This window comes from Ricinus communis, chromosome 6 (assembly GCF_019578655.1).
Source record: "Ricinus communis isolate WT05 ecotype wild-type chromosome 6, ASM1957865v1, whole genome shotgun sequence".
In the NCBI taxonomy this organism is placed as follows: domain Eukaryota; kingdom Viridiplantae; phylum Streptophyta; class Magnoliopsida; order Malpighiales; family Euphorbiaceae; genus Ricinus; species Ricinus communis.
Genome location: NC_063261.1, coordinates 27,116,971 through 27,189,059, shown reverse-complemented (window position 1 = coordinate 27,189,059; position 72,089 = coordinate 27,116,971). Strand labels below are relative to the sequence as shown.

Below are 72,089 nucleotides of genomic sequence, written 5' to 3'. Positions count from 1 at the left end.
GTTTCTGAAATAAAAAGCTGTTGGTATAAGGATACATTGCCTTAGCCTCCCTGTCTCTTTCCCCTCATTCCTTCATCTTCTAATTGCTGGCTTCCTGGTTGTTCCCGAATTAGTCTTTTTAGAATGGCCACTGGAACTATGGCCATCAAATTATCCCGCTCTCATAGCACATTTCTGTTAAAGGTTTATATTAAGGGCTGAACCCAGATCTGGCTAGACCTGTCAGCTGTGAGCATAAAGTTTTGGAACTCTGCATTTAATTTGATTGTTATGATTCTTGTTTTTATCTTTTATTCTTGGTTGGTCGCCCTTCTGTAAAAGAAAAAGGGTTTCTGTACTTGTTTAGAAAAGGTTATTTGATATTCTTACATTGGTTAATTTGAAGGAGGTGCCACCTGAGTCTGACCAAGGCCAACCTACTCAAGATACTGCTGAGTCTTCTGCAGACACTGGTACTGTGCAGGAGGGGAAAAGCATTGAGAAAGGAAAGGATAAGGATGAAAAGGATAAAGAAAAAGCTAAAGATCCCGAAAAAGAGAAAAATAAAGAAAAGGATGCTGAGAGAAAAGGGGAAAATGAAAAGGATAAACTCAAAGGTCTTGAAGGGACAAGCTTGGATGCTTTACTGCAGAGGCTCCCTGGTTGTGTCAGTCGTGATCTTATCGATCAATTGACTGTAATCATACTGATGCCTTCCCAGTTCTTACTGTTTTATGCAATCTTCTTTATCATTATGTGCCTCTACAATGAAGATTATATTATCGTGTTCCTTTTTCAACTTTCTTTTTTCAGGTAGAATTCTGTTATTTAAATTCCAAGTCAAATCGGAAAAAGCTCGTAAGGGCATTGTTTAATGTTCCCAGGACGTCCCTAGAACTGCTACCATACTACTCACGGATGGTTGCTACACTATCAACTTGTATGAAGGATGTCTCTTCCATGCTCTTGCAGATGTTAGAGGAGGAGTTCAATTTCTTGATAAATAAGAAGGTCTGTCTTACATACAGACATGTCTCATTGATAAGAAAAGTGTCTGTTTATCCATTTATTCCTCATATGTTGCTTATGTAGTCATTTGCATTCTGATTCCAGTTTGAAATATTCTGCAGGATCAAATGAATATTGAAACAAAGATCAGGAATATTAGGTTTCTCGGAGAACTGTGCAAGTTTAAAATCGCGCCACCTGGACTTGTCTTCAGCTGTTTGAAGGTATAATTATTGGTCGGAGCTAATTGATTTATGCATGTCATTTACTTGGTGAAATTCTTAGAAACTTTGAATTTGTTATTTGTAGAACTATGTGAGACTTGATTGCTGCATGAATCATTTTGAGCTGTTCTCTTTTCTCATTTTTTTTGTGCCCCCTACATTGTCATTTAGTTGGGCCTCCAAATCTATTATTAGGGGGTACTGGCCATTTTTTATGTTTGGTTATAGGGGTTAATGCTGTTCATAGTCCCTGAACTTTGGCATTTTCCCATTTATATTTATAAACTTTAATTGTCCCTCTCATTTTTGTACATAAAAGTCCTTATCACCTAATTTCAGTTAAAATTTCATAAAAAATTGATGTGATAGAGGCAATAGTGCATCGTAATGATTACCCATTGCTTTTTTCATGCTAAAGTTCACTATATTTACTTTTCTCACTTTGAATTTCCAATACATTTTGAACGAATTAGACAAGTAAGACTTTAAGGTGCAAAATCAAAAGAATAGTTAAGGTACAGATTGAAGTTTAAAGGGACAGATTGAAGTTTAAGGACATTAATGGGATACACACATATATTTAGAGAGTGAAAATTTCCCAATTTTATAGTGGTCCAGTGTATTTATTGAGACCTGAGATAACTTTCACTGAGATTGGGACACATTATTGCTCTTACCATTTGTGGTTTTATTCACTCGCAGGCTTGTTTGGATGATTTCACTCATCATAACATCGATGTTGCCTGCAATCTTCTTGAGACATGTGGTCGTTTTCTGTATCGATCTCCTGAAACTACTGTACGTATGGCTAATATGCTAGAGATTTTGATGCGCTTGAAAAATGTCAAAAATTTAGATCCTCGGCATAGCACCCTCGTAGAAAATGCTTACTATTTGTGCAAACCACCTGAAAGATCTGCACGAGTGTCTAAAGTCCGCCCTCCATTATACCAGGTATAAGTCAATTTTCTGTCTCAATGTCTTCTTCTAACTGGTTCTGACATAAGATATATTTAATCTACCTCTTGAATTGATCTTTGATGCAGTACATTAGAAAATTGCTATTCTCAGATCTAGAGAAGTCTTCCATTGAGTATGTGCTGAGGCAACTTCGTAAACTGCCATGGAGTGAATGCGATGCATACCTTTTGAAATGCTTTATGAAGGTTCACAAGGGGAAATATGGACAAATTAACCTAATTGCTTCTCTTACTGCTGGTTTGAGCCGTTATCATGATGAATTTGCAGTTGCTGTAGTTGATGAGGTTCGTTATTTTCTTCTTTGGAATTCTTCACTTCAGTTTGTATTTTTAGCTGCCTTGATTTAGATATATGGTGCTTTCCCATTGTTTTTTTGAATGGCAGATGGTTTGCTTATCGTTTCTAATTCTAGTGGTTGTTGATATTGTTGGTTTTATGCTTTTTAGGAGAAATTTTCCACTTGATTGTTTTTCACAGTTGCAAATATGAAGCCCGATTTCTGTAATTATAGAGTGACACTTGCACTATAGGTTTTTTTTTTTTTTTTTGGCTGTGGTACACAACTATAATTTGCTGGTTAATATCATTTGTTGGTAGGACCGGGCTTATTGGAAATCTATGGTTGTGTACCTTTTGTAAATTCAACTTTAATCTCATTTTGTTAATTCTTGCAAGGAGAACAAATACTCTTCTTATGCCTCTTCACTTTTGGCTTTTCTTTTTCTGAAACTGCAATTAGTTTAGAAACTTGAGTTGTTCTGAATTTCCCAAAATAAATCTTGGTTGTCCGGCCTCATCCTAGAACCAATTGCAGACAGACTTGCATATCTATCCTATCTCACCTGGCTGGCAGTGGTTATTTTGATGTGTGAACTGTTGTGAATTGCATAATTACTAGTATATTTTTGCTAGGGATTTTCAGACTTGCACTCTAATGTACTAAATGGGCATGCATGTGTATTTGTAATTTTGCATTTTTTTTGAATTACAGCAATTTATTTCGGGTTTCAGGTTCTGGAGGAGATTAGGCTTGGGCTGGAATTAAATGACTATGGCATGCAGCAGAGGCGCATTGCCCATATGCGATATTTAGGAGAGCTTTACAACTACGAACTTGTGGATTCCTCCGTAATTTTTGAGACACTCTATTTGATCCTTGGTTTTGGCCATGACACACCAGAGGTATGAACTGTGATCATGATTTGTATTGAAGGAGTTTAATATTAACTTGCTCTGCATTTGCCCTAAATTCTCATTAGTTCATCTTAATTAAAGGCACGTCTTAGAATGCTCTATTTTGTGCCAACTTTCAACTGGCTGCCTGTTGGGCATCAGGCAAAATGAAAATGGAGACAGACATGTCTCTACTTGATAGGGAGCATTAATGGGAATTGCTGGGAAACTAACTATTTATTTGAAAATGTATCATGTGAATGCTTCGTAAATTGTACTAGTATTTGTAGATGATGATAAATCGCATCTTCTTTCTCTATACATGCAATGCTTGGATAAAAGTTATTGTGAAATTTTGCCTAGATGTTATTTTTTTCTTGCTATGTGATTTGACTTTTGGTAACATGTGTTATTAGCGTGATGTACTGGATCCACCAGAGGATTGTTTTCGCATCAGGATGGTTATCACTCTTCTTGAGACCTGTGGACACTACTTCGACCGAGGTTCTTCTAAGAGGAAACTTGATCGATTTTTAATACATTTTCAGCGGTATATTCTCAGCAAGGGAGCACTACCTCTTGACGTTGAATTTGATTTACAGGCAAGTCATGAAGCTTCATTTATACATTTGTTCTCTCCTCTCTCTCCTAATAGAAGGTATTATCCAACTTAAGAACTTTGGTTTCAGAAGCTGACAAATTCTTTGATCTGACAACTGTGTTTAAGGTTTTTAAATTATGCTATTAGGTGTAGGTAGGAGCTAGTAGTGACCTTTTTAGTCCATTTTTTTGTTATCGTATCAAGTATTTTGACTTGTGTATTTTTGTTGAGAATTAATCTGAAAATTTTTATTCTATTTTTTGGCATGCAAGGTTATCTCACATATTGAAAGCATTTGCAGGACTTATTTGCGGATTTACGCCCTAGCATGACTCGGTACTCATCCATTGAAGAAGTTAATGCAGCGCTTATAGAACTTGAGGAGAATGAACGGACAGGTTCCATTGACAAGGTCAATAACGAGAAGCACTATGACAGCGAAAAACCTTCTAGCAGGAATGCTTCCAATGCCATCTCTGCTAATGGACAAAATATTGTGAATGGTAATGAGGAAAACGGTGGAATTCATGAGGACATTGGTGACACTGACACTGATTCGGGCAGTGGCACCATTGACCAAGAGGGACATGATGACGAGGACTTAGATGAAGAGAATCATGACGATGGGTGTGACACAGAGGAGGACGAAGATGATGATGGAGGTGGACCTGTTTCTGATGAGGATGATGAAGTCCTTGTCAGACAAAAAGTGGCTGAGGTGGACCCAGTGGAAGCAGAAAATTTTGAGCAGGAGCTAAGGGCAGTAATGCAGGCAAGTTTTGGATTCTGCTTTTTATTTCATTATTGCTAGTGCCTTGCCATACCATAGTGTAATTACTTTTCTTACTATAGCTCCAAAGTTCCAAGAATTTATGGGATTTTGATGAAAATGCTACAAGGGTATTTTATGAAGTTTTGCGGTATACGTTTTGGGATTTTTTAAAAGTGTCCTAAGTAGATTTATGGAATTACATTCTTAAAAAGCTAATTGCATCTTGTTGTTTTATGCATATTATTTGAGATTCGATATGAAGAATTATGATGATGGCAATCATAACATGCAGATTTTTTTTTTAATTGCTTATTTCTACTCATGCATTGCTTCAACTGATGCCACATTGTTTATTTAAACTGTGAATGCAGGAGAGCATGGAGCAGCGCAGGCAAGAGCTGCGGGGTCGTCCAATGATAAATATGGCGATACCTATGACCATGTTTGAAGGATCCACTACTCATGGAAGGGGGGTAGGAGGTGAAAGTGGTGATGAGGCATTGGATGAGGAGGCAGGAGGAAGTAAAGAGGTTCAGGTGAAAGTACTCGTGAAGCGTGGGAACAAGCAACAGACAAAACAGATGTCCATTCCTAGGGATTGCTCTCTTGTCCAGAGTACGAAACAGAAAGAAGCAGCCGAGTTTGAAGAGAAACAAGATATCAAGAGGCTTGTCTTGGAATACAATGATAGAGAGGAAGAGGAAAATAATGGGTTGGGAACCCAGACATTGAACTGGATGCCTAGTGGTAGCAACAGAACTGGCAGCCGTGGCAGTATGTGGGAAGGAAGCAGCAGTAGAGGCACTGGATCTCGTCATCGGCATCAGTATCAGCATCATTCAGGCAGTGGTGTTTATCATGGCAGAAGAAGGTGAGCAACAGCAGAAGTATATTGACATGCCGCCACAATGTTCTGATTGTGGATGAAATGTGTAGCAGAGGAAATTGTGTTTTTTTGACACAGCCGCGTTTGCCCTGATTGTGGGGGCAAATGTTTCTTTGACAGCAGAAGTAAAGGAAACTGCTCATTTAATAGCACCATCCCCAAGTGCCGCATTAGCCATTCACCCACAGCAGAAGAATTGCAGTGTTATCCATCGAGGTCTGTGAAGAGAAACATTAGATGCAGATGCTATTGTAAATGCCCAATCTGGTTATGCGTTATGATGTTGTGTAGCAGAAGAATTTTGTGAAGGAAAAGTGGTTATGCCCGAATACCTAATTATATTAAGGATTTGTCACCCATGGTTTGCAGGACCAGTATCTTATTATACTCGACAAAAAACGAGATTTCTATCTGACATTGTAGTTTGTGGTTTGTATATGTGTAGACCACCCAGTCGCTAATTTAAATGGTACATTATTCTAACGACTTGCACTTTGTTGCTTACTCCTCCAGGCTCATGCCAATGCCTTCTTTCTTTGTACAATGCAGAGTCGAACCCAATCAAACGGTAGTGGTAGATAAGTAAACAGGCTTTGGGCCGACAGCTTGTCATTCCTACTACAATTCTCCTGATATTTTTTGTATTTCGCCTTGTGGATTTGTTCGAGTCTACATGAACTTACTACAGTTTAACAAAAACCGAAGAAAGAAAATCCTGAAATTTGCCTCACCAACTGAATTGGTAAGTCTTACATTTCCGATTTTCGAATCCTATGAATGTTCTGTCGCCATGTTTCGATTCACTTATGTTTGTATTCAAGCAATTGTTGTCGAATTGCATTAAGCAGTGAGGTAAATATGTCTACGTTTCAAGATTCAGTTAACATTCGGATCTAAGATTCAACCCAACCTATTATCTGGACGTATCCAAGTAGTACATATCCCAAACTTTCAAGCTATTAGTTGAAAATATTCAAAAAGATAGCCCACTCGATTTTTATTTTTTATTTTTATTTATAATCAGTAAACAAAATTTATGCAAAATCTTAAACTTTTCAGTTTTATTCTCTTAAGCTCTTTAGTGTTCTTTTTTTGTTCTAATACTTTTATTTTCTAATTGGATTAATAATTTCTTACACATATTTAATAAAATTTTTGTTTGTTCTATTGGATCTTTATATTTATTTTTGTTTTCATAAAGAACTATTGGTCCTTGATAAAAAAAGTATAATTATTCAATGAAATAAAATAAAAATTAAAGGTCTCACTAATAAATTTAAAAATTTAAGGACTTAGCATTCTTTTTTAAAATTTTTCTTCTTAACAAGATCATTGACATATGCTAAGACCTGACATGCATGGAGGAATTAGATGATGGGTCCAAATTTCATACTGTGGATAAGAAATTATATAAATGATTATGATTATGCAAAATGGAGCATTGGGCGGTTACTAATTTCCTGGTTCTAATAATTGTATATGTAGAAAATGGACTAAATATATTACATTTGTATCTTAATCCAAACTCAAAAGCTTAAGCTATTGGGTGGAAGTATCTGAATGTGGAATGTTATTTCTTCCATAAAAAGTCATTTGATTTAGAGAAGAAAATGAATTGAATTTGCAACGAGTGATAAACACATTTTTTTGACTATTCATAAGTAGAAACACTCTACATTTGAAGAGAATACAATAATCTTGATGCTTGGAAGAGAAATAAAACAGACCTTATTCCATCTCTTAATTATTGAGTTTCGACAGCATGGAATTTGACTTTTTCATATCTAATGAATCCGAAGGCACCTTTAGTAATAAAAGATTTGAGGAGATGTACTTATAGTTGTTTTTTAAATTTTTTTTTATCACAAGTACAAATTGAATATATACCAAGATTATGAGTGCTTAAGCAAGTGTATGTGTTAATATATGAAATTGATTTGATAATTTTTTGAATATTATTTAGTGTAATTATTACTTAATTTAGATTAACCCACTAAATAATTTAGTATCCAATAATACAAGCCCAACTGTTGATGGGCTTCTAAAAGTTCCATGTTAAGGGTTGAAATATTGATTTCACCTTCTCCTTCTTAGGAGAAACGAAGAGAAAAAAGAAAATTACATAACATGTTTGAGTAATACATGCCTCAGAAAAGGTCCCACTTCTTTTTACCATAAAATGATGCCATTGTCATCACACAGTTTATAGAATATAGGCCAAGATATATATTTAAGCATCTATATTTTAAATATTTAATCATTTTAATATTTTAATTTTTTATATAATTTGATAAAATATTCTTTATGGTATTTATGTGTTTTTCTAATACATGATTTCTTTCAAAATTTTCACGCGTATTACATATTAGATATTTTAATATTATTAAAAAAATTTAATTCGGATGTCTGTAGGTTAAATTAAAAATTAAAAATATTTAAAAAGTTATAAAATAAAAATTTAAGTATTTATTATATTAGATTGAAAGTTAGGTGTTAAAATAACTAAATTATCATGTTTGAGTATGGCTTCTACCTATATATATATATATGTATATATATATATGTATATATATATATATGTATATATTCACATTACAGCATTAGCATGAAAAGAATTACTATTAAGTGCCTCTTATAAGTGTTTGCTCATCTAATCTGCTTTTATAATCAACTTCAAATGATAATATCTTTTTTGTTAGGGGTACTCAATAGCAAAATAATATCATGTACTCAAATGTAATATAGGAATTTAGACACTGAAAATGAAAATGTCATTACCTAAAAGTAATATTCATAATCAATCAAACCTCAAAAATTAAATGTTACCAAATACAATCTTTGATCATATAAACTATGCAAATACAAACTCACAACTATGAATTACAAATTCAATTTTTCTATTAAATCAAAGAAACAGGAAAAAGAAAAAGCATTTTTGGTGATGATATGCTCTTTTAAGTTGGAAGTGTCATTTCTTGATTGGGAGAAAATAGTTTCCAATAAAAATTAGTGAAAAGCAAACAACAAATTATGGTTTAGTTGGTTGCCCATTCTCTTGTAAGATGCCAAGAATAATAAGATTGGAGCAAGTGATTCCAATTCTAGGGATAAGAATTGTGTGCCATAAACCCTACATGTGGAAACTAAAACACTTTCCAATTTTGGAATAAATATAAGTAGGGCCAAACTAAACTTGTTGGAGCCACTTTATAATTAGGGTGCAACAGTTATCTTCTCCATATGATCCATGCCAATGCTGAATCACATGCTTGTTTTTTATTATTATTGTTGTTGTAATTATTATTATAAAGATTAAAAAAAAGACAATTTTGTAAAATCATGGATGTTTATATTAAATAAATCCTATAAAGGAAGAAAGTTGGCATGATGTGTTCATTGTTGATTGCTGAAGAATAATTTATATTCTACTATGTGCTATTGATAATGGACAGCAAGATCTCAAGAGCAATATCATAAAGTCAAATTTAACAGTTTCAAATAAAAGCATATATTAAAAATGTAATATTGGGTCTCCTTTCTTGCTAAAAAAGAAAGAAAGAAAGTATGTTCATCTTAAAAGAATTTTTATAAAAATATTTGATGACAATATCTTAGAAGGATGAATTTTTTTATAATCTATACTAAAAAGAGAATTAAATTATAAAATTATAAACCTTTAATACCCTTTTATAAATAATATCATGTTTTTCACTAAACACTCATTTGTTCGAGAAGCTATGCTTTATTTATTTATTTATTCTCAGATGCTCTTTAATGGTATATTAGAATTTTTTTTTTTTTAAAAGAAGAAGAAAAGTTAAGAAGTATGTAAGGTTTTCCAATTAGTTATAAACTCTATAAATGTGTATTAGATAATATGAAGATACAAAATCTTATTACTTATTTGAGGAGAAATATTGAAAGTACTATCAATATATTAGATGATATTGGAGTAATCAAAAGAAAAATATTATACTGGCATGTATGAATTTTATAACATTTTGGATGTAAATGCGCTCAAGAATGAGTTATTATGAAAATCATTATCCAACTGACTTCATGCTTATAGTAACAATTATTAGTAATAGTTGGTAATGATATGCCTTAGTTAAATATGCTTGATTTTCATTTATTTTTCTGTAATTGTTTCCATCACTGTGTTGCTCTTAAATCTTTGATAAACCTCACATCATTTTGCTTCTTACAGAAAAACTTTGCAATGGTAGCATAAAGGGAATAATTCTAACACAAAATTAAAAAACATATGTTTTTTCCGCTCATTTGTATTTTCCTACTTTTGTAATTCAATTTCAACAACATTATAAATATTGAAGTTGGTTAGTTCCAAGAAGCTAATATTCTAAGTTTTGATAATGATAAATTAATGTATATGTGAAGATTTGTATATGTGCATTTTAGAGATTTGTTGCAGGATGAAATAATCTTATTAGAGAAGAAAAGCTCAGAATATAGCCGTAGAATATATATAAAACTGTCAGTAGTCTATCGTACCTAAAAGAATAAGATAACTCAATAAATTGATCAGATGACTAAGCGTCTGGAAGGTTGCTAAGGAATATAAAAGAAAACACGAGAAGCCTATCTTCTTGAAGCTAGACATAATAGGAAGACTTAAAGTTAAATGTCTTAGGACAGTCTAAAAACAGTAGGTCAAATAGTCATCTTGTTAAATGGACCAATTTTAACCTCATGCACTAAATTAATTTTTCAAATGAAAAATCTTTAAAAGAATATATCTATTAAACTCCTATACATAAAGGTCTTTTTTATGCACACCGCAATATTCTTTGTTTTAAAGTGTTAGTCCACACCGTAATATTTAACAGAAAACTGAAATGCTTTTCTTATTGAATTAATGAGAGAGCTAATTCGCTCTTTTATATAATAAGATAAGCAAATATGTTGAGCTAGTAAAACTTACATCAACAAAAATAACAAACTAAGAACGGTTACAAACTACTAAGAAGTCAACAAGCTACAACATAAAAGTAAAAGTAACAACCCCTAGTAGCTCTCAATCAATCAACACTAGCAACACCATCACTTGATAAATAACCTTGAAGCTCATTCTGGACAACCTGTGATACTCCCCCCCTCCCCCTTCAAGCTGGAATGTATAGACTTTGTAAACCTAGCTTGAAAATAAAGGACCAAAAAGCAAAAGGAGCCAAAGGTTTCGTAAAGAAATCGGCCACTTGATTAGGTGAAGAAATGGGCAGCAACTTAATAACTCATGCTAAAACCTTTTCTATGATAATATGACAATCAATCTCTATATGTTTAGAATGCTCATGATATTGGATTATGAGCCACTTGGATAGCAGATTGATTGTCATAGAATAATATAGCAGGTTGAGGATGAGAAATCCGAAGATCACGGAGCAGATACAATAACCACTGAAGCTCACAAGTAAGAGATGCCAAAGCTCGATATTCTGCCTCTGAAGATGACCTGAAGGCAATAGCTTATTTCTTGAAATTTTAAGAGATAAGAAAAGTGCCAAAAAGAGACACAAAACCCTAAGACATACCTCCTAATAGCAACACAGAATGCCCAATCTGAATTATATAAGCTTTTCAATTGTAAGTCTATTGTAGAAGAGAAAACGATGCCTTGACCAGGGGAACCTTTGATGTCCCTTAACACCTTATGAGCAGTAATATGATGAGATTGAGTTGGCTTATCCAAAAATTAAGATAATTATTGGACTGAATATGAAATATCAGGGCTAGTTGTATATAAATAAAGAAGCTTGCCAACCAACTTTCTATACTCAATATTATCATAAAGTAAAGGACAGTCTTGCTGAGAAAACTTAGTTAAAGTCGCCATCGTACCAGAGAGAAAGTCAAGAGCATATTTCCTCTGAGATAGATCAATGCCAGCAGAAGATTGAGCAACCTCAAGCCCTAAGAAGAATTTCAACTATCCCAAATTCTTTATCTTAAAGGAATCATGGCAAATAAGCTGTGGCAGCTTAAATTTCATCTATAGAATCACTAACAAGTATGACATCATCTACATAAATTAAGAAAGCAATGAAAGATGCTTCTGTGACCTTAGTGAAGAGAGAAGGATACAAGGAAACTGAATAAAATCCTTAAACAATCAAGGCAATAGTCAACTTAGCATGCCATTTTCTATGAGCTTGTTTAAGTCCATAAAGAGACTTAACAAGTTTAAAAACCTTGAAAGGAGATGAAGCTTGAAAACCCTGAGGCACAATCATATAAACTTTTCATGCAAATCACCATAAAGAAAAGCATTATTTATGTCTCAGTTGGTGTAAATGTCATTTATTGACAAAAGCAAGAGCTAAAAGAGTTATGTCAGTAGTCATTTTGGCAACAAAAGAGAAAGTATCTAAGTAATCAAGCCATGATTGCTGAGTAAAATCCTTTGCAACAAGTCTTGCTTGGCATCTTTTTATTATCCTATAAGCCTTGTACTTCACTTTATAAATCATTTACAACCTATAGGTTGTTTATTAGGAAGCAAATCTATTAATTCTCATGTGTGATTAGCTTTTAAAGCCTGAAGCTCAGCCTGCATAGCCTCTTCCAACACTGATGTTTAATGGCATCAATATAAGTCTTTAGTTTAATGATAGAAAAGATAGCAAGAGAAAAATATTTATGAGAGGGGGAAGGTGATGATAAGAGATGACTGAGGCTAAAGTATGTGGAGAGATAGCATGAGATGTGGTAGAAGGTAAATTTTGATGGTAAGTCTGTAAATACGTAGGTAGGATCTTGTGTCTAGCTAATCTTCAAATAACTGAAAAATCTTATTTTGTGAAAAGAGTAGACTGAAAAATAGATAAAGAATGAGGTGAAGAATAAGGTGGAGAGAGAAGAGGTTATGGAGGTGAAAAATAAGGAAAAGAAACACTAGTATCTAAATCTGGAAAAAGTGGTGGAAGCATAAAAGCAGTAGCATGCAACGTATCAACTTTAGTTGTAGTAAAAGAAAAAAATAATTTCATAGAAAAGAATATGTCTAGGAAAAAAATACTTGTCTAATTTAAAATCATACAATCTATACCCTTTGTAGCAAATGGAAAACCTAAGAAAATACACTTGATAGATCTTGGATCAAATATAGATCTATAAATATTAATGGTTGACGCAAAAGCTAAACAGCCAAGAACCTTGATATGATAAGAGAATGGGGTTGATTGAAAAGAAGTTCAAATTAAGTTTTATTGTGAATCATAGGAGAAAGAGTCTTGTTAATCAAGAACACAATCAGCCAAGAAGGAAATGGTTAAGGAAGCTTAGAATTTAAGAGACTTGGAAACATTTACAATGTGTTGGTGTTTCCTCTCAACAACATTTTCTTTGAGGGGTAGACACGTACAAGGTTTGATGTATAATTCCTTTGGAATTATAAAAAGAGGGCATATCAAATTCAAGGCCATTATCTAATCCAATAATTTTGGTAGTTTTAAAAATTGAGTTTCAATATAAGAATAAAAGTTTTGAATTAAAATTTGAGCTTTAGATTTTGATTTCACAAAAAATAATCAAGTGATACAACTGAAGTCATTAATAATAGTGAGAAAGTATATGTGACCATAAAAGAAGCTATTTATACAGGGTCCCAAATGTCTGTGTGAATCATATCAAAGCAAGCATGGACAAAAGAAGTATTAACAGAAAAGGAAAGTCTCTTTTGTTTTGCCAAGTGACAAATGTCACAAATTGAATTTGTAGTAAAACTTATCGAAAGTTCAAGCTTTTGTAAAAGTTTGAGTCTATTAACAGATAAATGAGCCATTCTAAAGTGCCAAATATTATAAGAAACATCAATTTTAGAGGAAACAAAATTACACTTAGAAATTTTGGTAAAAACTAGTTAATACAAGCCTTCTTTCTTTTTAACTAATCCAATAATCTTCTAGGACTTCAGATCCTGAATAAAGTAAGAATCATTACAAAAAATGAGAAAATAGTTAATGAAATTGGTAATCTTACTAGCAGAAATTAAATTGAAATTGTAAACTAAAACATAAAGAACATTTTGTAGTAATAGAAAAGGAGAGAGTTTTACTGAACCAATATGACTAATATGATTTTGTTGACCATTAGGAAGATTAACAGTGACATTAGTAACCAATTTATAAGAAGCAAATAGATCAAGGAGCCCGGTGTCCACTATCCAGTCATGAATATTACTTTTAATAGTGAAATAGCAAGAATGAACTGATGTACCTAAGGTATTAACATCTGGTGCAAAGTTTACTGTGAGAGCATTAAAATGAGAATTTGTAACAATAGTAGATAAAATAGAAGGTTGGATTAATGCCATGATATTAGCATATTGCTTTGGTGTAAAAGAAAAAGAAGCATTAGAACTTGGATCAAATTTCATTGTACTCCCTTCAACTAAAGTTGCATTATGGACATAATTTTGATTGTTTGGATCAATATTCTCCAACTCAGGTCCATTGAGTTGTTGAAAAGACAAGTTAATATCAACTTGATTTGCATAAGCAGAACTATATTGCTTGTTAAACTGAGAACCAGGAGGATACCCATGCTTATTGTAGCATTTGTTAATAATATGCCTAATATAACCATAATAAGCACAAATAGGTTTCTTAATAAGAGAAAACTATCAATTAAAGCTAGAATTATTTCCAAATCATCTTGGTAAAAAAGAATTAGGCTTCCTTTGTCCACCTAGCAGTATACAAATTAACATCATAAGAAACAAGAAAATTAATGCCTCTAGCCATAAAAATATTAGATTTCACAGTGCTATTAAAAATATATCCAATTTACCTTTCATGTTGGAGTACCGTAGAGAAAATCTATAGAAGGTAAAGTCTAAATAAGCATGATCTAAGACCTAAAAATATTGTAACTTCCATTTAACCTCTTCAAGAAATTAATGACATAATCATCAACTTGATAATTTCTCACAGTAGTCAAAGCTGGACAACTACATTTAGGAACACATACATAATTTGGAATAGGTCTCAGATTCAATAATTCATCCCAAAGAATCTTGAGACGAGTAAAATGATCTACCACAGTGAAGTTATTTTGATTAAATGAATAGATCTCAATCTATAATTTTTCAATTCTATAGCATCACCTTATGCAAATCTATCTTTCAAATGATTCCAAATATCAAGAGCATTATCTAACCAAGTAATGAACTGAAGAATGGAAAGAGAAATAGCTTTATAAAGCTAAGAGGTTACTATAGTATTACAATGTTCCCATGCTGGAAATAAAGGATCTTCTCTGTTTGGAATAAAAATACTTCTATCTACAAACTTTAGCTTATTTTTCAAAGACAATGCCATTTTCATTTATCAACTCCATGTTTAAGAGTTTGTTCCATTAAGTACATTTGTTACCAAAATAAGAGAAGGATTCTCACTTGGATGGAGTAAGTAAGGACTCGAGATGTAATCTTCTGATCTAATAATGTTATTCACCATTGAAAATACAAATTGAAGAACTAAAAATCTTAAAATTTGAGTAAAAAAAAAAAAGCAAATGAGAGTGTTTGGTTACTGAGAAAATATTGTTTGATTACTAAGAGAAATTTGAGAAACTTTATGCTCTGATACCATAATATAAAACTGAAATGCTTTCTCATTAAATTAATGAGAGAGCTAATTGGCTCTTTTATATAATAAGATAACCAACTATGCGTAGTTGGCAATAATTACATCAACAAAAATAACAAACTAAGAACGGTTACAAACTACCGAGAAGGAAACAAGCTATAATAGAAAAGTAAAAGTAATAGCCCTTGATAGCTCTCAATCAATCAACAACAAAAGCACCATCACTTGATCAACAACCCCGAAGCTCATTGTTGACAGCTTGTGATAATATTCCTTATTTTGAAATCATGAATGCACACCATAATGTTCCTTATTTTTAAGGATAATTAATTAATTTAACTAATTATTATTAATTAATTAAGTTAAAGGATAAATAGATTCGAGTCAATAATAGGGTTCGAGTCAACCCCTAATGGTCGACCCAATCCAAATTCTAACAACTACCATGCCATAAGTTTTTAAAGCATAAAAATCACCATTTAAGGGCAATATTTACTAAAGATTCCTAGGTTTTAGAGTAATTCCTGTCATTGTCTTTAAATTTCAATTTGTAATATTTAATTATCTAACATTTGGTTATATTCTCATGGAAACCCTTGATATTATTTTTTTTAGTTGAGAATCTGCTAGATTAATGACTTGGTGTCTCTCATGTAAATAATTTTTTAAAAGAATAAAGTTATAATGTTGCCATGTGTTCCACTATTTCATTTAATGAAAAAATTTTAATTAAACTCTCATGATTTTCTATCTCTTCCACTCACACCTTCCCTCTCAATATCATTATTGACACCATCATTTATCGCTCATTCCACTATTGAATTTAATCAACTTCTATGAAATCCTTACCCTAAACCTCTGACCAATATCAACTTTACTTTAATCTAAAACTCGCTAGAGATGATGTACGCAGAGAAGAAAGGAATAGTAAAATGATTATCATCATCGTTTATCACTTTTCTAAGGTCATCATCTTTTGCTACCATCATAAATTAACTTATTGCCTTAAAATAGCTTTAACCCTAAAGTTTCAAGCTAATTCAATTATGGAAAACTCTTAATTGAAAAAGGTGTAACTTCACCGGTGTCCTACACCATTTTTCCTTTGACTCACTCATCATATTCATTAAGTTATTCGAATTTTAACTCTTCAGCTGCCACGAGATTGCATTTCCAACATTAGTGTACAATATTTCAATCTCTGTGTCCTATTCATATGATGTGGCTTTTGCTTTTTTAAAAATATTCATAATATAATGCCATATCACTATTCCGATGAGCTATCAATTAGAAAATCACTCTAAGGGTTATTATAAATAAAATATATTAAATCTTAAAGAATAATATAAATATCACTTTTATTTCTTAAAAATATTCATAATATAATCAATATATCAACTAATAATTTACTTTCTTAATTAAAAAATATATTCAGTCTTAAAGGAATAATATATATTAATTATAGTTTTAATATTAATTTATATAAATATGATTAATATACTACTTGATAATTAATAAAGTAATCTCATCCTATAAAATATATTGTAAATTATACTATTTATAAATCATTACTTATTTATTACTATATGTATTTAATTCAATATTAATTAAATTTAATACATATAAATATTTCTTAAATAAAAATTTAATATTAATTTTATAAATTAAAAATGTTTATAATTAATAACACAAATGCAGTAATATAAAGTAGTTTTGTGCTTAATTGTTACGGTGAACCAAATCCTATATATTGTATAATAATTATAGTGTTATACTTAGGAACACTAGCTCAATTTTGATTTCAGTCTAGCGATTTATCCGGTAAATTGCCCAGCTGGTACCAATTCTTTGGACCATATTTCAAATTGATACACATACTTTAATTTGAATCTAATTGGTACCAGAACTACACGAAAGTATATCAATTTAGGGCAGCTCTTCAATTTTTGACTAATTGATGCTGATTTGGCAATCTAAGGAGGTATATTATGTTTGAATCTTTGCCTCAACATGTGTTATGTCATAAAAGTCAGTCCAATCTGCCAGCGGGTCCCACTCCCTAACTTCCCCTAATGACATGGCACATGCTGAGGCGAAGAATCAAACGGAATATACCTCCTCCGATTGCCAAATCAGCATCAATTGGCCAAAAACTAGAGAGCTGCTCTAAATTGATATACTTTCGTGTAGTTTGGATACCAATTAAATTCAAATTAAAGTATCCTTATCAATTTGAAATATAGTCCAAAGGGTTGGTACCAGCTAGGCAATTTACCCGATTTATCTTTAAGCTCCTTCCTCGCCAATGCCTGATTCTCAAAAACGTTGTCGTTTCGATAGTGATCACTTTTGTCTTGTACTCAACACACCATACTACATGTGTCAGCACATGAGGTCTATTAAATATGTAATAGGATAAAATACTTCGACTCTCCTGAAGTTTATTGAAATACACAGTTTGACCTTCCTAGATTAAATAATACATTATGGCGCTCCTAATATTTATTAAACTATAGTACTTAACTCTTCTGTTAAAAGATGCCGTTAATTATAATATAAAGATCATTATACCCTAATATAAATAATTATTATAATATCTAATCCTAACTCTAAGCTTTCTCCAATTCTTTCTCTTTTATGAATTTTTTCTTTTTCTGCAATAGATTTTTTCTTCCACTTTCTATTTTATATTATTAGAAATTGATTGTGGTCCAATTTTTGGAAAATGACTTACGATAAAACAAAACAAGTAAGTCTATATGGTCTCTTACTTTCTTTTTAACGATTTTGTAATGATAGTCCATAGTTTGTTAAGATAAATTAATGGTAATTAGTTGCTTAATTAATAGTTTGTTCACATATGCAGATTTTTTTTATTTAGATGTAGTTTGAGCCTTAAGTTATCACTTTGCTCACATTTGCTCATTAACATTGAGTTAATGAAACTGACGAACATATTCAGTTAGAATTTACCAAGTCAGAAATATTTTGGTAACAGAGCATTTTCAGTGCCATTCTTAATTATCATATTTGTTCCAGTCAGAAATATTTTGTGATTTCAATATTAATAACAGAGCATTATAAGCCAACCTGTCATGCTCGAGAAAGACGGCATTCCACTATAACTAGGACTCTTAGATGTAGTGTCGTGATCAGACTCTATTTAAATAGTATTACCCGAGTTAGAACTCTTGTAGCAGCTAAGAAGAATAGTCCTATTACAATTAGGACGACCTGTAACTATGGAGTCCTTCTTCTAGTAGGACGAGAAGACCTTCATTATCTATATAAGGAATCTTGGTACAACGATTACAGGACATCATTAAGAAAGAAAGAGCAGACTACGTCCTCAAAGAATTCCATGAAAAAATATGTGGGGCTCATGAAGACATCAACACCATAACTAGAAAAACCATTCTCTAGGATATTTTTTTGGCCGACCATGCACAAGGATGCAAGAAGCTCGTACAAACCTGCACTAAATGTTAAGAGCACCAGCATGTATCTCATTTGCTTACCGTGCTGCAATGCCCGATCATTAGTCCTTTGCCCTTCGCAGCTTGGGGCATGGATATCCACGTGCTCTTTTTAACAACAGTAGGTTAGAAGAAGTTTCTATTTGTAGCCATAGACTGTTTCACAAAGTGGGTTGAAGTAGAAGATGCGGCGACCATCACAGAGAAGAAAATAACCGAATTTTTCTATAGAGAAATCATGTGTAGATATGGTATCCCTCATACTATGGTGACCGACAACATAAAACAGTTTGATAATAAGGAATTCAAAGGATTCTGTACTCATATGAAAATTAACCTGAGGTATACATTTGTCCTTCATCCACAAACCAATAGGTTAACGGAGGTTATAAACTGAACAATCCTTCAAAGACTCAAAAGGAGAGTGGATGAAAGGAAAGGTAGATGGATTGGCGAACTTCATAGTGTTCTATAGTTGTACAAGACCACACCTAGAACGACAACTGGAGAGACACCCTTTAAACTAGCATACGGGGCAGAAACTGTAATAACAGTTGAATTAGGAATGCTGACATTGAGGATCCAATGCTTTGACAAAAATAAAAATGAAGAACATATAAGGTTATGTCTGGACTTACTAGAAGAATGGAGAGTAGATGCCAACATAAGAAACGAGGCCTACAAGTATAGAATGGCTAAGTACCATGATCAGAAAGTCTGACCTAGATCATTCTTGGAAGGAGAATTAAATGAGAAGAGCTGACATTGGCAAAGGAGGAGCTAGGGTTAGCAAGCTACAGCTTAACTAGGAAGGCCCTTATAAATTAGTCAAAGTACTCAAAGGAGGAGCGTATAAAATAACCGACATGGCAGGAAGAGAGCTCTTGCGATCATGGAATATCCAAGTACTCAAGAAGTACTGCCAATAAAACCCAAAGAAAAGCTCGGTCCGAGACACTTTAAGGTGTAAACTTCTTATTATTATTTACTCGTTTTTTGCTCAGTTAATAAAGTTCATTATTTTTTAGCACATTATGAGTGCATATTTTCAAAGACGCCATTTTAGGCGCATCGAGCTCATCTCAGAGCACTTAGCATATTTTTAGTGCATACCTTCAAAGACGCCATTTCAGGCGCACCGAGCTCATCCTAAGGCACATAAGCACATTATCAGGGTAAGAACGCAATCGAAACGCTCCAAGTCCACCATAACAGACTACTAATAAAAGGTGGATTACTAAAAGCACTAAGATTATATCCAAAGGCATGTGAAATATAACGGAGCTCCCATACTTAGTGAAAAAGGAAAAGGTATGAAGGCTCATCAAAACTACAAATACTGATTTTCTATCCTTAGCATAATTATGAACTTTTGTCATTTATTATTGCTGAATAAATATAATCAGCAAGATATTATGTTCGAGTAAAAATCAAATAACAGAGAGAAAAAGGTAAATTTCATTAAAAATCAAAGTATTGCAAAATATTGAAGCTTAAGACTCATTAATTATGTCTCGAGCTTCGTTGAGGTCGCTCTCTACAATAAGGTCATCTCTTAAAGAAAGAATTACATCAGCGACTGTAGAATCTTCAGCAGCTTTCTCCCGAGCTTTGTTATCAATCTCTTCAATATATAGCTCTTCCAAAAAGGTTAGATCAATATCAAGAAACTTAGTTTAACAGCTTCATTGAAAGCCTCCTCGTAGCTGGAAAGGAAAAACAACATCTCCGAGCAAAAGCCCTCTTTTTCAGCTTCTAGTTTCTCACTAAGCAAGGTTTGATCAGCAAGTCTTGAAGTAATAGAAGCAGAAACAAGCTGTAACTCAGCGATGCGGAGATCAGCATTCCTCTTCTCGGCGGTAATAGAGCTGAGCTGAGTGGTAGCACTTTCAGCTTGAGCATTAGCAGCTTGAAGCTTGCCCTCCCATTTTCGCTTCTTAGCAGCAAAATCTCAGCTTGTTTTTGGAGGATATGCTCGGCATTCTCGGCCTTCACGCGATCGTTGGAAGCATGGTCGCTCAACTGCCTTTCATAATGCTTTCGAGCATTATCCAGAGTCACAGCCTACAAGAAAAGTATCAGAATCTTAATCTAAGGGAAATGAGAAGAAAGATAGGATTGGTAAGAAACTAAATTACCTGAAGAATAAGGGACATCTGTTGAGCATGAAACTCGAAAAGATAAATATTATTAAGCTCTTGAACATCAGCCTTAAAGGAAAGAAGGCTAGCGAGCTCTTGGGCCAAGGGAGGGGTTTGTACAATCAGTCATATCCTATACTTTTTTTCCAAATAAATATGAGGATTTAGGACAATGATCCAAAACAGGGGTATCTACCTCCATGCAATCGTCTTAGTCTATCAACTGAAGACTTTTCCATAGACTCCGAGAGGAAGGAGGCGAGCATAATACCAGGGACTGACCTCTAGTTTCAACTCCTAAGGTCGAGTTAGCAGAAGCCATGTTGTCCTTAGAGACTTTGTTAGAAACCGAAGTGGGAAAAGGAGCTGAAGAAGAGCTGACATGTTTTTTGCCTTTGTTAAGCTTAATCTTATTTATTTGCTTCATATCAATTACTATAAAGAAAAAAGAAAACAAAGTTAGAGGCATAAAATATAAAAGAAAAGTACCGAACAAGAAGTATCGAGTAGGTATACATGAAGCATTGACACCTAGCTCAGGTCCTTGTTCGATGGTGTCAAGTTTAGAGAGATATTACTCGATTAAGGGAGTTACAAGTAATGCAGTCCCTTTCTTCCGGATATTCATTAAAGTTTGGCTATTTATAAAGTCTGTCTTTAGGGTAAGTTTGATCAGTTTTTAAAGAGGAAGAACATGTCATCTCCTTGGTAGGCTGGTAAAGTTGATTTTGTAGGCGATCAAGAAAAACGGTAATATGCCAGTTATGAACAAAAGAAACAAGACCATCCAGTAACTTGGATCCAACTCGGGCCCTCAAGTATATAAAAGAATACTAAAGAAACCTGAGCAATTAAGTAAAAACTAAAGAAAAATAAGAAGTCGGAACTATACTAGAATTTTTACAGATTTACTTAAAAGCAACAAGGAGAGGAATTGAGTTTGGGTGTAGCTGAGCTATAGATACATTCATGTCAAGAATGACTGATGTAATGAAAGGATCTAAGTAAGAATTAAAGAAAAATAAGAAATTGGAACTATACTAGAATTTTTACAGAGTTGCTTAAAATCAATAAGGAGACGAATTGAGTTTGGGTGTAGCTGAGCTATAGATAGATTCATGTTAAGAATGACTGGTCCAATGAAAGGATCTAAGGGGAGCCTTAAACCGGCTTTAAGATGCTCCTCGTACAAGACTATATGACCAGCCTTGAGGACGCTATTTCCTAGAAAATCTTTCAAGACCTCTTTCAAACTATAAGAGGTCGAAATTTTTTACTGATCTTGGATATACCCAAGTTGGATCAAGGTCATTTTAGAAGGATAGAGAGAGTGATCATTTTCACCATCCTAGTAGGAAGATTCAAGACCCTTCGCCTCTTCTTGTTGAGGAATGGGTTATTCTCTAGAAGAAGAATGGTCAGGTGGGTTTTAAAGGTGAGTTTGGGTAAACTCATCGCCATCAACATGCACATATTCTAAGTGGAGAGAAGAAGGCTGAGACGACTCTATAATAGTAAAGAAATGAAAAGCCTAAAGAAAAGGTGCAGAAATCCACAACAAAAAAGAAGGAAGAAACTAAAAGGGACTAAAAATACTTACTGGTGAAAAACTTGAACTTTTAAGGCATGATGCAGTTCTAAATATTAGAATATGTTGAAGAACAGGATGCGAGGTAAGCACTAAGAAACTTGAAAATGGTAGAAAGTGTTTTACAAAGGAAAAGTGCCAAATTTATAGTGATACTAGATGTTGAAAATAACCCTCAGTATCACTAAAAGAATATTTCAGAATGCAAGGACGAAACCGTCCTTCGACAAAGATATAAATGATAAAGGGCTATCATTATGAAGGACGTGTCGTACGAAACGTCATTGGGAATGTCAGACATCACAGATGTTTTGAATTCAAATAATATGGCCGAGCTTACTTCCGACCTAATTAAGCACAATGCAACAATATGTTATTTCGACCATTCGAAAATGCCAAGCTCGTTAAAAGATAAGAATTAAAAGATAAGAATTACCGAGTATGAGTAAAGAAATAAATACCGAGCATAAATACTCTCAAGCAAGAGGGGGGAACTAATGATAACAGAGCATTATAAGCCAACCTGTCATGCCTGAGAAAAACGGGGGTTGACCAAGTCTGTATTCCACTATAACTAGGACTTTTATGATTAGTGTCGTGATTGGACTCTATTTAAATAGTTCGACCATGCTAGAACTCTTTTAACAGCCAAGAAGAATAGTCCTATTACAATTAGGATGACCTGCAACTACAAAGTCCTTTCCCTAGTAGGATGAGAAGACCTTCAATGTCTATATAAGGAACCCTGGTATAACTATTACAAGTACAAAATACTCTACACACTCATTATACTTAAGACACCCTTTTACAAATTACTGACTTAATCATCAGAGTGAATGGTCGGACAATATCGTCCGACACTTTCTGACTATTCTTGCAGGTACTTTGAAGATCAGGTCAGCCTTTGGAAAATCTTGTTGATAGCTCAATCTTTGACCAAGTTATCAAACACCAACATCGCTTTTTGGTCCAAATAATAATAAATAAAATGGTTTGTGTCACGAGTTATATATGAACCTATTTTAATAAACACTTCCTAATTTCACTACAACAACTCAAGAAGTAGAAATCTTAGCACAAAAACTTCACTGAAAAAGAAACTTCCATTCCCTTCATAGTGAAACAACTACTACAATTCAAAACATAAATAAACTTAGAAATAATTTTTCATTACAATTTCCAAGTAATTACCACAATTACAATCATAGAGATTACAAAGACTAAAATAAAACAAACACACAATATTGGCTTCAAGTAAAATAGACTCATTGTAAGCCTATCAATCTTTGCTTGTAGCTTCGTATTTTTAGCATTAATTTCAGCTAACCTTCTTTATACTTTGCTAACTCTTCTTCAGCTCCTCAATCAAACCATACAAACTCCTCTGCCTACATTTTGTCCTACGACTTTGTAAGCTTTAGCTGTTACTGCTTATTGACACTTCATCTACAAGTATTGTAGGTATACATCAACCAAGCCAAAAGCCGCATTTATTTTCCTTGCAATAATATTAAAGTCAATTTTTATTTAAATTAATCTTAGAAATTCAAACTCCAATGCTTTCTTCACAACCACAAATGATATTCTTATGCCTTCTTTCCATTATGTTGCTAATTGCACTTAATGTAGACATCTTCAAATCTTCGACTCCTCAATCCCTAAATCGAATCTTAATTCAAAATAAGAATAAATCCTTCTACAATTCAAATAAATTGAATGGAAATAAAGAATGATGAAGAGGTTTGATTAGGAAGAAGAGAATTTATCATCAAGAGCAAGAAAACTCTAATATATTTCAAAGAGGAAAGAAAAAGTCCTTACAAAATTAGTTAAGAAATTCTCAAAAAAAAAAAATACATTGACTCTTACTAACATTATTGACTAATAGAATATACTCTTACTTTTTAACGAATGGGCTAAATCGTTAATAGAATCAAACATGATGGGTATCGTAATGTACCATTCAATCTAGAGAGTCAAATGGTGTAATAAATATCAAAGATCAAAGTATTTTACCTTATGTAATATCTAAGAGAAAGTATAAAAATTGACCATGTGATGTAATCTTTTGACGCAAGAGGTCCTGTAGTTTTTTTATGACACTTTAGTACCCTCAGAATTATATTGTTAGCAATTTGTGTCCAAATTTATTAACACAGTTAATAGATTTGAAAATTGAATCTCAAACGAAGTCCGATCGCTGTAAAATCAGTCTTGTCAGATAAATAATAAAGTATAGAATTTTCTAGTCTTATCAAATCATTCAGATCTCATTAGACTTGATTAGATTTAACGAAAAGATTGAATTGTCAGACTATTTTCTCTCTCTTTGCCAAACTTTATAAAATTTGACATGGCTAGTCTTCAATAAGAAAAGTTAGTAAGAAGTGGAATACTGGTGGAATCGCAACCAATTAACACTAAATGAATAAACTACAACAATCGAATTAATAGTATTAGTGAATCCGAATGCAAATTGTTGACGTTTTAATTTTTAGGATACTAAAGTGTCACAAAAAAAACTATAGAACCCTTTGTATTAAAAAGATAAATCACATGATTAAATTCTATACTTTTTCCTAATATGCGTTTGTTACGGTTGGGTGTTCAAAAAAACAGGTATAGATTTTTTTAAATTTAATATATTATTTTTTTAGTTATTATAAACCGTTTTTCTGAAACCGGTTTTTGCTAAGTAAATGTATTGATTCATCTGCTTTCTTTTAAAAAAAAAGTAATTTTTATAATTTAAAAATCATTCAAAATATAAATTGAAGTTAGAAAAGTATTTTTCCAAACTCAAACGTCTTAATTGTATTCTCACACGTGTGGCAATTCATGGCTGGGACACGTGGGGTTAGCTTCCTAAAAAATTCATGTTTACCTAAATGTCCTCATTTTACCACATGGATATGTATAATGACTGTAGAATGCTTTTTCTTACGTACAATTATATGTTAGTATATTTTGCTATGTACCACAGTTATGCAAAAACTATCCTGAAAACAACCTTATTTCAGACAATGTGTAGTGAATAGGTTCTTTACTTTTATATTATTAATGCATTATAAGTAGTTTATTCTATATATTTTTATTGGATTTAATCCGTGACATTAAACAGGTGATTTATATAGTATAATATATAACTGTGCTTGAATTTTTACAATGAACCAAATCCTACAAGATTTGCCCTTATTTTGCATGTGTTATGTAGCCACAAAAAGAACAGTGTAACTATAGCTAACACGTGGACGGTCTATAATGAAAAAGCAAGCACAAGATGGACGGCTGAAGATTAAAGACACGTGCATAAAAAAAAATACTAGGAGGACAATTTCGTAAATAAAAGGCGAAATGATGGCCGAAAACTAAAGAGCAGGAGAGAAGACTTCGGTACGAAAGGAGGTGAAGCGACCACGTCACCCAACTGCCTTTTAAACCTCGTACCCCTGCCGACAAGTACAAAGTAAAATTTTAAGCGAATAAAGAAAACTATTATTTCATTTATCATATACATGGCATATAATTATTATATTAAAAAGATGTTTTAATAATTAGCCTACTTGCATCACTTAACTAAATATTTTATTATAAAGTATTATTTTATTGATGGTAGTGACTAGATATGGATTATGGACAACCCTTAGCTCAAAAGGAAAGATCACAAAATGTAAAGAAGAAAAGAAAATGATAAAAGAAATTATTGTACGATTCCTATCATGAGTAAGACTAATTGTTTTTTCTTTTTAAATATACACTGGGGCCTCCTTCCAATATATTTCTTTTAATATATAGGTTGATTGATCTTTTTGCTTCTTGTTTGAAAGAACCAATTATGATTTCTTAAATTTTACCCAGGTTAAATTGTTTCTAATGGTCATTTCTTTTTTGAAAAATTAAAAATTAAATCAATAAATTAATATTTATATTTATATTTTTAAAAATATTAAATATCTAATTATTATTTATTATAATTTTTATCCATTTAATATCGCATATATTAAATTGCTTCTAAACTTTAAAATTTTAAAAAATGATTTAATAAAAAAAATTTAATGTTACAGTACGTGAGCAACAGATATTACCTTTTTGAAAAGATATAAAAGTAATTTAACTTTTCATAGCTTCTTTTTATGTAATTATTTATGTTTCCTTCTCATTTTAGAAAGATTGATAGAAATTGAAAATAATTTTTTTTTTTTAATTTTTTATCTTTTTCCAAATTTATGGAACTAGTTTCTGTTATAATTTTTTAAGATGATTTTTTCTTATGTTTTCCCTCCTGAATAATGTTAAACCAAAAATTGCCACATATTTCAACTAACTCAATTTATAAAATGTATTTAAAAAATATAATAATTTTGGTGGTGTTAATTATGAATATCAAATTGGAATAATAGATTGACAGAGAAATTCAGTTATAGTTCAAGTTAACTCTAGACATCTTCAGCCGAATTTATCAATGTATATTTTAATTAATAATAATAATAATAATAAAGCCTCCAGTTCCATATTCCACCATTTCTTTCACGTTCTTCAATTTATTTTGAGGTCAAAATCCGCTTTCTTTAGAGTTGGTCAATAGCTGAAAGAAATGACACAAACTTTTAAATTTTAGCAAAATTGTTTTATTGTTGCCCAACAATGTTGTTGATATCATACATTAGTTGTAGTTTCACATGTTCTCCATAAAATTGATAGATAATGACAAATAATCCATTGCCATAAAAGAAGAAAAAAGGAAAAAGAATTTAATACTATATCATCTCTAGTTATCACTGCCATTCTCAATAAAAAGGACAATTTCTTTTTTTGTATACAACTTAAAAATATTGACATTTTTGTCCCTAATTTTCCACATCAAACACAATTTCATGCTTTTCTTTTCTTTCTTTTTGGAGAATAACACAATATCATGCTTATTTGCTTGTTGTTTGGTAGAATCCATCCACAGTGAAACCATTTAAGAAAATATTAAACAAACATTAGCCCAAATAATTTTAATTAGAAACATATATTATTAATTTTTGCTATTAATAATAACCAATAAGGTGATCGTGATCTATGCAATGACATAATCATTTGTATGTGATGCACGTGTGAGTTGTATAACGAATTAAGAATTCTTATTTTTCGAAAAATGATTAACAAACAAGTCCTTTTAGTCTAGGTTCTGAACAGTAGGGGCGTTCAAAAGCGTGTTATTCTTTTCTTTTTCTTTTTTTTTTCTTTTCAATTTTTATAGCCAATAGCAATGGCCCCACCTTATCCTCTATTGAAAAGGTTTTCTATACGTGGGGAGCAACGATTGGGTTGCCAGTGATACGAGGATCTTAACTAATGACCATTAAAGAAAATAAATAAATCATTCAATAAATTACGACATTTTTGTTTCTAAGAAAGAAAAAAAAGTTTCGGACATTTTTTTATTACTATCACCTAGTGTAATATAAATTCCTTCACCCACCAAAATAATCTAGAAATAATCACAAAATCATTTATTTCTTGAATGTCGAATAAAAGAAATAGTTATTTTAATAATAAATAGACATCAAATAAATATTTTGCTTCTGAATTTTAGCTATTTAGTCAGTTTAACACTTCAGCTTTCGACGTAAACTTAATAGATATTTTAAACTTTTTTTTGCGATATTTTAACATGTTTTGACATATGTCTTTATTTAATACGTCCACATGTATTGCACAAAGATATTCAAATATTGCTAAAAAAAATTCATTTATATATTATGTTAAATTGAATATTAAAGGTGGTTAGATATTAATAAAATAAGATTCAGATGTCTGTTAGATTAAATTGAAAATTAAAGTGTTAAACTAACTAATTGATATAAGTTCAAGAGTATAAATGTGGCCATAAATACATATTCTATTTGTTTGAAAAAAAAAATACGCCCAATTCCTTTTTTTATGTCAAAAATACATGCCACTTTCTCTTTTTAAATTCTAAACATCATGTTGTTTTACAAGACCATAACGACGTTACATATAAGAGATTCTAATTTTTTGGAATACACAATAAACCAATTATTACAAAGAGAATTAGAGGACAATTCTTTTACTAACCAATCGATTAGTTTGTTAGATATTATGTAAATATGATTGAAAGAGCAAACAATAAATTTTTTACTAAGATTTTTAATACCTATAATAATTGCTCAATTAATCAATTAACATCTTATCCATCTTTATTAATGGCTTAGATGACTTTCTAGATTTCAGATCCATTTGATGATATCCTCTCCTTAAGGCCAGTGCTATTGCCTCTAGAATGACATTAGCATCGATAGCTAAAAGGCTCGTGCAATTGATTTGCTTACTGCTCCATAAAATAGACATCCCTGATAGATTCTTATGAGCATTGTAATCTCTGTTTCTCTCACAATCATCCCAAGCAACATCATAATTATATTTTACAGAACTATAAGTAGGATACAACCACCTAGGATCCATAGTCGTGTGAGTTGACAAACAATCTTCACTTTCTTTTATTTTGTCTCTCCTCCTATAATAGGAGAGAGATTCCTCCTAAACCACCCTGATCCTTTTAACTGTCTACACCAGACTTAAGGTCGTGCCTAGGAAAATTACTTCCTTTTGAGATATCCATATATACTAACATGAATAAGCTCTAAAGCATGTTTGTCTCCTTTTAGCTCATCAATAATTTTTCACTACCAATGCTTTATAAATTGGAAAGCTATAAAACTTGATTTTTAAGCACATGACCATCAAACCATGTATGCAGTGTATGTACAAAAAGAGCATATGCTCTGTTCACATGCAAAGTAGAGAAAATAGAGAGAAAACTAAGCTAAGATACAAGACTACAATATAGTATGTTCATATACTAACTGTTGTATACTACAATTTACAATACTATGTAAATACAATACATTACTTAATAGCGCCCCCACCCCCCCCTTCCCCCCCCCCCCAAGTCAAGATTGATGAATTTGAATCAATCCCAACTTGGATAGTAAGAAATGATGTTGAGAAGAAGCAAGGGCCTTAGTAAACAAATCTACAAGTTAGAGTCTGGAAGACACATAATCTATTCTCATAAATCCTATCTATAATTGTTCACGCGCAATGTGACAATCGATATCTAAATGTTTGTTGCGCTCATGAAAAATAGGATTAGCAGCTATATACAGAGTTGCTTGATATCAAAATTAAGTTGAATAGGAGAAGAAACCTCAACATAAAAATCCTTAAGTAGGTAAGAAAGCCACAACAATTCACATATAGTAAAAGCCATGCTTCTATACTAAGCCTCAGCTAAAGATCTAGAAACTGTCACATGTTTCTTACTCTTCTATGAGACCAATAAAGATCCTAGAAAAATAGAAAAACCAGTTAATGACTTCCTAGTGATTAAGATGCACCTTAATCAGCATCACAATAAGCTTCAAAAACTAGTGCGGTATTAGCAGCAAAAAATAAACCTTGTGCAGGAACTCCTTTGAGATACATGAAAACATGAACTGCAGCATGCCAATGTGGATCTAAGAAGACTCATGAACTGACTTAAGTACTGAACCATAAAACTTAAATATGGTCTTGTTAATGTAAGGTAAAGAAGTTCTCTAATCAATTTGCGAAACTGATTTGGACTAGGTAAATGATTACCAACAACTGGATCCAACTTGAGATTCTTTGGGAAGGGAAATAAAGCTGGTTAACTCTAGTCAATCCAGTAGTAGATAATAGATCAAGAAAATACTTTTGTTGATGAATAAACATACCAGAAACTGATCTAGCTATCTCCAAGCCTAAAAAATATTTGACATAACCAAGATCTTTAATGGTAAACCTTTTATCTAAAGATCTCTTCAACGAAATAATAGTTTTCTTATTTGTTCATGTAATAAGAACATAATCTATATAGACTAATAAAGGCAAGAAATATACCATCCTTCTTAGAAGGAAACAAGCAATGATCATTAGATGACTGAGTAAAACCTTGAGACAATAGAAAAGAAGTGAATTCTTTATTCCATTATCTAGAAGCTTGTTTAAAGCCATATAAGAAATGAAGCAACTTACAAACTTGACATGACTAAGCCTTGAGATATCCCTCAGGAGGCTACATATACACTTCCTCATCCAAGTGACCATGCAGGAATGCATTATTTATATCAATCTCAAGAATAAGCTAAGACTTACTAATTCCAATGGTAAAAAACACCCTAACAGTAACCAACTTTGCCCACAAGCCTGGCTTTAAACATGTCCACTTCACCACTATGCTTATATTTCACCTTATACATCGATTTAAAGCCTATAACCTATTTACCAGCTGGCAAAGAAGTAAGAATACATGTACTATTAGCTTCTAGAGTAGATAACTTTTGAGACATTGATATAATCCATTGTCATCTAAGGCAGCCTGCGTATATGAATTTGGTTCATGAATACTGGATACATTTACAACAAATTTAGTGTATGAAGGAGAAAAAACAACATTTGGATATGAAAAAGAGGAAATAGGATAAGCTCGACCATGAAGGAATATCAGCAAGACAAGCAAAATCTCTAAGCCAAGCTGGTTTAACATTAGGTCTATCAGATCTTTTGAAAAAAAACAAAAGCCCTAATAGGTGAAGGAATAAATGGAGGTGAAGGTAAAATGGGGGAAGAAATTGGATCAAAAAGTGAAGAAGCTTGAAGAGAAACAAGAATAAAAGAGTGAACATGTGAAGAAATAGAAGGAGAAGAAAGCTGTAAAAAAGAAGATAAAAGAACAGAATCAGAAAAATTTGGTAAAGAAAGAGAGTATGAGAAATTTCTTGTAACAAATTTTGAAATGGAAAGATGTTCTTAAAGAACACAATATCTCTATAAACAAAGAAAGAATTATCCTATAAATCATATAATTTGTAACCCTTTTGGTTCTAAGGATAGCCAACAAAAACAAATTGAATAGCTCTAGGTTTAAATTTGTCATGAATTGGTTTAGTGACAGTTGCATAACACAAGCAACCAAAACTTTTCATATGAGTGTAAGAAAGGGGGTTTTTGGTAAAGAACCTCATAAGAAGTAAGCCATTGTAATACTAAAGTAGGCAGCCTATTGATGATATAAGTAGCAGCTAATATACAATCACCCCAAAATTTATTTGGTAAATTGGATTGAAATTTAAGGGCTCCAGCTACATTAAGTAAATGTATATGTTTTCTCTTAACAATGCCATTTTGTTAAGGTGTGAAAGGACAAGTAATTTGATGTAAAATTTCCTTAGAGGCAAAGAATGTTTGATAGGTTTGTTTAACAAAATCTATACCATTGTCTAATCTAAACACTTTAATAACAACTACAAACTATGTAAAGATCATATTATAAAAGGAAATTAATATAAAGGAACATTGAGATTTATGTTACATCAAATAGGTTCACGTAGCTCTAGAAAAATCATCCATCAAAGTTAAGAAGTACTAAGTATCGATAAAACTCTTGTGTTTATAAGGACCTCAGACATCTAAGTGTACCAATGAAAATGGTTTAGTAGATTTAGTGTTACTGTGATCAAAGGATAGGTTGGTTTGTTTGGCTAAGGGACAATTTGAATAGGGTATTGAAGGTTTTGATTTTAGAGTTAAGGAAGGTATATGAGATAATTGAGAAATAAAGTATGTCCTAGCCGAATATGCCACATATAATCATCATCAAATGCATTATGCACAGTATTAGCATATATATTGGAAACATAAGAGTTTTCTTTATTAATTAAATATAAAAATATATGATATACAAAATGAGAAATGTGCTTATAAGGTAAAGAAGTATGAAATTTGTAAATTCCTGCTTCTTCTTTAGCAGTAGTAATCACAACTTTAATTTAAAGGTCCTGAAAAATGCAAGAGTGATGAGTGAAAGTGAATTTTAGTTATTATTTTTAGTTAACTTGCTAAATATAACAAGTTGTGTTTGAAGGAAGGAACATGCAAGACTTGATTAAGCTGTAATTGTGGACTCAAAGTTACATTGCTAGTATGTTGAACATGATTAATAGTCCCATCAAGCAAGTACATTGGAATAGATGCAGAGGGATTTTGAATATGAGTAAAATGATGTAAGTAAGGAGAGAAATGATATGTCGCACCTGTATCCATAATTCAATCACCAAATTCATAAGAGAAATTTAAACTTAAAGAACTAGAATGAGAATTGCCTGCAAATTATCCTGCAAAGTTACTAGTATGTGCTTGATCCATATTAATGTTATTAGTAACTTTTTCTTTCATTAGCTCAAGAACCTTTTGATGTAGTGCAACCAGCTTAGAATTCCACTGATCAGAATTGTGTTGAGTATCCTCAACAAGATCATCGAATGGAGTATTTCCCATAGAAACATTAGCAGTATTATAATCTCCATGAGAGTTAGAACCTGGTATATTAGCTTTTGTTCCTAGCTTAGCCTTTAGCTTATCAAACCATTTTGGATAACCATGTAGCTTAAAGCATGTCTCACAAGAATGATTATCCTTGTTACAGTAGTCACAAAACTTAGGTCCCTTCTTGAACTTCCTTTTATGAAGATGAGTTATCTTGAGTAGATTGCTTTGCCAACATAGCTACATTATCATTAGGCAAATTAATAACGGTAGTAACTTACCTCTGTTTCTCCATTCTTAACACCATTGAATAAATCTTGTTAATGCTAGGCAGCAGATCCATCAACAAGATCTGATTACATATTGCATTATACAAATCATTCAACCCCATAAGAAACTACATAACTTTATTTTGATTAGAATGATCATTAACATCCTTAGTCACACTATAAACACATATCTTAACAGCATCAAAAGTACATGTAGGCATCTGAATTCTGGAAGTATTTGTGGAATCTTAACATTCCTGCCAAAGTAAAAAATACAATCTGGTGTGCAATTGTTGGTTTCCTTCCTACTCTGAATGCTCTTTGCTCGAAACATATTGATATAAGTCTGGTCTGTTAAGTTTATGGAAGAGCATATGAATCCATCACTCATATCTTTATTGATTGCGCCTTTGCTAGAGAATGTTGGTCTACTGTTAACATTAACAATGTGGGATCTATGAATGGATTTAGGGAATGGCTTCAATCTATCTTTCAAACCCATGAGATTGAAATCTGTAGTCTGGCTATGGTTCTATGCTGGAGTATATGGCTTAATCACAATGAGATTGTATGAAATGGGAAGTTTATGATAGTGTTGTAGGTGGTAGGATTAGCCAGGAGCTTTCTGATTCAGTAGCAAGAAGTGAAAGTCATTAGTAGGGGCGTTCACAACAATAGTGCTATTATTGATGTTGTAACTGTATGGAAAAGGCCTGAATTGGGGTGGCTTAAAGCAAATGTTGATGCAACATTATTTCGTCAAAATAGAAAAGCTAGCTTTGTACGGATTATTAAAGACTATAATGGGTTAATGCAGATACATGGTTGTTCCAGTATTAACGGTCCTTTTGAGCCTAGGGAGGCAGAGGTATTGGATGTTAGAAAGGTGCTCAATTGGATCAAGGCAAATCACCTAAGTCGAGTCATAATGGAAATGGACGCACAATTAATTTTCCAAGCATTTGAGAGTCCAGTTGCCTATGCAAATGGATTTGGACTAGCCATTGAAGATTGCAGAAAGCTTGCTCAATCTATTTCTGAATTGAAGTTTTCTTTAGTTCGTAGATCTGCAAATACTTTTGCTCATTGTATTGCAAGGGTGGGGGATTCTATGTCAGGTCCTGAGGTGTGGCTCAATAATCCTCCTTCATGGTTAGAACATATTTTAAATTCTTATATCTCCTATTAATAATATTATCCTTTATTCAAAAAAAAAAAGAACTTTAGTTACATCATTTGCTTGAGTGATTAAAGAAAAAGGAACATTGTCATCTCATTCATTAGATATGTATTTATTATTAAAACAAGGGTAATACTAAGTAATTGGCTAGACTAGATATTGCTTTTATCATATAGTTTGTTAAAATCATCTCATTTGTATATTTCTTTTATTAGTTTATTTATTTATTTTATGAACTTTATTATATTTCTCAAAATATCTTTTTAGTGTGTTTAGATTTATTTTTAGTGTTTTATGTTGATAATTAGTCTAAGTAGCCTCACGTTTCTTGAGAAATCGACTTGGAGATGTTTTACCGCTTTTATTATAAGAATAGTTCATGCACTTGCGAATACCAAGTTTGACACACCAGTAAATAAACTGAATTAAATGCTGTTATGTGCTATTATTTATTAAGTGTTGCATTTGCATTGGTTGGTTTATTTATCATCATAACTACCCATAACTAAAAACCAACCAATATAAATGCAATAACTAATAAATAATACCATGTATTATTATATAACTAGTTTTGTCTATAGATGGCGTTATAGACCTAATTTCTTTTAAAAAAAATTATTTTCCTATATATTACTAATTATTAAAAGTATTACACATGGATTGCTCAAAAAATTATATGTAGGAGAAAGAGGAAAAGAATAGGATGACCATTAATGACATCAAGTTATGTGATAATTATAATGTTGTTTCTGAATCAATTCGAATTCAACACAAATTAATTAATGTTTTGTAAAGACAAAATAAAATAGTAGTTATGTATAAAATAAAACAAAGAATATTGACCAAAACTAGAGGTCCTTACATAAAATATTTGAAATAATATTGACATTATTTTTCCGTTAGATCATCAATTGTTGCTTTATAAATATTAAATTATAAACAAATCTATTCTAATTATACTATTACATTATATTATTTTAAACTCGATTAACTATTTATTTCTTTATTTAAAAATTAATTAGTGAATTTAACCAACTAATTTTATCTTTTAGTTTTGTAATTTTGATATATATTTTATATTTGTAATTTCTATATAAAATTTCAAATAGTTTTTCTTATAATTTACTTATATACTATATTTTCAAAAATATAATTTTTATATAATGTTAAAATTTTCATTGTTTAACTAAAAACCAGTCAATCGAATTGATTTATTTGATTAATAATCATCAAATTAATATTTTATATTATCAAATTTTTAATTAATCAAACTAATTATTTTTATTTTTATTCAGTTTATGAAAATTTATAATAATAATAAAAACAAAAGAACAATTGTGATTCACCCCTACTAAAGAAGGCATCTATAAAGTTTCATTATCATGCCTTACAACCAAGGGTATGAATATGCCAAAATACACAAGTAAATGAAAATTGATTTAAACCCTAGAGTCTAGAGCAGTCCAATTCTTGTGGGGACACACCAATAATAAGTATTAGGAATACAATAAAATAGGAATTATTTTATTTTATTTTATATTATATATATTGTTTTTTGTTTTAAGGTACTTGTATTAAGATTACCATAAGAGGAAAGGTTCTTATGTGTGGGGAAGGACATGGAAAAGATTTGTTTTCTGTCTTTTATTTAGCCAATCACCAATGTTTATCATACTGGTTTCTTTTTCTTTTGCCTTTTAAGTAGTTTCCAGAGGAGAAATGGACGGTCCAGATGATTGTTTTCTTTTCCTTTTCTTTTTCTTTTGTTCCCATATTACCTCTTTGGTTGATGTTATTGGTCTTTAGTTTTATTATTATTATTGTTTCCACTGACAACTGACAAGACCTCTCTGTCTGTCTCCATTAAGGTTTCTCTCTCTCTCTCTCTTTCTCTTCATTGTTCATCTTTTCCTCTCCACACATTTAGTAGTTGGCTTATCATTATTATATTACTTTAGTACCCTTCAATTATGTATATCTCAAAAAAACAAAAAAACACTTGGTCTATCACGATTAAAAAGCTTGAATAATAAAATATTATTTTATATTTTTTTTATGAATCTTATCTGACACATGTCATCCTTATATGAAGAGATGAGATTTCCCACTTACAAAAGATAAGTCTAATAATATACTGACAACTCATGTGCATATTAAAACTACAAGTCTTAATAACGCATTTACTTTAAACATGTGAAAGACAGAGAATAATGTACCGAAAGATGAATTTGACACTTCATCTTTTATTACATATTATTATTGAGGAGAAGGTTTGTCTTCACGTCCAGCGCACAAACCACTAATTTAGAAAACACTGTAATAGTCATCGTCATCCATAGGTTGAAAATCTTGCATGATGGCATCCTTCTGTTCATTGGTCAGATCCAGATCATCTAGTGGAGTTGAAAGTATGGAAAAAGTGAAATGTTCAATAATGGGGTGTTCAGTTTCAGTCCATAGATGTCCATTATAAGTGCAGACTAATGGTTTAGAGACATCAGTCATCCCTAACTCATTTCATAAGAACTATATAATAATTTTCTATATATCTCGAGCCGATATTCACTATATAATTTGTATTTTTACTTGTGAATGAAGAGTTTTGATTTTTTCTTCTTCGTTTAGAATTATTGGTTTTTATAGTTCTAAAGATACGATTATTTTATGTTATGTAATCATATAATTTATTGAAGTTATTGAATGAAAATGAATCATGTATATAATATCATACAAGTTTTTTTAAGAAAAAAGAAAATGAAAGATTAATAAATACCCAAGTGAACGATAACATCTTCTCCACCTTTCATTATTTAATTATATGCAATCTTTCTTATATTATTGAGAAGACTGTTCTACCATGAAAGCTTACCAACTAGTTATATATATCTAAATATTATATATTACGATATCAAGATTTCAATCATAGCCTATTTCCATGCTTCATGTATCTTCTATTTTTGTAATTTTATAATGTTAACATAATTTATAAGTTTTGTTAATATAAGTTATAAGTTTTAGTACAATCAAAAGGTATAAAGATTGATAATATTTTTGTAGCACATTCAACTTATCATCTATTAATTTTGATTAAACAATATCAATTATAAAATGTCATTTCAAGTATTTCTTTTCTTTCTTTCTTTTTTATCAAGATTTGGAATATTTCTTTAATGAAGCAAAAGGTAAGAAATTTAAATTCTAATTTTTAAATTTTCTTTTAAATTTGTATAATAATTAATTGTTAGGTTACTATCTTGTGAGAGTTATAGTTATCATCATAGTCATTGTTATTATATTTTAGTTATACGGTAAAAGTATTCATATATATATTTTTTTATTTTTGAGATATTGACACTTGACTATTCTCTTCTCGAATAATTTTAAGAATATATTTTTCATATTTGCTTAGTGCATTTAGCAACAAATTCCTACAGTGCTCCTTTGGAAAATTAATCCTACTTAACAAGTAAAGCCTTTACCAACTAGATTAACCCTCTTCCATATTAGTGTATTAATTTAATACTCATTATTTGCATTTAATTTACATAAATTTAAACTTCAATTTAAAAGTTTCGAACAAATTCATTTATTTGTTAAAATTACTAAATAGCCAAAATTTATGTATTTTAAATATGCATAAAGCAAAGAAGAAAAGAAAAAGAGAAATCAAATACATCTTGATGGGTTCCCATATATGGATAACAGAATTGAGTTTGAGCAAACTGGGGAAAAAAATAATGATTTCCATTGATTTTCCATAGTAATATAATAATATATGGGTATATATGTAAATGTAAAGGTGCAAAAATTGTGGTCCAAGGATTGACAAAACATTTGCCTTTTGAGACAAGAGAAGGGGCACTTCCATGGAGTAAATACCTTATCAAGCATATGATTCTCCTTTCAAATAGAGAAGAAGTTGGTGTCTATTTGCCTGCACCCTATCAACTCTCTTTATGTCTACTTCTACTGCCTATCATCAGTACATCAAAAGAAAAAAAAAAAAAAAAGAAGAAGAAGATTGTTTCTGCTAATAACAGCCTGTTATATTATGGCTTATATGCGTCCTACTCAACCATATAGTTTTTATAATTTGACATAATTAAAAATAAAAAATAACTGCCCAAAAACCTAGACCAGTTGGCAAGAAAGAATATTCATATTCCTTCTTCACTAGCGTTTATTCTTCTTGAGAATATTTTAATAATTTATTTCTGAATGGATCGTATTATATGAAAATTGTAATTTTAATATTATTCAAAACGGAAATAGCCAGATGCCAACATCTCAAAAAAAAAAAATAATATAGTATTATATAATAATAATAATAATAATAATAATAATAGAAAAAGCTATGTTAGTAAAAAAATATTATAGGAATAATTTCTCAAAATATATGTAGAAAAAGGGAAATTGAGATTTTGAATGCCTAATCATATATTGAAGGTGATTGATAATTTGGTAATCAACTAATCAATCAATAATTGATATTTGATAATATTGATGCATTTCGTACAATATTTTGACCTGAAAATCTCAGTGTTTTAGGGATTTTAAATGTAAGAAGTTTATACTTGGAAGTTTGGGGTAGATACTAAGGAATTTACAAAACAAAGTAAGTTACTTGGATATGTTTCAGTGGAGCAGAGACACATAGATACTGTAATCCAATCTGCATAATATAAATAAACTTCTTTATCATTATAAGCTTTTATGTATTAGCTAAGGCAGTGGGATTTTTCTACTACTCGGGCAACTTGAAATTATTTCTTAGAGAGTTTTTATTTAGTTTAAATGGATTTTTCTGTTTAAATACTAAATTAATATATACTTATCAATTTTAATAATTGAGTATATGCGTCAATCATTCAATACTAAAATGTAATATATTTATATGTATATACAGCTAGCCTAAATTTTTTTTTTTTAAAAAAAAAAAACTGTTTTCCAATTAGGTGGCATGAAATAGTTGTTCCTTTGAAAAAGTATGCTAATATGCCTATTCAAGCAATGCAAGCAACTTCCCCATAAACACCTTTTGCTTGAAAAAACTATTTAAACGTACTTGTTCTATTTCTCTTGGTACAATGTTTTCTTTTCTGAAAAGCCGACTTAATGATTTTGATAAATAAACTAATTTTAGGTCAATACCATTTGAAATGGTCAAAAAGTTGCACTTGTTTCCCAATTTGTTCTTCCAATAAATTTAAATGCAATTAATGCATGAATCCATTGAGGTTTTTAAGATTATCATACCTAAAAGGTAACTTTGTTTTCTTCTCCATGTTTTCTTGAAGTATAAAAATATTTTTAATTCCATTAAATATATAATGCAATAACTTTGTATTTACTATGCAAAAATTAGTAACAATTAAAACCCTTTTCTTATAATTCCCACAAGTTTTATACAATTTAACTCAATAGAACTAAAAGGCAAATTTTTAAAATAAAAGTTCATAAACTAAAATGGATCCTTTATAATTATATTTTTTAATTTTTCTGGATTTTAAGAAAATATATCGTAATAATTAAATTATAGTCTAATACTTAAAAACAAATATCTCTAATATAATAAATTTAAATAAAGAAAGAAAAGAACTACATTGTCTAACATATAAATATGTGAAGACTTAGTTCAAAAAACAAAATATGTGAAAGCTTTAGAGAATTTTATATTCATGTTAATTAAGATTATAGATGTAATGATTAACGAACCATTGGCGATGCACCTTTTCTTTTTGGTGTAAGCAAAAAGTACAGAAGAAGGTCCGTGCCCTAGAACCGTCAAAGGACACGTCAGTCATAAATGTTAAGGAAAGGACAAATCCGTATATACAATAGCCCCTTTTTTTCAATTGTCGGTTGATAGTCTTTTTTAACGACACCACCTTTTACGGCAATAAAAATGTTTTTTCTTTTTTATATTATTACAAAAAAAAAATAAGAAAACTAAAATAAAAATATCTTATAATATGCGTATAGCATCCATTACAGTTGATGCAGGTTTACTAAATTCACATGATACAGGTTGGCGTCACAGTCACGTTGTAATCTTTGTGGGGTCTATCCAATTTTGGCAGATAGTTAATTCCCAATCGTTGGATTTGTTGGAAGCTTTTATATGTGTGATGGGACCATTACGTGGTATGAATTCGGAAAGATTTATATATTTTTTCTTTTTTTGAAGAAATTTTTTTAAAAAAATATTAGGCGGTCTCAAAGTACTATTTATGGCAATAGTCAACCATGTCTACCTTGATTTTTTTATTTATTTTCAGATCAGGTCTGGATTATCTCTTGCTCTTTTCAGCCAGCCAATGGCTTTCTGCCACCTCTTTATCAAAAGATGATGTGGCATTGCTGTGTCGATTATTTCATTTATGTTTTAATTACTTTGATGTGATATGCCTTAAATACAAATTCATTGTTTTATCTCTCAATTTTAGGACATGTATTTACGTTTTCATCCCCACCTAGTATATATATAGTCAGATGGTCAAAAGTGTTGAATCCAACTGAAGCCAAACTAAAAAATTCTCTACCCTACTTGCTATGATATTTTAGTAGCTTATTCGAATTAAAATATATTTAATAAATTTTTAAAAAGTATTTTTTATAAATATATAAAATTTATTATATATTTATTTTAATATGAAAAATTAATGCTGCACTATATATATATATATATATATATATATATATAAATGGTAAGTAATATTGGTGGAAATTCATTTTTATTTTAGAAATCAGAAATTTTTGAGTGAAATATTTACCGTTATTTATTAATATTGGTGGAAGTTCATTTTTGATAATTGATAGAAAATAAGTATTTACTTTTATTATCTAATATGCAATTTAACAACTAGAAATATTTACCGAATAATTCAACTATAAACGAAAAATATGAACGCTAACAAAAAGTATACTATTAATTTATTTCTCTATTAATTATTATAAATGCTATATAAAAATAAATGAAGAAAGAAAAATATTCTTTATTCAAAATTTTATTCAAATTAATATATACATAAAAAATAAACTATATATGTTAACGCACTTATAAATGAGTGATTTTATATTTTTTTAAATATAAATAAAAATTTAAAAGTATTTTGAAGATATTTTCATTTAGCATTTATGATGGAAATTCCAAAAGAAATATGGAATTACCTTCTAGTGCATGGCTCACAGAATGGACCTTATAGCTTCCTATTAAAACGAACTAAAAAGAATTAGGCTACTTGCCTAACCCTTTATGGGTATTTTATGTGAGAATGTATACATTTATTTTGGTGGACCGATCATTATAATGAAGCCAATAGAGTTTATGATTCATGTGAATTGCTATACAGAATTCTTCTTCAAATTATATCAACAATTTCAACTAACACTTTTCAGTAACATTGGACACGATTACATGACAATATTACATTAATATGACACAATTTTCTAGGGTTTCTTTTTCTTTTTTCTACTTTTATTATTAGACATACACACACTTGTGAAAATTGTTTAGTGCCTGATTAGTATTTGCTAATTATATATATTAAAATTGATAAGCTCGGTTTCAAGAATGCTAAAACATGTGTTAAAACTGTGCAATTTGCGAATTTTTATAGGAAACTGATTGAAGTTGGTGAATTAGGTATTTCTTTGAAGAAACCCAAAAAAACCTTTGAAATCAATTAATTTCTGAATCTATGAAATTAAAATATGAACTCATGAATCTCAAACTCTCTCAGCCCATATGAAATCACAATTTACAATAATACAATTTATTATAATCTCAATACTAATTAATTATAATTAAAGAATATTCTTTTTTTTTTCTTTTCCAAATATCCAAAATTGTATAAAAAAATTCAAATCAGAAGAGTCTTATTCATGTTTTGGAAATATAAATTCTCAATGGAACCGCCCAATACTAAATTGAACAAATTGTTGTTGGGATAGTTATGAAGATCCTTTTGGACAGTTGTATAACATCAATTTCAACGTGGAGAAAAAGGTGAGCAACAACTCAAGGATTTCTATTTATTTATTTATTTTTGTTGTTGTATTTCAATTCTTAATTATGTCTCAAGTACAGCTTCAGCACCATCAAAATCTATCTATTTATGCAATTATATGTCTGCCATTAAATTATTCTCAAACAATATATATATATATATATATATATATTTTTTCTACATCAACCCAGTCAATTATAATTGTTTGGCAAACTATTAGTTGGAACTTTATGATTTTTTTATTTTATTTTAAATAGAAGGGTGTCTCTGTGGTAAACTCAAAATTCCCATTTTCTGATGTGTAGAAGTGTGTAGGAAAAACCATAAAAATACCTTCTAATAGCATATGTAATGCCATGCTAATAGAATTGTACGTGTGTGCTTCTAATTTATCATTTTGACTTTAGTTTTTATAACTAAACAAGGTGATTTATTATGTAAAATCTATAATTATTAATATTACTATATAGAATTAGTTGATGTGAATAGATTAAATCCCATTATTATACTTTTCGAGTGAAATATAATCCCTAAGGTAAAACTTTCATTTAAATAATAGAAATTTTAAAAATAAATAAAATAATTTAAATAAATATTATACATATTAAGAAAAAATATTCATAACCAATATTAAGACTAATATTACCATCGTCCAACAATAATCAATTTTATTTTAAATATATACTGTAATAAATTGTGAAAGATAATGAGTTGGATTCTAATATTTCAAGTCTGTAATTACTTTTAATCTATTATATAAATTTAATTGTAAACATATACTAAATTTACATATCAAAATATAACAATTAAAAATTTAAATATTTAATTATTAAATTTTAATAAGTTCACATATTATTTTCATAATTAATCAGTTTTTCTTTATATATTGACTGATTGTACGCCCTTAAATATTAATTTTCGGTTGTACATATTAAATTATAACAATTAATTATCAAATTTTATACACCATTCTTATAATTATTATGGAATTAAAAAAAAAAAAAACTGGCCTGAACACAGTCTCTCAACTAGGTCTAAAGGAAAATTAGTACACGTGGGTAAATAAAAATAAAAATTTACAGAGAGCAACTGTGTGGAGACAAAACTGGCATAAAAAACACAAGGGGGAAATGTAACTATGAGAAAGCCCTTTTTTAACAGTTAACACGTCCCCATCTTCCCCTTTTATCTCCTTTCTATTCCTTTTAAAGTTTAGTTTAAACCCGTTTGCAATAATCCACACACTTCTCTCTTACATTACCATTACCATTCCCATTCCCATTCCCATTACTCACATACCCCTCCTCATCATCATCACAAAAATCTCTTTTTATTGAATTCTCTCTCTCTCTCTCTCTCTCTCTCTCTCTCTCCATTTGTCCATATAATCTGACAGACGCCCTTTTTCACCACCTTCAGATATAACTCGGTTTCTTTCTCTTTCTCTCCCAAATGTACTTTCACTTGAGGTTTCTTTGTCACACCTAAGAAACAAAGAAAAGAAAGAAAGAAAACTCTCTCTCCTTTATTTTCATTTTTCTTTTCTCTTGTTCTTGATCCCGTCCGTTACACTCAAGAAACTGTCTTCTAATTTCTTTTTTCCTTTATACACATTTGTTTGTTTTTGTTGAAGAAGATATCACTCTTACAGATGGGATATTGTTTTGTGTGTGTTTAGTGTTTCTTTCTTTTTCTAGGCCAATATATAATACTAGAAGCAAACCGAGAGAAAACATAAGCCAAAAGTAGAAACCAAGAAAAGAAAGTTTGAGAAAAGAAAAAACATGTTGGATCTCAATCTTGATATCATCTCTAGTGATTCTTCTTGTCATAGCCACAACAGCAAGAGGAAGGACAGGAGCAAGAATGATTATATGGTAATACCAGAGGTTCCTGTCGTTCCAATAGAGGAAGATTCAGGCACATCTAATTCCTCCATTATTATCAACACAGAAGAAGCTTTAACCAATCCAGGAGATGAGAACTCATCGAACAACATCCACAATTCTGCCTTCATTTTTGATATCTTGAAGAAAGAAAAAGCCGATGATGATAGCAACAGCAATGATAACGCTTTCAGAGAAAGCAAGAGCAACCCGCATCAATATTTCACTACTCAACAACTTTTCCCTGAGAGAAGTCAGTTAGACTTGGATTTGAAGTCTGGATTGGCCATGATAAGGCCCCAGCAGCATCAGTGGTTGAAATTATCAGAGATGGATTCTAGTGCAGACGGTGGAGAAGCAGAGCTGAGAATTGTCCAGCAAAAACAGCAGCAAATGAGGAAGAGTAGGAGAGGACCCAGGTCAAGAAGCTCTCAATATAGAGGAGTCACTTTTTATAGGAGAACTGGAAGATGGGAGTCTCACATATGGCAAGTATAACTGGATTTCATTTCTGTTTATGAATGTAGATAACCATAAGGAAATGATTTCTTGTGTTTTTATGGTCCATGATCTTGATTTCTTTTTTTAATTGTGATGTGCAGGGATTGTGGGAAGCAAGTGTATTTAGGTAAGTTATAGGATAATCTCTTGGGATAACTAAAATTATATTATTATTATTTTAATTTTAATTTTAATTTTAATTTTTTGCTCAATTATGATAATTAATTTGATTTTCTTTTCTTATTAATCTATTTTACCAGGTGGATTTGACACTGCCCTTTCTGCAGCAAGGTTGGAATTTTTGTTATTCTTTTCTCTTTTTGTTGCATACTCCATTTCCTTCTTTTGGATTTTTCCTAAATTAGTTTGGATAAGTTTTTGTTAGTTTTGCTAAATTTGTGTCTTCACAATTACAGAGCATATGATCGAGCTGCAATTAAGTTCAGAGGAGTTGATGCTGATATCAACTTTACTCTAAGTGATTATGAAGAAGATATGAAGCAGGTAAAAAAAAAAAAGAAAAATTTAATTTGTTTCAATTAATAAATGAAAGAAGCTTGATTAATGATATTTTCTAAAATTTTATTAACTGCAAATTGATTTGCAGATGAAAAACCTCGGCAAGGAAGAATTTGTTCATATTCTTCGTCGCCAAAGCAATGGATTCGCGCGGGGAAGCTCCAAATACAGAGGCGTAACTCTGCATAAATGTGGCAGATGGGAAGCTAGAATGGGGCAATTTCATGGAAAGAAGTAAGAGCCTTCTCAAGATTTTGCTTAGGATTACTTGTAGCTACTGACTGCTCCAAATTTTGATTGTTAAGAACTAAAATGGAACTCCTATATTAAATGGCTGTTGATTCAAGTTAAGATATAAAAAAAAAGGGCTCAGTCCAGCCTCTTTCTGGTTACCAGGTATATGTATCTTGGATTATTCGACAGCGAAGTAGAAGCTGCAAGGTCCTTATGATCTTGAATTCACTACTCCTCCTTTTGATTCTTGTTTGTGTTCCATGGAAATGTGTACTCCAAAGGGTTTGTTCTCGTTCACAAATTTTCTGGTCTGATTCTCTTGATCCAGGGCTTATGACATGGCAGCCATCAAATGTAATGGAAGGGAAGCTGTGACCAACTTTGAGCCCAGTGTTTATGGAGGAGGAGGAATGGTTTTTGATCCAAGTAAGTGGAGGTAGTTGTAATAGATTTCGATGCTGGTTCACAGTCAGGCGTACTGTTGTTGATTGATTAGTGTTCGTAATGGGGCCTTCTTGTTCTTGATTTTTAATGCAGCTGGGAATGGTCACAATCTTGATTTAAGCCTTGGAATTGCTGTGCCAAGAAATGATTCAAAGGGGAATAGCAAGCATGTAAGAGACTACTGCTACTTCCCCTGCACCAACGATCGGGAAGTGCCCAACAATGAAAGACCAATGGTATAATTCTACCTGAGATTCCTGCAACTCATCACTACTTTCTTTTTTTCACTGTTAAGATATATTCTTGCTTTGGTTGAAATTCAGTCTTTAGGCATATAACAAAGCATATGGGCAGTATCAGTTCTTTCTGTTTCTGCAAATTGATTCCCCTTTGCGTGTACTTTTAAAGGTTGAGAGCGCTGCTTCTTCGGCACCTAAAGGCGTACTGCATGAAAACAGTCTGCCGTTGGCATCCAAGAATCGTCCAACATTGTCTGGCATATTTTCTGGTTTACTACCACCAGGGGATAAGGTAACTAGCTCACTTCTCTTTCCTTCTTTCTTTTCTGGTTCCTCAGTTCAACCTGCAAAATCTGATTGCATTTTGCAGAGAGATTGTTTCCATGACTCAGAACTGTGATCTCCGGTCACACAGGAGTAACATCTCAATTGCGCAGAGGCTTGTCCTTAATTGCAATTTCTTCTTTTATACATGTTTCTAAATCAGATGACAGAATATGGTTTTATGTGATTAATGCAACTAAAAAAACTGTTTGTCTTCATCTTGTGCCGACAGGAAAGGTTTATAAATAAGAGGGTGGAAGCGGATTCTTCGCAGAAAACCTCAAGCTGGCTATGGAAAATTAATGGCAACAACAACAACAACAACAACAATGTTGCTACAAATTCAAAGATATCAGTCGCAGCATCATCAGGATTCGCTTCATCATCCGACAGTCATTGCTTCTTCAACAACCTTTCCCTTCAACCAGAATAGCCATTCTAACAGCCCCACCACACATCTGCCTTAACACCTTCCATTACCACTCAAACAAGAGCTGCAAAGAGCGTGATTTCTCACTGTTATGCTCTTTAGAATGTTAGTTGAGCAACGAAACTGATTAATCCAATTAGCAGTCCGTACTCAGTTGGGTCCCCCCCCTTTCCCTGTTTCTTTTTTCAGAGTGAAAAAGAGAAAGAAAATCTGAAGCAAAAGATTTGTCCTCACAAGTACCCTGTAAACCTTTTGTCATTCATAGCTTTAAGCAAGGGAAAGATATGATCTAACCTTAGCTTAATTTGGTAGAGGATATGTATAAATATCAGAACTGAGAATATATATATATTCTATTGTTTCAAATTACCAAAATTGTCAATGGTATTGAATAGTAGAGATGCTATGTCTTTTTTTGTTTCCTTCTTTTTCATATGTCAAATCATTCTTTTGACAAGTACATGATTCAATATTTATATAATTGATTAACTTACATGCTAATTTTGCATTTGTATCTATTAATCCATGTTGAACAAATTTAAAGGCACATGATCCCATAATGCTTCTATATTTTTGTATTGTTAATGGAATCAAGAATTAAATTTGATATATCTTTTTTATTAGAGGTACAACTAAACTTACTATGGATTAGACACTCATTATAAAAGTAAATATTTCATTTTCAAAAGCAAATATTTTTACCATTTAAAATAAATCTCGAATGTTTAAATTTGACATTATTAATCAGCCTTAATTAAATTAGGAATTCAATTGTGATATAATAAATTAAGATGTTTTTAATTTTTTAAATAAGATTTATACAGATCTTTTGATAATTATTAATAATAAATAATTATATGTTTATCACCTATGACCAAGCATAGATTATATCTAGAAACAACTTCCATTGGAGGTTGGTCATTGGCAGCCAGACATGTAAATTATTGAGTTGATATCTTTGAATTTAGACCTCTGAACTTGAAATTCTTCCATCTAAGTTCCTGTTGGCTAAGTTGGTTGACTCTGACTCCATCTAGTTGCACTTACATCTATAAAATCACTAATTTCTACCTAGAAAATTTCTCTCAAACTCTGCTTGAATTAAAATGTATGAAAAGGGAGGAAAAAGAAAGCTTGGATAGCTAATTCAATAGCAAGAAGAAAAAGGAGAAAAAAAAAAAAAACAAATTAGTGGGGCAATAACAACTTTAATAGGCTAATAAATCATTGAATTCTGCCAAGACTCTATGCAAGGAACTTCTAATGAATTGTTCTTACAAAAATAACATAATAAATAAATTGCTTTCCTACTAGAAAAAAAGGAAGAGAAAGAAAAAGCTAATGAACAGACCATAATGATCAAATAAAATAGTTATATAATACAATTTAGTTAGTATTTCAAGGCACAAAATAATGAAGAGTTTAGATTCTACATTTTTCTTAAATTTTTCTGACATGCAAAAAAACAAAAACAGAAAAAGAACATATGGATATTTAATGCCCTTTTCTTTTTCTCCTCCTAGTTCATGGGTCTTATGAGATTTCATGTATTGGTGGTTTGTCCTCTAGTCCTTTGGATATGAACCACAAGAAATTTGGTGTTGGGTATGGGCAAGTGATACTACTAGAAGATCATAATAACCATAAATTTTCTTAGAACTTTACTCCTTATATGATGGTCTCATTTCTACTTCTACATTTATTTAGTGACTTTGGAAATGTAAGTATAAAATAATACAGTGACCATGCACCCACCCTAGAACATCTGCTAGCCTAAATTGATCTGACTCCAATTTTATGTCTATATCTTGGGTGTGAGTTAATAAATTAATAAAGTTTATATATCAACATTTATTTTTAAAATGGTCTCATTATATATATAAATATATATATATATATAGGGGTAGGTGAATCAAGGCCTGGTGCCCTTTTAACACCCTCATATTAAAGGAGTGATTTGATAAGAAAGGTTGTATGCCAAACATGAAGTGTATTTCATTAACAAAATACATATAGAGAGACACTTAAATCATGTAGGATTTTGTACAATATTTATGATGACTTATTTTTTTTTCTCAGGAAAGGAAAGGCATATGTATATTTTTTGTAAAATAAATGTTTAGACATTTGCACTTTGGTTTTCTAATTTTTTAATATCTTAACTTTTTATATAGCTTGAGAAATATTTCAATTTATTTTTTTATAAAATTTTAATATTTTTTAACAGTATGGCTTTATTCAATAGGTTTCATGTGTATTGCGCGCATTAATTTAAATATGAGTAGAATAGAGTTCAAGCGGTTGTTAAATTAAAAAAATTAAATGTATTTAAAATATTATAAAATAAAATTCAGATAATTAGTAGATTAAATTAAAAATTTAAAATAATTAAATAACTAGAGTTGAAATATCCAAATATATACTTTTTCAAAAACAAATATGTATTCCATCAATAATTTCTTTTAACTTTTCTTTACGCAAAGTATAATGTTACCTCTGGCTATGATTGAGATCAACATCATATAACTAAATATTAGACCATACGTTGTGTGGGTAAAATAATTTTAATTTAATTTATAAAAATATTATTAAGGAATTATTTAAAATTACTTTATAATATTTTTTAGATATAACTTTATATTTAGATCCATCATATTAAAAAATATAAAATATTATAAAATATCAATTTTAACTTTTATCATGGTTAATTTAAAGATTGTATGAAAAATAACTACTAATCTGAATAAATAACAATTCTTGGACTTCAACAAACTAAAAAGCGAGTATATTCAGTGTAATATTTAAGAATATTCTAAAATCTCTCTACAGTCATACACTTGGAACTAAATAAAATTTATGACTATGAGGAGGCTATAACTTAATAGAGATTTGAGTACTAAATAATTTTTTTTTTTGGCTTAATATTTAATCTTGTTGGTGAAATGATAGAAACCTAAGATAAAAAATGTAAATATTTTGTCATATTATACAAATAAGATTGATGTAACAAAATAATACTACAGTAAGATAAAACATAGCATAACATATATTTTTTAAGCTATATATACAAATAATAATATATAGATGAATACTTTCTTAAGGTGAGATTTAAAGAATTTATAACTTATTACAATAGAGAATTTATTTATTTTTATAACTATCTTAAATTGAGAGCGTAACTTTTTTTATCACTATATAGAGGTTATTCCTATATAAAGTATCACTATAGAAATGTTTTACATAAAATAAAATTACAAATTGTTGTAAATTTAAGAAATGACATTTTTTGCTATCTTTTTTATCACTTATTCTTTAATTTTTTTTTTTTTTTGAAGAAGAAGATGATAAAATGATTGATAGAAATGGAAATGGAAATAAAGATCGAAATGTAAAAGATATAAGTGGATGAATATTAATTTATATAATATCATATAATAGTAATAGATTAATTGAATCCTTAAATATAAAAAGGAAAATTATGAGACATAAACTTTAAATAATTTAGTGAAAATAAATATGAAACTCTAGAGTTTTCAATATAGGTGATGAATTGTTAAATACTAAATATAAATTTATTGGCAAATTCGTTGTTTGAGTTTTTATTATAACATAATATAGTATAACTAAGAGAGAACAAATGGTTACATAGTTTTTTAGGGTTAAATGCTAGTTACCTTTGTACTTTGGTCTAATATATGAGTTAGTCTCTACATTTTTTCTATTATATTAAAATCCTCTTGAGTTTTAATAAAATTAACTCCTACTTACTTCCGTGTTAGTTGAAGGATTAAACTGGTAATTTAAGATTATTATTTAATCTTTAAATTTATTATCAAATATTAAACTCGTCCAAAATTAATTTCACTATCAAATTAGAGTAAAATCTTATTTTTAGCACAATTTAGTTTTAGTATCTAATTAAAATAATAAATTTAATTTTCTTTTTCTTGCTTCTAATTCTTTTATTTTTAATATAATTTAATTCAAATAATTTAAATATTTTAAAACTACTTACATTTAAAATAATATTATTAAATTACTATATAACTTAATTTTAGTTATTAATATAAAATAAACATTTCTAATTAAAAAATATCATTCTTTTATTATTTTTATTTTATATTATAGCTAAACTATATAAAAAAGTAAAATTTAAATTAAAAAATCATGTCTTAATCTAGTGAAATAATCTAGACACACCAAGTTGATAAATTGACTATCAATGAAGAGATCATGTTGATCTTGTACATTAAAAATGAATTTTTTTATCAACTATTCAAATGAGAGTAATACGAGTAAAACTTTTATTTTTAATATTTTATTTTATTTTCCAATAAAAATAATAACTTGTAACTATTTATTTTATTTAAAAATTCAAATTAAACTACATAATAATTCAATAATATTAAATAAAAAATAAATATTTTTATTACGTTTAAATTTTCTTAGAATTAGATTATACTAAAAGAAATAAAAGATATAAACAAGTAAAATTTATTATTTTAATTAGACATTAAAATTAACTTGTGCTACAAATAAGATTTTACTCTAATTTTATACGAGTTTGATATTTGATAATAAGTTTACGAATCAAATTACAATATTAAATTACCAATTTAATTCTTCGACTGATGTGGAAGGAATAATTAGTTTTATTATAACTCAAAGAAATTTTAATTTAATAGAAAAATACGATGACTGAGTCATATATTAAGCATAATCACAGGAAATAAATAGTATTTAACCGTATTTTTTATAAACGTATTAGCAAATATTTGGCTTGCTTCTTATAATTCTAATTTTCTTTTTAAAAATATATTGCTTAATTTTATCAATCATTACCTTTTTCTGTTTCTGAACAATGTCATTAATAAATCAGTTTAATACACAATTAGTCTGTAAAATTAAACATGCTCATGAAGATTATTTTCTGATTAAAACCCTAATATTCTGGGGTCATCTAAAAAGTTTGAACTTCAAACTACAATCTTCTGAATTGTGATATGATCTCAAAGGTTTGTCATAACCAATTCTGGTTTGGGCCTTCACTATCCAATGAGAAGAAAAAGTAGGCCCATTAAAAGTATGTCAAAGACTACATCAAATCCTCAATTCATTTTTGAAGTGTGACGCAGTTTCTTATTTTGCGGGCAATGCATAACTTATATTCTTTTTATATATGTTAAATTTTTTATTTTAAAAAATTATAATATAAAATAATATTTTAATATATATTTTATTTTTTAAATATAAAATAAAAAAATTAAATTAACTTTTTATATATAAGAGTAAAATTTTACTCTCTATTCTATATTTTTAATAAATATATTTAAATTTATATATATTTAATTTAATTAATATTTATTATTTTCTATTAGTAAAAATAAAAAAATAAAATTATTAATATTTATAGAAATAAAAATAAAATAAAAAATAAAAAGTAAAGAGTTTATTCGACTTAAATAAAAGAATTTACTCCTTTAAAATATTTTTTATTATAGAAATTAATAACATTGTTGAAGATGCTCTATCAATGTGTTTGTCAAATCTGAAAAAAAAAAAAAAAAAAAAAAAGAATTATTTGGAGCCAAAGTGTTTAATGTTACTCCAAACCTAACAAAACCTTGGAAACAAACCCACTAAGTAACTGCAACTTCATGAACAATTACTGACAAGCAAGTCCCTGAATTCATAAAATGCTCAGAAACTCATGCCATAAAATAGTTCACTTGATCAGTTCATAATTCACGTTACAAACAGAACTTGATTACTCAAGTGAACGCCAGACTGGATCTACTGCAAAATCTTTGGACAAAATCAATTATGTAATAGTAATCTGTCATTATTTATTAATTACTTTTAATCACGAGTAACTAATAGTAATGGATAAATAAACTAATATAAATGTCACAATTAATAAATAAGTTGAATGTCATTATATAATTAATTTTATGTATAATTAATATATTATAACTAAATCTATCTAAAATTTTTTTTAAGACTATACTGTCGTTTTATTACAAATATCAACAAAAAAATTTAGTAACATGCTTACTTATTGCTCCAAGGGATTCTTGTCCCACTCAAAACAATTATCATACTGACCAGAACCACTCTTCAAGCATGGACCACCTGGTTTTGTTAGCCAGTAACAATCGCAGCATCTTGGGTAATCCCTATTGTCTACATAAATATCAAACCAATGGAACCCACTTTCCCATTGAAAGCTACAGAAGAAGAGTGCAGTGGCCCAAAAATCTGGCCTAAAGGTGAACTCAAAGGTTTGCTGAGAGTGGAGCAGTTTGATACCTAAGTCATCATCCTTGGACTTGCAGTGCAAAGTAAGGTCCACTCACCATTCGTCACATTTGAAACCTCCATTACATGACATGAACAAGACAAAAAGAATAATTAGAACCAAGACATAATCCTGTCCACTAGCACCCACCATCATTTTTCTTTCTTGCTGAGCATTTTCTTTCTTCTTTTCCTTCATATTATAGGCCAGGCTCTAGTTTGTGCATGGCAGCATATCTTGGCAGGCAGTTTAGTTAGCACGAAAATGGAAAAGACGACTCAGATTTTTCCACAAATTGCTTTGCCAGAGAAAATGTTTGCTCAACCTTCTGTTTTAAGAAGAAGAATTAAGAAAAATGTAGCCTTATGCCAATTGAGAGAATTTTATTGTTGAGCCTGCAATATTTAAGATGTAGGATTTTAAAAGGGTGGTTCCTGCCATTCAGGGTTTCTCCACAAATTGGATGCTGGACAATTTAATTACTTGCTCAACCTTCAATATCATAAAAATGTAATTTTTTTTAAAAAAAAGAGGTGGTCCTATGCCAATTAGGAGGTGCTATGATTACAGACTATTATTTATTTGGGCTAATTGCAAAAGAAATCATGACTTTTAGTGCTGTTTATGATTTAATATGACTTTTAAATTTTAGTAATTTCAATATAAATTTTATAAATTTTTACAATTTAAAGCATCGGTTGAAAAATTCGGCATAATCTTGCTGAGAAGTGTCGAAGTTAGTCGAACTATTCCATGTAAACACTACGTTCAGAACTTCATCTTTGCTTAATTGTAAAAAAAAAAATCATAAATTTATTTTTATTGCAACTTTATCACGATTAAAATTAGTAGATAACCAATTTAATTACATTAAAATATAATAAATAATAAATAAAAAGGTAAATGGTGACAAAAAAAATTAATTTTTGAATTATTGAAATTGTTTGAAATATCATAAATGTGATTTTAATATCAATTTTAATTAATTATAAAATTATAAAGCATAAGTAGGTTCTAAAATAAATTTTTATAATTTATAATCTATAATTTTATAGTTAATCAATATTTATATGAAGAATCTGGATGGATACTTAATTGTTTAATATAATTAGAATTTATTTTCTCTTCATAAGATATGAATAAATAATTTTTATAATTTTATTTTAATTTTCTTTAAAAAATATGGATAATAAATGTTAGCTATTAGTGTTAAAAAGGTAGGAGAATCTTTTTAGGTGAGTTTCTACGGGATTTCACATTTTGTCTAATTACTATATGAAAGACACACTACAAAATGGGAGAAGATTTTAAAACTGAGACCTCTAATTTCAAGGGAAAAAGTTCTTATTTTATTCTAATTAAATACATGGCTTTCTTATTTCAATTAAATTTTATATTAATTACTAAATATTTTAATTTTATTCTATTTTTGTAATTAAATTTATTACTTACTTAATTGAATTTTATCTTAAATAAATAAACATTTAAATTTGTATATCAATTTACTAAAATTAAAAAAATTATGATAAAATTGGAAAGAATCAAAGTTTAGGACTTTATTTATAATTAATCAAAGGAGAAATTCTTAAAGTGGCATCTAGGTAGAGTAACTTAGCCAGTTCCGGCACCACGTCAGCAATATTATGCCAAATTTTTACAAAGGCATTTGAATTGTATAAATTTATAAAGTATATATCAAAATTGTTAAAATTAAAAAAATCTTATTAAATTTATAAAAAATGATATATGTCATAGTTTTTTTTTTTTTTTGAAAAAAGTTTTAAAGTTTGAGGGCTTTATCTAGTGTGTCAATATTAGAGTTTATAAAATTGAATTATAGTGATGCTAACAGATTAAATCAAATGGTAGGAGATAAAACCAAATTGTCAAAGAATTGGCTTCACCATGTTTGTTCTCAACGTAATGGCATTGTTTGATTGGAATTTTGGTCATCTCTTTACTCGTTTAGAGCATTCCATTCCTAATACGGTTGTTTATTTGTAAAGAGCATGATTTTATCATAAAAAAAATTACAAAAAGATTATATATAAAAAATAAAATATTTTATTTAAATTCAATAGGCTATTTATATTTTATTCTATATTTACTTTATTGCTATAAATACTAATGGTTTTATTTTTTTAATTTTTTTAATAAAAAATAAAAATTGTAAATATTAATTAAATTAAATGCATAAAAATTTGTAATGCATTTATTAAAATATAGAATTGAGATTGAAGTTTGACTTTTCATATGTAGAGAGTTAAAGATTGACTCTTTATTTTATATTTAAAAAAAATACATTGGAATATTATTTTATTATAAGACTCTTTAAAATAAAGAGTTTCACATATATAAAAAAATGCATTAGAAATACTTTTAGTGGCATTTTTTTTTGTAAAATTCTTTTTATTAAATTTTATTTATGAAGATTTATTTTTATTGAGACAACTTGAATAAATCAAAATATATTTCTAATTTTGTCAATGAAATTCTATTTTCTCGAAAAGGAATAAAATCTGTCTTTTTCAGTAAGAAAAATAACAAAAATGAGAAGTGAAAAATGATAATCCATTGACTTTGTTTTAATTCATTCACATACCTTTTTGGGTTTAGTCATTCCCCATTTTGACATATTTTCAGTTATTATCATTCCACTCTCAGAAGATAATCCTTTCATATATATGAATTTATTTAGTTGCAGCAAAATCTGCATTTACAAATTTTGTAGTTTGGCATGTTACTACTGCTTAGGCCTATTATTGTAGTTTTCTTCTGCAGGTTCTACTCACTCAATGTAACAAAATCAAATCTTGTAAACATCATTTTCTAATATTTATTTTTATTAAGAAAAATAGTTCCTATCAAATAACGAATAAATAAAATGGTAATAATCTTTTTCAGTTTAATTAAGTTTTCGAATTGAACTTTGAGCATACAACTGTATTAGAACTCTTGAGACAGTGTTTTACCATATATGAAAGTCATTTTCGACAAGCTCTAGATTATTCTAAATAAATAGAAAGAATTAAAGAACACGGATCAAACTATTAAAATATCTATAAAAAAGATAATTAAAATTTACATATAGTTTGCTTTAGTTATAAAATTTTAATTTATTTTATTTTAATAATATAATTTTAATCATATTTCGATTTATTCACTTTACGAATAAAAAATTGACACGTAATAAAAATAATTAATGGGAGAAAAAATAAAATAAAAAATAGCCTTTCGACGTATCATTTTTTTATTCGCAAAATAAGTAAATTATAATCAAAACTGAAATTTAACTATTGAAATAAAATAAATATTAGTAACCAAAATAGAAGTAACCGTTTGTATTATTTATTAAAATAACATTATACAAGTAAAGACTAGTTCCACTGATAACATTTATTAACCTCACCAGTATCATTATCCAAGAAGCAAGGACCATTCTCATCTACACGCCATTTACAGTCCAAGCATCTACCGTAGTCCCTCTCGTCTACATAGATATCAAACCACTTGACCTCTCCTGTCCATGCAAAGCTGCAATAGAACAGAGTATTTCCCCAGTAATTAGGCTTGAACCCAAACCGATAGGCTTCTTGATCGTGCAGTAGATGGGCACCCAGGTCGTCATCTTTGGACTTACAGTGCACTGTAAGGTCTACTCCAAAATTATTGATGATATTTATATGAACAGTTCTAATACCTTCGGAGGTCATCAATAGCACCAGTAGAATTAGAATCAAGAAACAGTGCTTTTGGTTTTGGATTGTGGAGGCACTCATTTCTTAGCTTATTTTAGTAGAGTTTTTCTCTTTCTCTTTTGGTTTTGAATTGTTCTTCTTCTTCTTTTCTTTTTATAGCTGCCATTGCATCGCATTTAGAGAAATTTGTATGAAAAAGGTAATGAACAGTTATGGTATATATGGCATACCAAACATTTTCTTTAAGTGTATTAGTATTTATTTGTTATTTAGTCATGGTAGGGTAAATCTTCTCGCCAATATCAGATTTTTATGACTTACTATTCAAATGATATCAAAATATTTCAATTTTTTTTTTGACACCAGTGTTAATTTGCTACTTTCATAAGAGATATTTAGAAATACCCATACCAAAAAAATAAATATTAAAATATTATTCTCTTAACTATCATATTTTAGTAGTTTACTTGGATTAAGAAAGCATTTAACACTAATGGACTTAATTATAAAAAAATTAATTAAATTAGATTAAATTACCCTTTTTTTATATAGAGCTTACAAAATTTATAACATATATTCTAATATAATGATAAAATAGGAAAGAAACATTAATGTTATATTAAAATATATAAAAGTGGTACATAATTAAAAAAAATTAGCTTAAAATGGAAAAAGTAATACTAATTAGATACTAAGGGAGCAACACTGAAAAACTAATTGAATATGAGTAAATCTTATTTGGCATGTTTCTCCAAATATTGATAATGCAAGCTGTAAAAAAAAAAAAAGAATTAATTGGGCGCCCATTTGTTTTCTATGCCATAAGAGGAAAAAGGAAAAGAAAAATAATAAAAATATCTATATTTTTAATTTTTTTATCAAAATACGTTATATAATTTTTTTTATTTTTACTGTGTGAAAATATCAAAAATAGAGTATTTTAATTTTTAAAAAAAATATGATATTGGTTGTTTTTTATTTTTGAAAAAGAAAGTTAAAAAATAGTATTTGAAAAAAATAAATAGTAAAAATGATATTTTTTTATTAATTTTAAGATATTTTTAAAAGTTTCAAAAAGAAAAACAGTTATTAAAATCCAACATATTAGGTATTGAAGTGAAATGATATCTTTATCTTGACCTTTCTGGTAAAATGGAAGTGCAAAATGCTTGTCCAGTGCTTTTTTAATTTCATTGGATTTCTTTTAGAACTAATAATAATAATAATAATAATAATAGCAAAAGCAAGGATAACCATCCAAGAATTAATTATTGAATTCATACATAGAAGGTGAAATCTGCTATTTTCAAAATGGTTATTAATATGATTTGGAGAGTTAATTATTACCACTTGACAATATCATCCTTCTATTTATACTTTCTAGAGTTTAAAGATTTATTTATTTTTCAAAATACTTCAACTTGATTTTAATTAATTATTTATTTTTAATTTCGTCCAAAGATACCACAACTTTATTAGGAAATAAAAGTTTAATACAAATGGCCGCTAAGATTTTATTTCAAGCTTATACTCACTAAAATCTACATATTCATGATCGTGTTATAATTGGGAACTATTTTCTACTAAATACCTATAAAATAATTGATTGGATTATAGGATAAAATTAAACTAATTCATATGATTAAGGTCTATGAAGAGCGACCGGCTTGTGATCACCAAAAAGTTTTTAATTTTATGGTCTTTTAATTTTTAAAATATCAGACTAAATTAAATTAAATTTTTTTAAATTTAAGAATTAATAACTTAAGCATATTTACATTCGAGATCTAATTTAAATGGCAAGACCGTTCATTTTGGGAGGTGAAGGTTATGTAGCATATACGGCTCATTAGACCTCTCATAAATTAAATAAAAATATTAAATTACTCTTATACATTAATAGTAACATTGATAAAATACCCTTACTAATATAATTATTATAAAATAGCAAGCAGACTGATCACAATGACCTAAATCCAACCTTTAAGTTATATCAAGTCAAGCTATAATAATTTAAACTTCAATAATAATTTTAATTTTCTCATAATAATTAAAATTATGCGAATAAAAATCTTAGATTATTACAAGCTGCATGTAAATTTATTTCCATAATTAATTTGATATGAGCGGATTTCATCTTAATATAACTATTTTAATTGTTAGACCTAAAAACATATAAATTTATTTCAGGTGAGATCGCAACAATACCATAAATTAAATTTTTTAACTCCATTAATTATATGTCATTTATGAATAAATAATGGTAATATTATAAATCGCTTGTTGACCTTCCGCTATGTTATATAAAACCTTTCAGTGTTTTCAGTTAGATTATTACAAAGAAATGTCAAATGAGAAAATGATGCAATTCTAAAGCTTGTGGCCTTTATTTCACATTTGAAAAGAAAAGAAGCAAATTAAATAGCCTCATTTGTGTCCAATGGTCAAATATGTTCAATTTAAATTTTATAAAAAAGTGAAATAAGATTAAATTTTTAGATTTTAATTGAATTATAAAAATTAAAAATAATGTTTATTTCATTAAATAACCCCAAAATTTTAGATTTTGCTAAACACACGCTCTCATATAACACATTACTAGATATTGTATTAGTAAATTAATTAAATAAATATTTGTTTAATTTTTATAATTTAATTAAATCCTAAGAATTTAATATTATTTCATTTTAGAAAAAGTTTGAATTGTATGTATTTCACTTTTAGATACAAGTTCAAAGAGGGTTATTTGTTGAAAAAAATTTAAGTTGGACGTATTTGACCATTTGAACATAAATTCAAGAGGCAAATTGATCATTTATCCGAACTCTAAGGAGTAAAAAGGCTAACAGGTAATGAGACTCAACCAAACATTGAAGTGTAATTAAAATCTAGACCTTTTTTATTTTATAAAATAGAAATATGATCTAATGATTCTTATCAATTTGGCTGATTTTCAGTAGTGGGTTCATAGTATTGGACATTCCATAAACATAGAGGAATTTTCTATAAACAAGATTTGTCTTTTTTTTTCTTTCTTTAATATTAGGTGCATAAACAAAAATCATGTATGTAGTCCTTATGTAAAAGAAAATGGAAAATCTTATCCACGCAGTTCATAGTTCCTTATTAAGTCTTTCCTTCCTAATAAGAAAGAAAATGGAAGGATCCCTATATTGCTAATTGGGAATCAATTAAGTATTGTTTTTTCAACTAACACTCTCTCGCTATCTTTAGAGATGATAAACAGTGATAGTAAATTATTCATTTTTCTAAAGAATACAAAGTCTATCACTCATTTTTTAATTTTTCTTAAAAATTATATTCTAAATAAATTAATAATAATTTTTTATTTTTATATTAGTATCCAATTGATATTTTTTAATAATAACAAAAGGAAAGAGAAAATAATAATACTGATATAAAAAGGAAGGGGTTACAAAAGATAAACAGAGATAAAGAAATTAATAATAATAATAATAATAATAATAATAATAGTGATAATAATAAAATAATATTAATAATAATAGAAAAAAAAGAGAGAAAAAGGGGAAAAAACAGAAGAAAGAGTTGAGTGAGAAAAATTAAGAAGAAGCAGGAAATAGAAAAAATAAAATTATAAAGATGATAAATAAAATAAAAGGAAAAAAATGATAAAGGAATAAATGAAGAAAGAAACAAGAAAACAAATAGTATAGAATAAAATAAGAGAGCAAGAATAATATATATATATATATATATATATATGAGAGAGAGAGAGAGAACAATTTGAAGAAATGAACTTAAATCTTTGTGTACCGACCCCTAGTGAGTTTTACGGCCTACTGGACCAGAAGCTTCTCAAGCCCAAGCTTTTATATATATATATATATTATATTTTATCATTGTTACGTGATTGAAACATTAGATAACTCAAAAAATTTAAAAAAAAAATTAAATAAAAAGTTTTATTTTAAAATTAGTGATAGAATTTCTTTTGTCCTAATACATGGCCAAAGGAACAAATGAGGTTACATATAAGAAAATTGGATGGAATTCTTTTTCAATAGCGACCGAATTCTCCCACTATATCTTTAAACATTTTAGTTCATTATAATATCTTTGAATAATTTTTAGTTTAATAAATAAAAATTTATGTATTTTTTTACATGTAATTATATATAATTTAATTTTTATGAGATATAAAATATTAACTTTATTAAATAATGCAATCCAAACTGATTATTCTAAATGAAATTAAATGGATATAATTTAGATAAATTTTATATTTATTTAATTTGAATATGATTTGAATTATCTGTAAACTTATCAAACTGGGAAGGTCAAAATATTTTCAATTAACCGATTAAATTGAATCATGAACCAAAAGAAAGCATTAGCCGTTGTTTTGTAGATCCCAGTTTAAAAAGAAGTAAAAAAGAAATATTGGGACATCGTTAGTTCATGAGAGTTACTTTTTCTATTAAATAAAGTGCTTATATTATAGATTTTAAAAATTTATATGCAAAAACAATTTAGGAGAAAATATGCTCCTAATAATAGACGTTGGGGACAAATACACATTTTTTCTATATCTTACTAAAATAATTAAAAAATAGTTATGTCAATTTATTTGGTTAAATTAGATCTTGATATAAAACCGAATCTAACCTAATATGATTTTTAATTTTTAAGATATTTCAACTCAAACCCAGATAATAATTTTTTGTTATTTTTATTATTTCCTAAGAATTTATGTATAAGGTCATAATAAATTTAATTATGGATGCTTCATAAAAAAATCTTACTTGAAAAAGATAAGAATACATCATTATTATTATTTATTTTTTCTTTTTATGATTCAATTCACTATTTTATTTAAAAATAAATAAAAAAAATTAAATAATTTTACTATTTTACAATTTTAAGTATGAGGTCTTTTTTTTAGATAAAAGAGATATATGGTTACAAATCATGATAAAAAATATCTTACCGTTAAAAAGTCTCGATTTACAAGAATTCAACTATATTCACTCAATCGATCATTATTATCATGTTGGTCGTATTTGATAATATGAGTTTGGAGCTTAAAAACTCATGATTCTATTATTGGACTGTTAAATTGTAATTTAAGAAATCAATGGTCCAATTAGATCGATTTAAAACTCAAAAATTGACGTCTTGAGCTGTTAAGCTCTAAACCCATATTATTAAACAGATAAATATGATAATAATGGCTGATCGGGGAGAAAATGGTTAAATTATTATCAATTGAAACTTTTTAACGTTTAAATACTTTTATTTTCACGACTTTTAGGGATAAATACTATTCATCCTTTGATATTTCGTTTAATACACAAGTCGGTCTCTACATTTTTTTTTTTACATCAAAACTCCCTTGAGTTTTAATAAAACTAAGTACTACCTCCTTCAGTGTTAGTTGAAGGGCTAAACTGGTAATTTAATATTACAATTTGATCATTGAACTTATTATCAAGTATTAAACTCATTAAAAATTAGTTTATTATCAAATTAAAATTAAAATTTATTTTTAGCACAAATTAGTTTTAGTGTCTAATAAAAATAATAAATTTAATATTTTTCTTGCTCTATTCTTTTTATTTTTGATATAATTTAATTCAAGCAAATTAAACATTTTAAAACGACTTATATTTATGACAATATTATGAAATTACTATATAATTTAACTTTAGTTATTAATATAAAATAAATATTTCAAGTTAAAAATATCATTCTACTGTTATTTTTATTGAACATTATAGTTAGACTATATTAAAAGTAAAAATTAAATTAAGCAATCATGTCTTAATTTAGTGAAATAATCTAGACACCAAATTGCCAAGTTCACTATCAATGAAAAAGATCCTGATAATCTTGTATGATAAAAATAAAGCTTTTTATCAATTATTCAAATGAGATTAATAGAAGTAAAATTTTTATTTTTAATTAGTTTAATTTTAGTGCCTAATAAAATAAGAACTTTTAAATATTTTTTTTAGTTAAAAACTTAAAATTTTACTACATAGTAATTTAATAATATTAAATAAAAAATAAGTATTTTTAGTAGGTTTAGATTTTTTTAGGATTAAATTACGCTAAAGAAATAAAAAATATAAACAAGTAAAAAAATATTAAATTTATTATTTTAATTAGACATTAAAACTAATTTGTGCTAAAAATAAGATTTTACTCTAATTTGATAATAAAATTAATTTTGGACGAGTTGGATACTTGACAATAAATTTAAAGATCAAATTGTAATATTAAATTACTAGTTTAGTTCTTCGACTAACACGAAATGAATAGTAGTTAATAACTCAAGGGGATTTTGATGTAATAAAAAAATACATAAACTAAATATGCATTAGACCAAACCTTAGAAAGTAAATAGTATTTAACCTCAATTTTAAACCATGTATCTCTTTTTGTTCAAAAAAAAAAACTATATAGAAAGTTATTAAATGGTAAAACTTCATGGTACCTTTTTGTACTTATCCCTTTTATTTATCTTCAGTTTTAATTTTTTTAAACCATCGATCTTTTCAGTTTTAATAAACATATACTACTAAACTATTGATATAATTCCCTAACATTTACGATCTAGAGATAAAAGTTGAGAGACATTTATGATAAAAGATTTTCTAACATATAAGTGAATGTCTTTAGGGTTTTGAAGCTGGTTCTATTTTTTGATTTTTTTGATTATGATATACTAGAACTAAGTTTACTCTTCTTCATTATTAACATCATCAATTACTCCTTTGGTGACTATTTGGGTGAGAGATTTTTTAATTTCTTTACTTTTAACGGTTATTCTTTCTTTTATTGTACTTTCTAGTTCAAACCTTTTCACTCCCTTTCTTTCCTTGTTATTGTCATTCTGTCCTTTTCTTTGCTACTTTATATCCTTTTATTCCATGGACTACATGAAAGTGGATCATTTAGGGCTTCAACATTTCATCGAGCAAACTAAAAATCTTAACTGTCAAGACCCTACTTTAGATTTTACAATGAATGATTATTCAGATGAAGATGAAGGTCCCAAGGTAATAGGTAAAGTCATATCCACCAAAATTCTTAGCTTTCATGTGGTAAGAGGCTCGTCGCAATGCATGGAAGCGCAATATCGACGTGGGGTCAGGATATTTTGTTTGGCAATTTTCCTTCAAACCTTCTCCTTGGCATCGTGAAAATGAATGCTTTGGTAAGGATGGAAGCACCTGTTGAAGATGCGGATTCCAAATAAGATTAAAGTATTCCTTTAGAAAGCTATCTCTAAAGCTCTACCTACCGATATCGTTTTGCATCAAAGGTTGAGGTTAGAAAGGAAATGTCCACATTGTGGATTTTTTGAAGATTCTATGATCCTGATAGGCAAGATGAATAACTTCATGTTCCAAACGATGCTTCGAGTTGAATAAAGCATCATTTCTACTTCGCCAAATCCACCAAAAAAGGAAAGAAAAAACCTCTACGATCTTTGAGGAAGATGTCAAATTCTAAATGTCTTGCACTATGGTATCCCAATACTTTGCAAAGGAGTCAAATTCTTTACCAGATAGTATCCAAGGTAATAACCCTAAAAAATTTAATCCTGTATGCCCTCACGACTAGGTTAAAATTAATTTTGATATTGCATTTTCTCAATTCAATTGCGTGAATGGTGGTTTTGTTGCCATGAACTCAGATGAAACTTACTTGTCTTCCAGTTCGAAATTCTATCCTCATATCTCTAATCCTTTCTTTTTTTGAATGCCTAACCCTAAGAGATTACATGATTTAGGCTATAAATATGGCTTGGACCAAGGTTATTTTTGAGGAAAATGCCTTAGGATTCATTCAAGCAGTGTCCGGCCCAATTGAAGCTCCATCCTGTATTATGGCTTTTGTAGAAGACCTCTTTTCCTACAAGCTGTAGTTCTCCCATGTTCATTTTAATTTTGTCCCTCACTTGCTTAATGTATCCACTCATAATGCAGCTAAACTCTCTTTTCCTATGTTTTTTTTTTTTTTTTTTCTAAATTGTAACTTCTATCTCAGTTAAAAAAGAACTCTTAAAATTATAAATTTTTAAAGCAAATTGACGTTTAAAGATATTAATAACTTCAGGGACTCCAGTGAAAATGACCATGATAATCTTGATATCAAATGAAAAACCCCAAACAGAACACAGATGAACTAGAACCCTTTCTCCTTCCTTCTTCTTTCTCGCATAAAAAAATAAAAAAAAGTTTAACAATGTGGCGCACAATAGACAGTCACTTGAAAACAATTCGATTACCAGTCCGTACAATTCTCTTTTCAAAATCTCCATTAAACCCTGATTATCACTCTCTTCCTCTCCTAAAACCCTATCCTCGCCATTTCTCTCTTCCTAAAACCCTAACCCTGTCTCTTTCCACTTTTAGTGGACGCTCACATTATTATGATTCCACCACCACTAATTTAGGCATTTTGAGATGCGTATCTTCGCTTTCCTCCGCCTCCGCACCGCTGCCGCCACCGCCGCACACGGCGGTTGATTGGAACGAGCCGGTTTCTGGCACTGAAGTTGGCGATGGTAGTGGATATCGTTCTGTTGAAGAGGATTCTAAACTCTCGATTCCTGTTCGTGCTTATTTCTTCTCCACTAGGTTTGTTGAACTTATAATTTTGGTTGTGTCTCTTGTTAATTCTGCATTTTGCATTTTACGTTCCCTTTTGATCCTTGGTTTGGAAAGTCTAAAAAATTATTTAAATCATATGTAATTGAATACAGTTCTATTTAAATCATTACTAAATCCAAACAAAGCATCAGAGTGAATGAAATGAAAGCATCATGTAAAAGAATTGTTTGTAAGGAAGTCTGTTTATATAATTCTTATATGAAAAAGAGATATTTATTCAACCTAAATATATTCACATTGCAATATTATACTCATTTTAATGCTATTGATTGCACCCATCTTCTGATTATAAACGGGCAAAAGAAGCAGAATTTGCATTTCTGGCTGAGCCTTGAAAAATGGATTTATTTTAATAGAAAACTAAATGAAAAGGAATGCAGCAAGCAAAACCATTATGCATTCACTTATATTGTCTGGAAATGTATTTGTAATATCTGAAGTTTGGAGTGAATCGTTGTTGATTGTTTGTAGTGTGGATTTGAAGAGCTTAGTGGAACAGAACAAACCCAATTTCATTCCACCAACTTCTCGTATGACTAACTACGTTGTTCTTAGGTTTGGAAATTTCTTTGAACTCAGTGTAAGTTCTTTTTTGTTTTAATTTTTTTTCTTTTATAGGAAGTGTTTTCTTATACAGATTTGTTTTTAGAAAGGCTGTATGTTGATATGGATGCTGATAAGTTGGATGTATCACTGAAAACCGTAACTAACATTTTTCTGTTTTAGGCTTTGGGCAGTTGCATAAATGGAAGCAATTGCTGTTACATGGTAGTGTTTCAATATGGATCTATTGTCTTGTTTAATGTTCGTGAGCATGAGGTTGATGATTACTTGAAAATTGTAAGAAACCACGCATCAGGATTGCTTCCTGAAATGAGAAAGGATGGTGAGATATTGCTTAGTTTGATTTGAAATTAATGTGTATATTCTCTCTAGACATTAGTAGAAGTGCAAGAGAAATTCTATTCTTGGTAGGTGAATATGTAACAGATGAGATGGACATAAAAGTGATTTCATTCATGTTAAAATGGATCTTGAATTGAAGAAGTTACTTTTGCATGCTGTGAAAATTAATGAAGTAATGAAGTCTAAAAAGCACTGCGACCCAAAGCAGCTTAGAAATGCACATGTAAACATGCATGTTGTCTCGAGTCTCAATCATTTGATTGGAATAATCGTTGAACTGGACATTGTGACAACATGCATGTTTATGTTAGTTGCGTGAATAATTGGGAAATTGTCCATGATGCCACAAATTAAGAGATTTTGCTTTTTTATTAAAAAAAATGGACCTTGATTTTCTTATTATGCTGCTGCAAGAATATGAGGTGAGAGAGAAGCCAACTTTGAACACGTGGATGCAAGGTGGGTTGGATTACATAATGTTGCAGTTCTTGAATATTGATGGAATCCGTACAATTGGTAGTGTTCTTGGTCAAAGTATTGCTCTTGATTATTATGGACGCCAGGTATGTATTCTCTGAGGGCATCTCAAAAAAGTCTAAATTGGTCCAACTTTCATGCTTAATTATCCCTATAACCTTGCTTGTTTTCTCTTAGGTTGACGGGATGGTTGCTGAATTTACTGATATAAATCGTGGGATGGAGAAGACTGGAACATTTTCCATGGATAGCAAAAAACTTTTTCAAATAGTGGGGAAAGCAAATTCTAATCTTGCTGATGTGATTCTTAAGCTGGGACTCTTTGAGAGGTAAAGTTCTGTGCACTACTGCATGTGCGAGTAAATATATATGATCTCTTTCATGGAGGCTATTTTTGGAGATCCAAATAGGGCAGAATGAAATGAAAAGAAAGTGAAAGCATTCCTGTGGTTGATCTCATTTGAGTATTGTCGCATATTTGAGTTATTCAATAAGGTAATGGTTTTTGGCTGCTTGAAAATGATAGGGAGAAACACACATAAAAACTAAAAGAAATATGGAACTGCAAGTGCTTATATATAGTATTTGCTGCACATTTTTTTCTTTTCTATTTTTTAGTATTTGTTGCACATTAAAATAAAGCTTTGTTTCATTTCATATTTCTCTCTTTCTTACAATATCTTTTTCTTTTCCAATGAAAACTGAGTGCATCATAATGCTCTAGGAAAAGAATGATACATGGGCATAGTAAGAATGGGGTATGTTGCGGTAGATTTGATAGCAAGGATAAAGCAAACCTTGTTGCATAGCTGTAGCTATTCTTTTTTCATGGGGAAAGGGGAAGTGGGAGCTCGAACCTAAGCCTCCAGCACGAGCTCCATAAAGTTCTTCCACTAGGCTAAAGGCGTAGTGGTAAAGCTGTAGCTATTGACTCTTTTGACTCTCATAGTTATGCTATCTTCCAACTCTTGTTACTTCACTCTGCCCATTCAACTAAGCAATCACTTGGGTTGGCTAAGAGACTTGGGGGAGTATATTGGATTAAGAGAATTAAAGACTGTTATGAAATTGAAAAGTCAGGGTGTATTCAATAATAACTTTAGAAGATTCTGTAAAAGTCATGGAATATTCAGTATTGAAGTTTAAATACTTTAAAAGAGTTCATTGAAATCAGGAGTATTCAATTACAAGTTTTGTGAAGTTTATAAAAGTAAATTGGTATTCAAAAAGTAATCGACTGTAATAGATATAGATTTTTATATGCTATGGATGAATTCTTATATAGTAGTATAAATGAAAAATCTCAAGAATTTCTTTCACGTTCCCTCAAAATTTCAATAGACTCTCTTTTAGGACTCATCGTTCTTTTTCTCGAATTCTCTTGCACTATTGTCATTATTCTTCTTCACTATATTCTCTAACTTAAAAAAATAAAAATAGATTGGTTGAAGCTCAAACCTAACTAATATTATTCTCTTGAACTCATAAATACAAAAAAAAAAAAAAAAACCGAACTTCTTAATTTAATTTTAAGAGGGGCCTTATTAAAAATTTGAATTTTAAGTGAAGAGTATTGATTTATGAATGATTGTTTTGAGCAAATAACCCTACCATAGACTTCTAGGTTTTCTTAAGAAGATCATTTCGATAATTGTTTCTATTTATAAGAGATGATTGTTGTTGGTTTATGAATTTATCAAATAGATAATGTATAAGATATATTAAGTATGATATGAAATTGGTGGTTTAATTGGAGACGAACCGTGATATGACCATTTTGTTTTGGAGAAAATTATTGTTCTTGACAAAAAAGGGTGTTCATGTCATGAGAAATAAAATTTAAAGTGGATATAGATTTAACACAAAAATGAAATGAAGTTCGTTATTTGTTTATGTTGTTGTAGATAACATTATGTGGAACAATATTTGAAGTAAACTTTAAAAGAAAAGAAAGAAAAAGAAGAAAAAAATAGTAAGAGCATAATAATTAATTTCATTTATGAACTATATAACAAGTCATTCATAATTTATGAACTATACAAAAGTCATTAAAGATTTATAAACTTTTTAATAGTAATTTACTTAAAAAAGTATAAAAATATTTAAAAGTCATAATTTTAAATATTTGAAGTTTTGCCTCGGCGCTAAGAAGCATCTAGACCATTGATCTTTCTAGCAAACCTTGAGGCAACATGAACAAGAAGAAAGGAAAACTATACAGCAGAAAAAGAACTAAGGAGGGTGAAATAAGAGCAAATGATTGAATATGAAAGTCATTCATAAGTTTATGAACTATACAAGTCATTAAAGATTTATAAACTCTTTTAAAAGTAATTTACTTAAAAAAAGTATAAATATCTTTAAAAGTCTTAATTTTAAATATCTGAAGTTTTGCCTCAGTGCTAAGAAGCATCTAGACCATTGATCTTTCTAGCAAACCTTGAGGCAACATGAACAAGAAGAAAGGAAAACTATACAGCAGAAAAAGAACTAAGGAGGGTGAAATAAGAGCAAATGATTGAATATGAAAGTCATTCATCAGTTTATGAACTATACGAAAGTCATTAAAGATTTATAAACTCTTTTTAAAAGTAATTTACTTAAAAAAAGTATAAATATCTTTAAAAGTCTTAATTTTAAATATTTGAAGTTTTGCCTCGGTGCTAAGAGGCATCTAGACCATTGATCTTTCTAGCAAGCCTTGAGGCAACATGAACAAGAAGAAAGGAAAACTATACAACAGAAAAAGAACTAAGGAGGGTGAAATAAGAGCAAATGATTGAATATGAAAGTCATTCATAAATTTATGTATTATACAAAAGTCATTAAAGATTTATAAACTCTTTAAAAGTAATTTACTTAAAAAAAGTATAAATATCTTTAAAATTCTTAATTTAATACGCCCTCCTTAGTTCTTTCTCTGTTGTATAGTTTTCCTTTCTTCTTGTTCATGTTGCCTCAAGGTTTGCTAGAAAGATCAATGGTCTAGATGCCTCTTAGCACCAAGGCAAAACTTCAAATATTAAAAATTAAAGTTAATTCTCTCTCCTTCCCTGATCCCTAAATGTCTTATTTGACATGTTATTTCTTGTGTATGATAACTCCAAAATTTTTGTTGGTTTCAACAGATCAGATATTGCTTGGAAAGATGCCAAATATGCTCAGATATGGGAATATTTAAGAGATGAATTTGAATTAACTCAAAGATTTGCAAGTCTTGATTTCAAATTGAAGTTTGTAGAGGTAACTTTGTCCTATAAAGAAGTGCTTTTGATTTTATTATTGCCATCAAGGGTCAAGAATATGTCGCTTTACATGACACCCTGTTTTCTCGTTGCAGCATAATATTCGCTTTCTTCAGGAAATTCTGCAAAATAGGAAGTCAGACTTCTTGGAATGGCTCATCATTGTGTTGATTAGTGTTGAAATCATTATATCTGTATTTGACCTTGCTCTGAGGTCAGGATTTAAATTCTTCAAATTGTTTTAACATTGATGTCCAGTCACGCTTGAAATTTTTCTGATTCAAACTGGCACCAATTGTATAGTTTTCTTCTAATGCCAAAATATTCTGTTCCCTGTAAGTAATCATATGATACATGCGACTTTGGTGCCTGGTCATAGTATGGAGCTTTTCCCAACTTTTCGTTGTGATGATTTTGATGCTTAGTTATATAATATAGAGCTGTTTTTACTGAAGCTTTTAGGTTCTTTTTATTGTTAATTACAATTGGCAACTGAAGTCTTTTTCCTGTTTTTTTTTTTTTTTTTTTTTTTTTTTTTTTTTTTTTCTTTTCTTCTTTTTGTTTGATGGAAAGGCAACTTTTGTTAATTTGGGACAAATGTATGCAATCTGTTGAAATGAAAATTTCCTTCTGATATAAGACAATAAAATCTTTGATATATCAAATAAATAATAAATGAGGTTTATACAATAGCTATCTTCAATATGGATAACTGCATGTGGTTTTGGCTTATTTTATAAACAAAAAGAACAAAGTGAGAGCTTTTAAATGAATAGGAATCAAAGAAGGAACTTGGAGTGAAAAGAAAACAAAGTCCTCTGTTTGGCAGCAAAAGTTCTATACCCTTGGAAAAGAAGCGAATTTTACAGAGTTAGAATGGTAAGAATGGTGGCTGATGTTTGTTTTAAGTTTATTCTTTTGAGTTTAAATGGATTTGAACCCAAAAGCTTAAATTCCTGTTCCAACATTTTTAAAGCCCTCTCTCTCTATTCATAACCAAGTTTTGTCTGCTCAGTAGAGTTTTCAACTCTCACCCTTTTTGTTATAAATGAAGTTATCTTTTACCTTCGATGTAGAAATTGAAAGTCCATAAAATGCATGACAGGGATTGAACTTTTATTTCTTATTTCTTGATTTTCCTTGAGCATTCAAGATTTTTAGAACTGGGTTCTTAAATAATGAGAAATTGAGAGTTTTAGATCTCCCTATCAATAGTCTACATTGGAGATGTACTCTTATTTCTGAAATATCTCTACCATATAATAAGATTATTCTATTTATATATATGTTAAATTTTTTACTTTGAAAAATTATATCATAAAATAACACTGCAATGCATTTTTATTCTTTAAATATGAAGTAGAGAGTTGATTTGGCTCTTTATGTATGAATAGCTAAATTTTACTCTCTATTTTATACATAATAAATACACCACCATAAGATTCTATACAGTTGATTAATTAATATTTGAATTTTTATTTTTCTATTGGTAAAAATTAAATAAAATAAAAAAAATTAAAGCCATTAATGCTTATGAAAATAAAAATAAAATAAAAATAATAAAATATTAAGAGCCTATTAGATTTAAATAAAATATTTTATTTTATATCTAAATATTCTTTAAGATGCTTTTTTTATTTATTGTAAAAACTATATTCTTTAAAATAAAAATTACCATTAGGATAATGCTATTAGAATAAAAGCATTAGTAGACAAATAGAAAATTAACTTTTATGTTTAAAAAATTGGTTTATCTATAAATCGGTCTTACCTTTAATAGTAAGTAAACTTTTAACTCGGTAAGAAGATTGCTTTAGGTTAGTTACTTGGTATGGATCCTCCAATCCGTCTTTTTAAAAGTCTAATTACCTAATAATAATATTTATAACCCACCGAGTGTGCCCTTATTAAGTCCATGAGTTTTTGGATTTCTTTTTAATATTCTATTACTTTATGGTTCCAAATCATTATTTT

General features: G+C 29.5%; 4 protein-coding genes across 5 annotated transcripts in view; 3 read left to right on the top strand and 1 right to left on the bottom strand.

Annotated features, from left to right (window-relative positions):
• Positions 1–6,110, top strand: part of LOC8281969 (regulator of nonsense transcripts UPF2) — a 12,815-nt gene extending 6,705 nt beyond the window's left edge. The window contains exons 10-18 of the mRNA XM_048375516.1: positions 386–676; positions 793–990; positions 1,110–1,211; positions 1,914–2,165; positions 2,258–2,476; positions 3,204–3,374; positions 3,782–3,967; positions 4,268–4,738; positions 5,110–6,110. Coding sequence (XP_048231473.1) covers positions 386–676; positions 793–990; positions 1,110–1,211; positions 1,914–2,165; positions 2,258–2,476; positions 3,204–3,374; positions 3,782–3,967; positions 4,268–4,738; positions 5,110–5,613 — 2,394 coding nt within the window. The 3' untranslated portion in view covers positions 5,614–6,110. The remainder of the gene's footprint in view (positions 1–385; positions 677–792; positions 991–1,109; positions 1,212–1,913; positions 2,166–2,257; positions 2,477–3,203; positions 3,375–3,781; positions 3,968–4,267; positions 4,739–5,109) is intronic.
• Positions 6,111–43,541: 37,431 nt separating this feature from the next.
• On the top strand, positions 43,542–47,250 carry LOC8281967 (floral homeotic protein APETALA 2). Of its 2 annotated transcripts, XM_025158201.2 has the most exons (10): positions 43,542–44,625; positions 44,740–44,765; positions 44,899–44,929; positions 45,055–45,142; positions 45,246–45,391; positions 45,554–45,598; positions 45,720–45,817; positions 45,929–46,071; positions 46,244–46,366; positions 46,631–47,250. In XM_025158201.2, the coding sequence occupies exons 1-10, from the start codon at positions 44,036–44,038 to the stop codon at positions 46,829–46,831; spliced, it is 1,491 nt and encodes a 496-aa protein (XP_025013969.1). In that variant the 5' UTR covers positions 43,542–44,035; the 3' UTR covers positions 46,832–47,250. The 2 variants fall into 2 exon arrangements, with proteins under 2 accessions (XP_025013969.1, XP_015577709.1); XM_015722223.3 differs by lacking the exon at positions 45,554–45,598 and having other exon boundaries at positions 43,547–44,625.
• A 9,189-nt stretch (positions 47,251–56,439) lies between these two features.
• Positions 56,440–57,198, bottom strand: LOC125370465 (S-protein homolog 5-like). The gene has a single exon (XM_048376061.1). The coding sequence runs from the start codon at positions 56,903–56,905 to the stop codon at positions 56,504–56,506; it is 402 nt and encodes a 133-aa protein (XP_048232018.1). The 5' UTR covers positions 56,906–57,198; the 3' UTR covers positions 56,440–56,503.
• A 7,723-nt stretch (positions 57,199–64,921) lies between these two features.
• On the top strand, positions 64,922–70,569 carry LOC8281964 (protein RETARDED ROOT GROWTH-LIKE). Its single transcript, XM_002523873.4, has 7 exons — positions 64,922–65,454; positions 65,959–66,067; positions 66,214–66,373; positions 66,808–66,956; positions 67,048–67,199; positions 69,999–70,113; positions 70,211–70,569. The coding sequence occupies exons 1-7, from the start codon at positions 64,970–64,972 to the stop codon at positions 70,358–70,360; spliced, it is 1,320 nt and encodes a 439-aa protein (XP_002523919.3). The 5' UTR covers positions 64,922–64,969; the 3' UTR covers positions 70,361–70,569.
• The last annotated feature ends 1,520 nt before the right edge of the window (positions 70,570–72,089 follow it).

Excerpts from the sequence above, each read along its gene's own strand:
- LOC125370465 (XM_048376061.1), bottom strand. The coding sequence starts at position 56,905 with ATGAGTGCCTCCACAATCCAAAACCAAAAGCACTGTTTCTTGATTCTA.
- LOC8281964 (XM_002523873.4), top strand. The coding sequence starts at position 64,970 with ATGAAAAACCCCAAACAGAACACAGATGAACTAGAACCCTTTCTCCTT. Across the intron at positions 66,068-66,213 it reads GAAATTTCTTTGAACTCAGT|GCTTTGGGCAGTTGCATAAA; the intron begins GTAAGTTCTTTT and ends TTTCTGTTTTAG. Across the intron at positions 66,957-67,047 it reads TTGATTATTATGGACGCCAG|GTTGACGGGATGGTTGCTGA; the intron begins GTATGTATTCTC and ends GTTTTCTCTTAG.
- LOC8281967 (XM_025158201.2), top strand. The coding sequence starts at position 44,036 with ATGTTGGATCTCAATCTTGATATCATCTCTAGTGATTCTTCTTGTCAT. Across the intron at positions 46,072-46,243 it reads CCAACAATGAAAGACCAATG|GTTGAGAGCGCTGCTTCTTC; the intron begins GTATAATTCTAC and ends GTACTTTTAAAG. Across the intron at positions 46,367-46,630 it reads TACTACCACCAGGGGATAAG|GAAAGGTTTATAAATAAGAG; the intron begins GTAACTAGCTCA and ends TTGTGCCGACAG.